The sequence below is a fragment of the Chelmon rostratus genome, chromosome 15 (assembly GCF_017976325.1).
Source record: "Chelmon rostratus isolate fCheRos1 chromosome 15, fCheRos1.pri, whole genome shotgun sequence".
NCBI lineage: Eukaryota > Metazoa > Chordata > Actinopteri > Chaetodontiformes > Chaetodontidae > Chelmon > Chelmon rostratus.
The window spans coordinates 21893422-21959513 of NC_055672.1; the positions used below are offsets into that span (position 1 = coordinate 21893422).

At 42.6% G+C, this 66092-nt stretch overlaps 1 protein-coding gene across 3 annotated transcripts; it reads left to right on the forward strand.

The window, feature by feature from the left end:
- The first annotated feature begins 2908 nt into the window (after nt 1–2908).
- Nucleotides 2909–41967, forward strand: setd3 (SET domain containing 3, actin histidine methyltransferase). 3 transcript variants are annotated; one of them, XM_041954183.1, is made up of 14 exons: nt 2909–2938; nt 6771–6894; nt 13110–13202; nt 13390–13538; nt 13778–13850; nt 15139–15395; nt 27596–27654; nt 28609–28723; nt 29563–29637; nt 33042–33208; nt 34912–34997; nt 36723–36883; nt 37153–37521; nt 38435–41967. In XM_041954183.1, exons 2-14 carry the CDS (start codon nt 6792–6794, stop codon nt 38435–38437), a joined length of 1710 nt encoding a protein of 569 aa, XP_041810117.1. In that variant the 5' UTR covers nt 2909–2938; nt 6771–6791; the 3' UTR covers nt 38438–41967. The 3 variants fall into 3 exon arrangements, with proteins under 3 accessions (XP_041810117.1, XP_041810116.1, XP_041810118.1); XM_041954182.1 differs by having other exon boundaries at nt 37153–41967; XM_041954184.1 differs by lacking the exons at nt 36723–36883; nt 37153–37521; nt 38435–41967 and adding an exon at nt 36481–36560.
- Nucleotides 41968–66092: the final 24125 nt, after the last annotated feature.

The window sequence follows — 66092 nt, forward strand, 5'->3', positions numbered from 1 at the left end:
GCATATTCTTTTGTTTGTGACTACACTACTGTGGCCACCAAGCAATATATGCTTTCTGACCTCCACCTCGCCCACAAGCACCTTGCTTTCTTTTAGCATGGATCCTATACACTGCTTGATAAATGAGACCCCTGGTCTTTTACAGATTCCAGGAGATGACCATATCTCCATAGCAAGATGTGGAAAGGCTGGACTTGAAGCTAATATCTCCAAAGTTTTTGAGATGAATTCAGCAGAAATAAACAGACTGTAAAGTCAAAATACAATCTCTGGAAAAAAAAGAGGTTCCCTCCCTGGCCAAAGAAAATTGAACAGAGGGAAAGAAGTTTGAAGCATGGAGCATGACAAAAAAAGTTGGAATCTAACGCTACAAGGACTGAAGGAAAAGAATGACTAAGACAGCCGCAAGGAAATCATCTTCATCCTGGCTAAGATTGCACAGTGGAACTCATCACTGGAAAACATTGTGGATTCAGTCCATCACCTGCGGGGGAAAGAAGACGGGAAACACAGCGAGATCATAAAACAGTTTACCATGACACATCATTCAGACACCATCTGGAAGCTGATAAACAACTCCAAGTCTAGCAAAGACTTGGGGATTCACTTCAAACAAGACCTCTGCAAAGCTGACTGAGAGGCTCACACAGCTGAAAAATGGAGCAAGCTGGAGCAGCAGGGAAGAGCGTCTTCTGCAGAGGTCATATTGGATACATCAATGGCATCAGGGTATTTCCTGAATATCAACACATTTTAAATCATGCAAATAAAATAGTGTTCTCTCATATCGTCCCATAATATTCCTGTAAAATCTGTAGAGAAATACCTGGGCATGAATATGACAAAAATGTCAGTCAGAAAAATCTCCAGATACACAAATCACACCAGTTGGTGACCTCTGTATTTTTTGGCTGAAATTTTCTGACCAAACTTGAGAGCATTTCCAGACTTATTTCATCCGGCTTACTCTCTGGAAATCCCTGAAACAGCTTTCAACGCTAGAGATCAGACAAATTTTCAGTATATATGGAACAGAGAGACTCACTGTAGACAGAAAGGTAACAGCAGTTGATTTTGACTGTCTAAACAGATTTCTTAACATCAACTGGCTAAAGTCTCTTTCTTAAGAAACAAAATAGATTGTGGGTTTATATTCCAAATCAGATATTTCTGAAACTTGGTGGTATGAATTTTCTTCCATGATGTGATTTTGATTTGAAAAGGCTACCAGAAAGGGCAGTGCCCCCTCACTTGTAGAAAAACATGTCAGTGTTTTCTCAGGTATCAGTGTGCGTGTACTCTACATCACTGCGGTACATCATTAGAAAGCTTTGAGAACACACAGGCACAGTGAGATTATTTAGATATTCTGTCTGTGTCGTCAGTTTGCTGGGACCTCGTTAGGCAACACTTTAGTGTTCTTTGAGCAGGGATCCCGGAAGTCAGTGTGTCTTTCCATTTACACCCAAGTCATTTCTCCTTGTGCTTTATTATGCACTATTTTTTCACTGTCACTGTGCACTTCTACATTAACACTCAGCAGTAATTTGGTGGCCTCCTGGCTATAAGCCCCCCTAGGACATTTGCTGCAGCAGTGACATTGCACTACGTGCATGGTTTTTTATGAATGGCTTATTGTTTTTGTTTGTTAATTCCCAAAATTAGAGTTTGAGCTCACTGGGGGTGGATAAAATCATGATTCTAATCATATGAAATTAACTCTGTTGTGTGTAGGTCACTTGTTTTGTGTAACCATATGTACGTATAAGCAGTCTCCTGTTCCAGCAGTCTTAGTCTCTCTGGCACCACGTTTAATCAGCAGTTTACATTATTGGTTGCAGGAAGGAGTCCATTCAAAGTTTTTTGTCCTTTGGGTCCCTCAATACAACTATATGTGTGTGAGTGTCTGTGTAACATATGCTACAGGTTTTAAGGTTGTCGATATCATAGTTTATTATTGTTTATTACAGAGTAGTTTATTGTGTCACTAGCCTTTTCCCACTGATTCCCACAAATTGTGCATGAATAGCTATTCACTCAGTTGGAAATATCCTTGTTCAATCTTGATCAATGTATGTGGAATGTTTACACTGTTGTATTGCCAACATATGCATTGTCACTGTTTTGGTTCTAAACAATGACATATTTCATTTAGGTGGTACTAACTCAAATATGTATTTGAGTTGGTGATTTAAATTAAGAATCCTGAGTGAATAAAGAGCTGTTGCTGTTGTAACCAGCGTGTACATGACTATTGAAAGTTGCTGTTTTGTGGTGTTTGGAGCGGAGTTTTATTTTGACTCCGTCTAAAACCGGAAACCTTGTGAGACTGACGTGTGGTCGCTCAGTGAAGTGGGTGTGTCACGCAATAGGCGGGTCCTCTCGTTCTGTGGACCTACCGCTCACGAGTCGGCCTCCGCTTTATGCAAATAAGTTCGTCCAGCGCCACGCGCCTGATCACTGTCAACCTAGACAGTGCTTATAAAATATGAATCAAGATTATGCTAGTGCACTACTTATTTGTCGCCTAGTGCGTTGTTTTAGTCTACTGTTTAGCTGTAATATAATAAAGTTTGATACCCGGCCGACATGTTGAAAACGGACCCCAAAACAAGCACTGCCCAACGTGACCCATCAGCCGGATCATGCAGCGGTCCGGTGCACTGAAATACGTTCTAGCCGGATTCTGTGTCTGTACCATTTTAGGGTAAGAATATCAGGGTGAGCCAATCAGACGCAGAGTGGGGAGGGCCGTGTTCGTCATCCTCGGAAAAAATATTTGCGTTCTTGTTCCGCGAGGACGCTACCCAACAACCAATGCCATAATCAAGTGTTGTTTTTGTGGGCGTATTTCATGACTACTCCAATCACACGCGCCACTCAGTCAAGGTTGGTTGTAGTGCAGGAACAGAGGAACTGCTGTTGTCACCTAAAAAAGGTATGAGTGAATCGAAGAAAAATGCTTATGGTTTAGAGTAAAGTTGTGACTTGATGTTGAATGTTGGTCTGTATGAATGCCTGTATGTGGTGTAGAGGCCGTTGCATTGCAACAGGCAAGGCTAGGTAGCCAGCCAATCCAGCAGATTAGCCCCTTCTAAAACTGATCCATTATCACTTGACAGCTTAGCAGCTAACAGCTAGCCTGGTAGCATTTAGACAGTGCAGCCAGTGTATATGAATGAGCTCTGTACGATCCCCTGCCACGCTCCTGTTACGTCTCTGCTCGGATGGGCGATTCCTCCGTGCTAGTGAGCTAGCAGCCGGCCTAGTGGGAAAGGCTACAAATAAGACGAGGGGCTAACTTGACGTAGGCTGTCAGCTTGTAGTTAGTTGGAAGATAAAACCGTGCTAATACCCCAGTTGTGCCATTTTTAAAGTAAGTCCCAGTTCCTTCTTGCAGTGACGTTAGTAAAGACATGGAAAGTGGTCACTGTTCACACTGACTCATTTGAGTGCTCAGTTTTGCTGACATGTAACGTTAGCTACATGAAAGGCTTGGCAGATAGGATCTGTAAGTGGCACCAGAGGGGGATTCCTCCCTAACCACGCTGCTCACTGTGACATTAGCCCAGGGGTAAGTTAGCTAGTTAAGCGAAGGAAAAAGTTTTAGTCTGGTGCATTGTTCTTTCTTGTGGGTTTTCTCAGTTTAAACTAGTTGGGTTTGGACAGGAAATTCAAGTTTTGTCTGCTAGACGTCATTTTTAAGAAACAGTATTTCTGCTTTGTACTTGTCTCACTGATTTTCCAGGTTTTCATAACATTATCGTCTAACATTAATTTGGAATTTTCCATCACGGCTCGGTGATCCAAAATACAATCATCACGTACAACTAAACCTGACTACCGGGGTATTAATTCTTTTATAAAAAAGACAGGGTGGCTTGCATCAATGAAAGAGACCTAACTGCAATGCGCCTCATCTTAGTGAAGCCTGTTTTAGCTCATTGTTTTGGTTTCTGCCCCACAAACTGTGCTGTGGTCCATCTCATTTTTAGCAGCAGCAGGCAGCGCTCTGATAACCAGCTACGAACTAAACAACAGACTGATAAAGTTAGCTGCTAGCTGGGGGACATACTGGAGCATTTGTCAGCTAAAGAAGCAGATATTTTTATTTAGAGTTGGTGGAGACCTAAGTAAAGTTAAAAGGAGAGTGAATCGTCAGTTTGGTTTCATCAGGTGGATACAAGCATGACTCTGAAGTAATGCTAATGTTGCTATGTGTTTAGTGTATATAGGGGATTGGACAGTTTTCACAATTGTTTTTTCAGAGATTGGTTCTGGACCACAGTGACAACTGCTGCTGAGTATCACTGAGCAGCTGTCATGTGTGTGTGTGTGTGGGAGTGAGAGTGGGACACAGACACAGACACAGTGGGGCTGTGTGAGGTGGATGGACCTTTCTGTTAGATAGAAAAAGACCCCAACTACCGAAAATAGCCTCAGCCATTTCCTTTGCTTTGGTGAACTGTCTGCATTGTAAAATCCAGAACAAGTGAGAGCAAGTGGTCTGAGCAGCTGCACATGGAGGAGGAATTAATATTAGTCGTGCTAAAGCCCGTTGGATATTGAACTGGTCCACGCTAACTGGACATTGACACTTGGTCTATTTAAAGGTGTCATTTTGCTGGCGTGAAAGCTATTGGCCTAACACCACAACTTAATCTTCATAATGAAATATCAGACTGCTACTTAAGTGCTGTAGAGATGTGTGCTCTAATAAATGACACTTAGTAGTTAGTGGGATACTGATGTTTCTTTGGCCTGAGAACAGTTGTACGACCTGGATTACATGGTTTGGTAAAAGCAAAGTGAACGTCAGTTCCAAAACATTTGCTATGTGACCTGTTTTGAAATATAGGAAAGTTTTCATCACATGCTACTGCAAATTGGTGGAAAAGTCTTATTGATTTTATAGCAGTGCAGTTTTCAGAGATCAAGGCAGGTGTTTTCCAGCTGCAAAATTTTTTTGAAGGATTACTTCACTCAAATTACAAAAAAATAGTATCTCTGATATTACCCCAGTTGTATCTGCCATGCAAATAATCCCAGCTTTCTTTATCCAGACGTCAAGATTCATGGTGCTCACGACATTGAAATCTTTCTGGTTGAAAGTAGTTCCAATAGACCAAAGAGATGTGCAAATTAGTTGGCATTCTCTCAATTAGTTTCATGAGACAGTCACTTGGAATGCTTGTCCAACAGTTTTGAAGGAGTTTCCGTATGTGCTGAGCACTTGTTGGCTGCTTTTCATTGAGTCTAACTCATCCCGAGCTATCTCACTTGTGTTTGGTGATTGTGGGGGCCCTGGCCATGGTGATGCAGCACTCCATCACTCTTTTTGGTCAAGCAGCTCTTACGCAGCCTGGAGGTGTGTTTTTGATCATTGTCCTGTTAAAATACAAATGATGGTCCCATGAAGCACAACCAGATGAGCTGGCGTGCAGAATGCTGTGGTAGCCATGCTGGTTACGTGTGCCTTGAATTTTGAATAAATCACCAACAGCGTCACAGGCAAAGCACCCCCACACCATCACACCTCGTCCTCCATGCTTCACAGAAAGAACCGTCCGTTCACCTTCTCTGCCTTGCACAAAGACTCAGCGGTTGGAACCAAAAATCTCAAAGGGACCAGAGACAGAGGGACAGATATCCACTCGTCTCCCTCAGTAGTGCTTTCTTTGCAGCTATTTGACCATGAAGGCCTGATTTTACGCAGCCTCCTCTGAACAGCTGATGTTGAGACGTGTCTGCTACTTGAACTCTGTGAAACATTTATGTGGGCTCTAATCTGAGGTGCAATGAATTGATGCTTTTCTGAGGCTGGTAACTGTAACTGTCTTGGTCTAAATTTTCCTGTGGGGGTACTCACGAGAGCTTCACAGTTTCATCGTGGCGTTTGATGGTTTTTGTGACTGCACTTGGAGGAAAAGTCCTTGAAATGTTTGCGAATTGACTGACCTTCACATGTTAAAGTAATAATGGACTGTTGCTTCTCTTTACTTGGTGGTTTACTAGGTGGTTCTTGCCATAATACAGATTACTACAGTAGATGAAAAGGTGTTTACAGTGTTCCTCTTACCATTGCCTTGAAAGAAGCAAAATATTATTTTGACATTTTATTTTGAAATCGTGGGTTTGTTTTTGCTTCCATCTCTTCTTCATCTCATCCTCTCTTCTGTTTCTGAGGCCAGTACGGTGGCAGAAGTCGCTGGTTCATAAAACACAGGACCTCAATTCTCTCCCTGTATTTCATGATGTTGCACTCTGTTGTCGTTTAATGGTATTAACTGAAAAATGATGTTCAGTCATTCCTTTGGAAAAAACGCATACCTTTGAACCATTTGAAAATCTGTTTTTGCTCATTTTACCTATAAGAGGCCAAACCAAGAGAGACCTACTGCTTGTATTGGTATATTTATTTGAACATAAACATGTCTTTTCATTTCTTTCTTTTCACATCTGCATACACATCACAAAATATACAAATCCTATAATGTCCTGCACCGTGATATTGAATCACTCCCTCGTATCAGCTTGACCTACATTACATTTTCAATCAGTGGAAGTGACGTAGCTTCCATTTGATGCCAGTCCATGTGTCCTGGCAGTGGTGAAACTCGCCATAGAAAATTAATGACTTCTGAAATAAACCTGTCTGTTTTAAACATGCTGAATTTCAGAGAGCTTCATACAGTAAGCATAATGTATTGGTAATACTGTAGTAAGTCTGAGTATGAAATGCTAAAAGTGATATTGATGTGTCTTCACAGCCCAGTCGTTCATCCAGCACCATGGGAAAGAAGAGTCGAGTGAAGACTCAGAAGTCGGGCTCAGGAACCAGCGCTGTGGTTTCCCCCAAGGAGATGATGAACCTTATCTCTGAACTGCTGCAGAGTATGTTTACCTTCGTTTTCTACACCCTGTCCAGCTTCACACTCTTCATGTAGGAAGAAATAACAACACAGTAGTTAAAGTGTTGTATGGAGGGGAGCGCACATGAATGAAGGCATATGCAGGATTTGCTTTGAAGGCGTGTTTGGACTTAAAAGACTTGAAGCATGTATGCAGTGATGAGTGCAGTTCATCCTTTATTCTGGGAGTATTAATTTGGTTTCCAAAACAAACTGAGTAACTTTTTCCAGATAGAAACATGGTTGTCTGTCGTCAGTGTTATTTGTGGTGTATATGCCACAGTGAAGGAGCTTTGGGCAAACTTACAGTGTTATAGTGCTATCAAGGTTTATTTTAACTTGCTAAGTTACAGAGAACAGTATATGGGAGCCAGTGCTCATTCTCGAACATATAAGGCTACATTTGTGTCCAGACAGTCCAGTTGCAAAATAAAGTGTCCTTGTCATGTAAAATTCTTCCTAGTGCAAGTATAACGCCAGATGCAGCATTATGGTATTTGATAAACCCTCAAAGTGATGTATCTGTTACTCAAACCAGCCTAGCTGGATCATACCTGGTTTCATTATAGTTTCATGCATTTACATCCACCTGTTTCTATTTGCATTTTCATCTTGTGCAAAAAAAAAAGTGGAAGCTCACCTAAACCTATACAGATTAAAAACTAGTGCATTATAATATTCTCCAACTGAACTGATTAAAGTAAAGTTCATTATGCAAGACTCATCACCAAAATTCCGTGTCTCCGTGTCACTGCCTGTGTGCACACGGGTGGGACTGAGCTCCTCACGCACAGACGCTGGACTGGAGTGGAACTTTAGAGCCGAGTCCACAGTGGACAGAATGAAACAGGCCTCAGGATGTATTTTACTGGAGTCAGGTCTAATGACCTGTGCAAAGAAAAGGGAGACACTATGATCAATTTATCAACACCTGTTCAACAAGACAGGACACAAACTAGCAGAAATGTGATGTCTGCGGCTACTCTGTCTGCAGAACCTTGCTGCCCCCTCTTAATCAACACCCGGTTTGTTTTATACAGCCATACTTTATACATAAGTGAACTTAACTGAAGGTGTTATCCTCCAAAACTCAGGAAATTGTCATGATGTGAACGTGACTAAATAGTGAAAATGTTCACAAATACCTTGTCACAAACTGAGAACCACAACATTCCTGTTGGGCTTCACACGTTCCTGTGTTAAACCATCAAGGCTGGACAAGTTAGACGTCAACCGCATGGCGTTTGGTGATTTTTTGCCAGGATCTGGAAAGAGACCCCAGTGCAGTGGCTGAAATTGGTTCATGGGTCATTCATTTACAGCTTCAAGTTGTCCACTCCCTCCACTCCTTCATGCCTGTATCTAAAGCCTCCCTAGACCTGTTTCAGGACAGAAACAGTATGTTGTAAAGAAAATGAAAATGAGAAAATGTTTCACATAAAAGACAGCCAATTTAAACTAAAATACAATCTTTACACATTATTTAAAGATGTAGGATGTCTAATGCCTGGAACAGACTACATTATCTATTATCTAGCCTGATTTTGAGATGATTTTGGTCGTGGCCGACCAACTACCAGCGTCATGGCCGATCGTGAACGACCGTAGAGTGTCATGCTAAAGGACCTGTTTTGCAGCGTCTGGGACTCCCCACGACACCCCAATAAAAAGACTGCATGTCAGAAGTATTTTGTCTTAATACGCCCAGTGTGACATCTCCTACAACATGTTGCTGAGGTGCTCTCTAGAGAGCACAGTCAGGTAACCATGGTGAAGAGGAGGCGGGAGAGCTGCTGCTGTCTGGTGGGACAATGAAAGGGAGGAAAAGTTTGTTGAGCTGTGGCAGCAGTACCCCAGCCTGTTTGACGTTTCCCCTGGGGAGAACCTCGTAAATAGTGGAAGCCCTTCATCAGCCAGGCGAGTAGCTGTGCTGTCATTATCCCGAGTCCTACCTGTGGGAATATGCTTATCATTACTCCAGCAGCATATGGTTACCTAGCTACTATTTCTAGATCTAACACTAAAGTAACCTGTTTGATGCGGCCAACGCAGCCAAGCCTGCTCCTTGTAGAATAAATAACTATGGAAATAAAATTACTGTATGTGAAACTCGTATCTGTCATAATTGTTATTCGGATAGCACACCCACAGCCGTTTTTTCCTTGTTTTCCGCCAGCGTCACACACAACGCTTCTGTCACCATGATTGACAGTTGCTTCACCGCCTCCCCGATGACATCTGAACTCGTGCGTGATTGTGTAATAAGACACGCTGTGATTGGTCAAGCAGTCTTGCCAGTCACCTGACCAAGACACAGCAAGAGTTTGTGGCACTGTGATCATCGTCTAAGACAGAAATATTGTGTAGTCTGATCCCGGGATAAGGAAGTGAAGATGTTTACAAGATGTTTGGACATCGTCAGATGCTGCTGAACAACCGGCTGGCACACCTGGCATTTATTAGCTGCTTCCTGACATCTCTACCTGCTCCTGTGGATGGTTTCAAAGTTGCACAAAAAGCTTGAAATTACAAATACGCATCTGTCCTCCTACTTTACATAACAGTGTGTCACAGGCACCGGCTGGCACCAGGCAAGCAGATGACATGTTCCATTCTGCTAACAGGAAAAATACAGGAGACAGGGAAACCTTACTTCTGTTCATGTAGCCTCACTCAGCACAGTTAATTCACCATATGCACAATAAAGCTTATTTGCTTAACATGTTGTTTCAATATGTGCATTATCTACTTTCATACTATGTTCTCCATGTGAAACACTCTTCAAAATACAACAGCCAACAGGTTCACACACTATTTCAACATTTCAGCACTTTAGTCTTTAGTTAGCTATAGTTAGCTTTGGCGATGGCTTTACCCACCTGCACACAGGGGAAATAAATGAGCCAGGGAAACTTTACTTCTTTTTGTTTAGCCTTGCTCAGCAGAATGAGGAAATCAGCCACAGTAAAAACTAAAACAAATGAATGAAGTAAAGCGTCACTGCCCCCTGCTGGTGACAGGTGTTAATGTACATAGTATACATGGTACAAAACAGATTGGGAAATATTGAAAAATAAAGAAAATGAGGGTTGAAATTTACTTAATGTACTTACTGCAAAAACATGTTAATTATGCATTAAAAAATACATTACATTAACCTAAATGTGACCACATATGGTGGGCTTCACAAGTGCAACATCATATATACACTGTTATGCCAATCGTTAATTGTGCTCTAGAGCAAATGCCGCAAATGCTTTATATGAGAGACACCACTACCTTATTACGGCAGCATCTCCCAAAAACCTATATCACAGCAACCACCTGAGAATAAAAATTACAAATATTTTAACTGAGCTATCAAAAAGTCACCAGCTAAGAAAATAGACGGTAACTGTGGTCACAACATAGGATGTTTGCAGTGTAACAGCTAACTGATGTTGGCATTATCCCTCATCATCTGGTGATTTTACAGGGGGGTTACCTAAAACAGTAAATACACATCAGACGTTCCTTCCCAGTTCAAGTTATCATGTTTGAAAAGTGTTGCTGGCATCAAATTAAGTCACTAAATGATGACTCAGACTCAATAGTACATAGTACCACACAGTGTACTGCAGCTGGGATGGGGAGAGCAACTTTCTTATGCGAGGTGTTGTTGAAAAAAGCTTCTTTCAAGGCCGCTGCTCAACTTTTTCGCCTTAATTTCTGCCTTTATGTCTCGTTAAACTAATGAAATGATACATTGGCCTTTCACAGGATCATTTTCATGATTCATAAAGTGTAAATCCAGTAATTAATTCAACCTGCAAGTTGATCTTTAATTTACATGGAAACATGACTACTGTGTCACCCGTTCCTGGAGCAACACACCCACACCAGCACAGCCTTTTGCAGCTGAAATCACACTGTCCACTTCCATTAGGTGTTAGGTGTTCACCATGATTGAAGTTCTGCTCGCCAAATAGCCAAGCTGTGTTACATCTCTACATTACAGACGTGACCTCATGAGCACGGATCCAAACTGAAATATATGGTTGCTCTGCTCTTCACAGTACTTTCTAAAATGTATAATCTGTGTTTATTCACTCTTAATAGCAATGCTTCATTTACTACACCATGAACTCATAATGTTCAGCTTTATTTGTACATGAGTCTTTCTCTGCAACCAACACAGTGTCATGTTATGACTCGATATGCCTGTATCGGGCTGCTATTTCAGTTTACATGTTGTTTCCAATTAATTATTTTTTCAAAGTGCTTTTTGTCACACTCCCCCTTCTTGCTTTTGCATGTTGTAGCTCTACTTAAAACCTCATTAAAATCCAAATGTGCAAAAGGTAAATTCTAGCTATTTTTCAACCGGTCTTAAGATTTTGATCAGGTCTGTATATTTGATTGAAAACAGTACAAAAATCATATATTTGAAACTTTGCCTCATCAACCTCGCTGATTTTTGTAAATATCTGCTTATTCTGAATCTGACACCTTTCAAAGAAGTTGGGACAGGAGCAACAAAAGACTGGGAAAGTGGTGGAACGCTCCAAAAACAACTGTTTAATCTCCAGTATATCCACCCTCAACCAAACTGAAAGATCACACCCGAGCCCTTGAGAGACAATCTGAACAACAATGGAAGGTCAGAAAGTCTGAAATAGCACATACAGTAACTCGCCAAATGATGATTCATCAGAAAGCAATTAAGGATGCGAGATCGGATCACTTTTCTGCACTGATATCAAGAAATTCTCATTCTAAGGTAGTTGTCATTGGTGGTCCTTCCACTTCTCCTGTACCTGACACTCAGCTGCCGGAAAATTTCTTGCTCATTTTGTAAAGAAGGTGGATGATGTCAGACCCTCACAAGCTTTCCATTGCCCAGTCTGCCTTTTATACCCAGTTTCCACCCATGCCAATTCCAGTATTCCAGAGTACAGTCCTCCCATATGAACTCATATCATCCCCACTCAGCTGCTGAAGTTGGTACACCCCTCTGTTAATCCTGTTATTTTGCAGATTTCTAACAACTCCCTTACCTCTGGTTCTTTTCCAGACAGTTTGAGCAATTTAAATCCCCTGTCTTTAAATAACTGCAGACCAATCTCAAAGCTGTGTTTTTTATCTAATGCACTGGTCTTGGCCAATAAAGTCCTGAAATCAAAGTTTGACCGCTGTTCTATATGTGATTTAGCTGGTGGTAGCCTACGAAAACTCTCTTCACAGCCACTTTTGCTTGTACCAACCTAAATTCCACCTTCACGAGTCCCAGTTGCCATCCCCTCATCCATGTATGTTCTGCAACAATCGTGTTGGGCACTGGGCCACACTGCACACCTGCTTTTCCACTGCATTTTCTCTGTGGCCTATTTTCATATTAAGCACCTTCATTCATTAATTCAGAATAGATGCTGCTGAGTCTTAGCCTGCTGGCTTACGTTGTCTCCTGTTGTCAGCCATGATGAAACAGTTCAAGCCTCACAACAAACGCCCAGGTCAATGGGGTTCACACAGTAGCAAGTTATATGCTGCTAGGTTCAAGTACTAGACCAATATCTAGCCCTGTTATAATTGTCAAATCTACAGCAGCCTGTGGACTGGGCATCACAGATACAGTCACAACGAGAACACCTGAATGAAACTGCTGTAATATGGGGTTTCTGTGTCCTTGTGTGTCTCAAGCTAAAAAGAAATTACCCCAGGTGTTTTGTTCTCGTAACACAATTTCACAGTCAGAGATGTCAGGTGTTGTGTGCCAGTACCTCCTAATGGGTTGATCAGTGATTACAGGGTTTGTGGTTCAATCAACCGGTTCCCTTTGTCCGCATGTGTCCTAGGGCAAGACGCTGAACCCCAAATTGCTCCTTATGGTCCAGCCAGCACGTTGCATGGTAGCTTGTTGCCAATCACTGTTTGAGTCTGTGTGTGAGAGCGAGGTGAATGAGAGGCAAAATTGGAAAGCACTTCAGATAAAAGCGCTATATAAATGCAGTCTTACTAGTTACCATTCCAAGCCAATAAAGCTGATGTTACATCACACTGACTGGGCTTTCATGATTTAGCATTAGTATAACTTTATTGTGTCATGGTGGAGTTTCATGTTTTGCTTTATTTCCAGGTTACGTTTGGCAGTATGGTTGATTAAAAGTGCCGTATTTGTAAGTGAGTTGAGATGTTCATGGTCATCCTGTGTTTCTCCAGAATGCAGCAGTGCAGCGCCCTCTGCTGGTAAAGAGTGGGAGGAATACATCCAGATCAGAGGCTTGGTGGAGAAGATCCGCAAGAAACAGAAGGGTGAGTACAAGTGCAGATAAAATATTGAACTTTTCAGAGTTTCTTTTTAAATTTATACCACAGTACTAAAGAATCAAGTGATGGGCAATATTATATGTCATCTAATTTCAAGTCAGGGATCGATTTAGTGGTAGAAATATGAGGCCGAGGGGTTGCTTTAATTTTGTGTACGTGTTTTCATGTTCAGGTATGTCGATAGTTTTTGAAGGCGGCAGAGAGGACTACTTCCCAGACCTGATGTCCTGGGCTCAGGAAAATGGGGCGTCCTGTGATGGCTTCACAGTGACCAACTTTGGAACAGAAGGCTATGGCCTGCGGGCCAGCAGAGACATTAAGGTGAGCGTAACCCAGAGGTAGTCACTTCACTTTTGACTTGAAAAAAAATGTTGACATTTCTCCAGTGCTTAAATTATTGTTGACTCCCAGTGCAGTACAGAATCAGTCTCTTATAGCGGTTAATAGTTTGGCTCCCCGTACACATGAAAAGAGCTCATGCCACCTGTTGTGGCAGATTGGCAGAGGGTGAGCAAGTTTCCTACGCTGTGTTGAATAATTCTGTGTGTGTTTATGTGCAGGCAGAGGAACTATTCCTGTGGATTCCCAGGAAGATGCTAATGACTGTGGAGTCGGCCCAGAACTCTGTGCTTGGTAAGGACTTCAGTATTTCTATTATAGAATTAGTATTCTAAGTATTTAACATCAAACTATCCATCTATCCTAGCCCATGGGGAAATAAACAAGGATCCTCTACAGCAGAAAAGGAGAAATGACCAGTTGAAGTTTGATTCACATTGGAGCATAGTGTTTCAGATATTGTTGCTGTCGGGCAGAAACCTTGTATGTCCAAAACATTTACTTTTTAGAAAATGAGGAAAAAAAAACAAACCAAAAACATGTTTTTAAAATAATGAACACTGCGTCGTCAAAGTTGGCATTGTGTATTATTAATATTTTACCAAAATCAAACTTAAATCGTGTTACAAAGACACCTAACCATCAGTCATCCTGGACCAAAGTGGTGGTCCGTTGGCCTCGCTGCCTAGCCTACGCTGAATCTGAGTCCTTCTGTTAGGTCGCTGCCCTGCAAAAACACTCATCTGCTTGGACATCAGTCCACAGTCGCCAACCGCAACAAACAGTGTGGAAACTGATCATGCACCATCTGTGCCATGACAACCCACAGCCCTCTTCTCCCCACACCAATACTGGGGGATCCCATAATCGGGAATACCCGTTTTTGACGCTGTAAGTAGTTTGCACTGTGAAGCTGTTACAATCCAAAAGATGGCAGTAATGCAACACTTCTGAATGTCAGCTGCCACAAAACTCAAGAAGAAGATCGCAGCAACTGTCATTGGTCATCTATACACATTTCTTGTCAATGCCCATTTGAACCTATGAAGTAACATCCTGTGAGAGACGTTCAAAAATCATCTACTCTGGCGTTCCACCACCTTCAAAGAAACATTAGACTGAACCCAGGCAGAAGAAAATACTTTTCTCCCAGAGGTGGCTCCAAGATGAGCTGTTACATGAAGTTAACAATGAGCGCACTGAAATGTGGTGCAAGATATGTAGTTTGCGTCTACAGTATATCTAACAGACAAAAAAAAGTGCATTTCATACAGGCTCAATTTCAGTCCGTCGTTTGATAAACACAAAGAGTACAGAGCACAGGAATGTGGTGCATGCTATTGCTAACAAATATGCTAGAAGCTAGTCAGACTAAAAAGTCCAATTGCCCATGTGCTAAATGTCATGGCAAGCTGTGTGGGCCTTTTGCATGTGTAATTCCACCACAGGTGTTCTGTGAAATTAGGAGAACATTTCTTCACTTTTACTCTCTGCAGAACTTCAACCTGTATAAATGCAGTAACACAACAAGTCTGTCAAAGAAACATTCTGAAATGCTAACTGACTGTAACCCATGTCTCAGGTCCTCTGTACAGCCAGGACAGGATCCTGCAGGCCATGGGCAACGTGACGCTGGCCTTCCACCTGTTGTGTGAGCGGGCCAACCCGGTTTCATTCTGGCTGCCGTACATCCGCAGTCTTCCTCAGGAGTACGACACGCCGCTGTTCTACCAGCAGGAGGAGGTGCAGCTGCTGCTGGGCACACAGGCAGTGCAGGACATTCTGAACCAGTATAAAAACACTGCACGCCAGTACGCCTACTTCTATAAACTGATACAGGTAGGCAGACGCACTGAACACACACACGCAAGTTTGCATAATACCCCAGTAAATCTAAATGGAATGAAGCCTTTGTTGATGTAATTACATGACATGTAAAAAATAGGTTGTGAAAAAGGTATATTACTGTGCATAAGTACAGCTGTGAGGTTGTGGTAATTTAGTATTTCCATTTTTGGAGACTTTCTACTCCCCCCCCACTGATGCAGTATCTGATGATAGTACTTACTACACTCAGTATGAGATGAGACTGTACAATGTCAGGCAGTGTTGTAGTTAAATATTAGTGGTTTAAATGGCATAAGAGAACATGATGTAATTAACACTTACTAAACTAAATATAAGTTCTTTTGCTTTGCAAAAAACAGTTTTAACAAAAAGTGATACTAATAAGCAACACGTAAATATTAAAGGCCCTACACACCCATTGTTCACCCATACTTTTTTTGGACTGTGTGGGCCTCTGACCTCTGACCTCTGACTGGACCTTTGATATTCATTCACCTTTTTGGATGGGAGATGTTGCAGCTTTAGAATTCTTATTGGTTCAGGAAGTTTGATGACCTCATGAACGACCTTGTGTGGATGCACATGACCATGAAGTCAACAAAAAGGGGACCATGTCTCAAAAGAACATTTAAGATGTTTTAATGTTGGTGCTTTATTTTTCTTGAAGTAGATTATGGAATGGGGGCTGTTTCAGTTGCCATATTTGCTACTGTTGCCTGAGTGAAGGCGTCTGATTATAGAATCAAGGCTTTGAAATGAGACCTCCAGTTTCCTGAAGCAAGACTGTGTTGTCAGCACTTTTTGCCCTTAAATGTTATTTACACCTGTGCTTTTCCTACGGTGACATGTCAAGACTTCTTCTGTGAATGAACATTTGTTGCGGTGAGCAGCAAGTGGTAAAAAAGAAAAAGAAAAAGAGAGTTCAGTGATATGCCTGAAATATTCAGCGCTCACCAGGAGAGGGAGGCATTGAGCCAGAACGTGGAGCAACACTGTGAATCGGAAGTTGAACTAACAAATGGTCTGATCTGTCGTCATAGTTGAACTAAGGATTATGGTCACTGATATTGTTGCTCATTTGGATTTTGGTTGGCATATAAACTTCTTCTAATCATAATTTAATGTATTAAAGTGATTTACATATCAATCAGCAGTAGCCTCTTTCAATTTGAGAAAAGATTCAGTTTGTGAACTTTGAAAATTATCACACAAAGACTTTTTCAGTCCAGCGTAATGTGCTGAAAAATGGAATAAGATGTAGAGACAGTGATTATGGTATATGATGAAATATTGGTTAACGGGCCCAGACAACAGATAGTGGGATAGTAATCTCATAATATGCTAATGTCCCATATTAATCTGAGGCATGGTGACACGACAGCTCAGCTTTGATCAGAGCTCACCACAGTCCTTCTCTCTAAAGTCAGACCCCTTCTTCTCATACTAAAGAAGCACTGAAAGAAATGTTTTTTTGTCAGCAGCTAGGTGTTTATTTTAATTAGATGATGTACAGAATGATGTCTGTGGCCTATTTGGCTCAATCTTTCAGACACAAATTTATCAGAATATGTCGTGTATTTGATTAGGTTGTTGCATTTTTCAGTTGGTTTTACAATATTTAACATTTTTAATGAGTTAAATGGGTAACATTTTTTTAAAACAAGGGATAAGTCGAGACAAATACTTTGCTTCCTCCTCTTTGAAAATGAGTTCTCGCTGCAGTTTCAGTGGACTCCAGTAAGGGGGAGTGTTGTTATCTAAATGACTTAATTTCAGTGAGACAGAAGAATCCGAGTGCTGGAGAAGCTTTAATCACTGACCCATTACTGTTGCTTTCAATAGTCTAATGCTGTCCATTTGATTGATGTTATTTTCAGTGCTAATCTAGTCCCTGAATGCCACGGAGTCTCTGACACATGGGCTGAATGCTGGTAATGTTAGTTTTGTGGTCCTGATGGGGTTTGGTGCTCCATGCTGTCCTATAATGCAAATGTTAATTTGAACTATATAAAACTTAGCTATCATTGATAATGTAGAATGAATAATGAAATGCAACACAATGTGCCTTTATGATTTTGTAGTAATTTACTAGTAGCAGCATGGCTATATGTCTTCTGTCTAAGACTTTATGATAGGGACCAGAGCCTTGTTTTCTTTTTGTTATTGATAAATGGCCAAAGTTAAAAATATAGCAAAATGTGCATTAAAGATGTTAGTTATTTTATTAATACTAATTTGATATTTTACATTTTCTGTTGCTCTTAATTTGCATAGACTGAAAACAAGTTAGTTATGGATTCTTGTGACGCTATAGAATAAGTATGGATGCTATGCTTTTATTCACATAAGTGCAAGGTCTACAAAGGAAGAAAAAAAAAGGTGAAAGAAGCATGTTGTTACCTTGTTATTTAAAATAGTTCATGTTCAATAATGCCTAGCTCACACAGATATTATTGAAAATGGGTTTTTTACATCCATTGTTATAGAAAAAAAAAAAGATACTGTCCACAAATACACTGTACATAAAAACATCTCGATCCAAATGAAAATGCAGAAGCTCAGATGAAGTGCTGTCAAGCGTATGCCAAGCCATCGGGTGTAAATATAACCCTAACCCTAAAACCATGTTAAGCAGTTAGAAGCCTGAAAAGTATTCATCGGGACGTTAAGTGCAAAGACAGGTCTGACCAGGTCTCGCCCAAAACCGCCGGTGTTCGGCAGGGCCTGGGTCGTGAGTCTTGGATCAGACAGCAGTGACCACGGTTACTGTGCAGTATGGAAAAGTATTGATTTTAGTAAGTCTAGGTCGGGATAAGTATGGAAAAAATATTGGTGTTTCCAGACTAAAATCTAAAGTTCAGAATTTCTAAAAGTAAACTGATCATACAAGCAGTGTTTTTCATTGCACAACAATGTTCACTGTGCGAGAGCGTGGGTCGGCCTGTCGAAAGCAAGGCGAGAGGTATTGCATGCAACTGAACGCACACTCCTACGCGCTGCCTGCAAAACAGCCCTGTCCTAAGAAGGGGTGGGCAATATGGCCAAACTCTTCTCTCGCGGTATATATCACAACGTAGTAATTGTTATGCAAATTCAGTTAAAAAATGGTTAAAATATCTGTCCACGTCACATGATCTCGCGAGGCAGCTGGATTGCTACATCGCGCTGCCGATCCCAAATATATAGCGGGGGACACTAAAGGCATTTTCTGACATGCGTTCCGAACAGTGTCTGCATAATCAGAAAATGAGCAGGGTCTGTCATGTGTCTGTACCTTCAGGCGTGTTCTGACTTACTGTAAGTACTCCATTTGGTTTAGGTGAGGGGGGATCGCCTGGGTAGAGCGTGCAGGAGGGGGATGACTCATCTGTAATGACTGTTTTTGCGTCAATATCATTACTATGTGTATTTGGATGTATCAGCAATATCAACAAAGGAGTGTGAAAGTAATATACAGTCAAGCAGCAGCTCTTTGCCTTCTTTGGCTGAGCTGCCCCTCTGGAGGAAATCAAAAAGTTTGCTTTCAGTGTGGTAGCTGCATAAATACAAGTAGCCCATCATTGCTAAAGTTAGATGAAATTAAAGCTGCGACATATCCAACCAGATGCTCCTCTGCATAATTGTCTGCCATGCCATAATCCTGGATGCAGCCCCCGGTGTCGGACAGGCGTCATAGCCTTCCTGATGTCAGTTGCTAGCTCTGGAGAAAGAGCCCCAGATTTAGTGGCTATTGTGGAACCGGTCAAGACGGTGGAAACGGTACCGCTGCCGCTTTCCTGATGATGTCCGGCAAGTCCTGGAAAAGTCCAACATATGGACGTCGGACGGACGAGGAGAAGGAGAGAGCCGCTGCGTTGGAGCTCCTGGCTGCAGTGGGGTCTGGGAAAGCTGCAGATTCGGAGCCCAGTCCTTGTAATCAGACTCCTGATCACCCAACCAGGAGCTCAAGATGGAGGGAACCGAGCCATCTGACTCATGCCTGCCATCTGGGTCCTTCTCTTGGATGTCTGGGAAGTCGCTGCTGAAGATTAGCTTGTCTATCTCGTCCTCCCGAGGAACGCCGCCATAGTTAGCCCAGCTTCTGTCACTGCTGGCCTCCGCTCGCAGCGCTACAAACCGCTTGCTGGTGGAGCTCCTCGCAGGCAAACGTTCACAGCACCAAGGCACGCCTCACAGCGGGGCCCAGGTCTACCTGCAGGATGTAGCCAGCATAGCAGGTGGGGCACAAGTGAGCATCTTCAGATCAGCTGAACTTTCTCATCATCACTCCTGTGAAGAAAATGTGGGAGCAGAGCTCAGGTCCTGTATATGAGGACCTGAGAGAGGCAACTGTGCAGTGTACAGTGGCGGGAAAGAAAATCTGGAGGATTGAGCATACGCATTGGGATGAACCCAAAAGTGACAACTCTTAGAGCGAGAAGCTTGTACAAATAGAATTGTCTGTAACAGGACACCGCTGCGGGTAACAGATTGTATCATATCAGGATTTACAGTCATCACAGTAAGTGTTGAACTGTGAGATTTGGATGGTAGAGTGCTGTATTTGAGTTTGACTTTGTCTAAAAGAAGAGGAGATTTTCTCATGACGCACGCACAGTGCACACACACGCACGCACGCACGCACGCACACACACACACACACACACACACACACGCACCACACAGCTCTGTGTTGCACTTGGCTTGAGATGGAGACTAAGCAAGGAGGGCTTATGGAGGTGTGTGTGTCCTGTCCGCTCATCTTGGATACATCTCCTTTCATCACACACACACACACACACACACACACACACACACACACACACACACACACACACACACACACAGTCTTCCTTCCTCATATAGCCCCTCACTCTGTCCCCACCTCCTCCCTCCCCTCCCTCCTCAGATGACCGCACTGGAAAATTAGCTTGTCACATTGGCTTTGAATTGAATTGACCTGAATGTACCTTCCTCAAAAACCTCTCCCTCCCTCTCTCTCACTCTCCCTCTCTCTCTCTCTCAATCACTCTCTACCTTTCTACTCCCCTCCCCCAACCCCACCTCCTCGCTCGTCCTCTGTCTGTCCGGTATGTTGGATGTATGATCAGCCACACACCCTGATATATGCTGATGTATACAGACAGGCACAACCATTACTGACATTCCACCAAACACAGATTTGCCTCTAGCATGTAAAGGCACATCTCTGTAGGTTGGTCTTTCCAACCTACATTATATTTTCCAATGGTTAGCAGGGGGGTTGTTTGTGACCATTTCAAAAACAATACTAATCATCTGTATTGTGTTATCTTTTAGCATTGTTCTTTGGGAGAACAATGATTTCTCTGTTATTTTATTGTGGCAATTGCCCTTATTTCTATTTCCTTCACAGTTTTTTTGGTTCATTCAGTATTTGGAGAAATGTTTTATATATCTGCTTTCTGTCCTCAAGTGTGATGAGAAGTTTAATATCAGTGTTTGGATGTTAAGTTGTTGTTCACGACACAGTTTTCCTAGCCCAATCTTACCCATTTTGTTGCTCATTTTTTTATGTCTCTGCACTGGTGACAGCTATGGGAATGTCTTCAAATGTCCTTTTGGATTCATGGATGAACTAATTAGACTTTGGTAGTCAAAGGTCAAGGTCAGTGCGACCTCAATATCTGTCCAGCTTACCTTAGCTGTGACATCGTAATGGTCTGCGGAATACTTCTCTGGCTAACATTCAACACTAGGGACACACCGATGACTTTTTTTTTTTTTTTTTTTTTTTTTTTTTGCTGCTGCGGATATTGATTATCTATGAGCCATGCTGGCCGATACACAGCCTGTCAGCCAGCCGATACGTTTTTTTTTTTTGCTATGGCAGGTGGTATAGCAGCTTTAGGCCTATAGGTCTGTTTGACTGATTTGTAGTGTATTGGTTGTCCACCAGGTGGCAGCGTAACCACGGCTAGAAATGCTGTGTGACTGCAGCGTGAAGTAATTGAGCCACAAAAAGTCAATCATGTTGATTTTTCTTATTCTGTCAACAAAATTTTCTTTTAAGTTCTTTTAAGAACTGTCGATTAGCAATTAGCAACTAGTAGCCTACAGTAAGTCTAGAAGGACAACTGAATCTCTCTCCACATTCTCTTGTTCCGTGCGCAGGCAGTCACTGTGTGGATGTGTGCTGTGAGCTGAGTGGAACGGTGAAAAGCTCCACTCACAGAGCTGTTTCCTCCACCCCTCCGGTCAAAGCAGCTCCATACACGCTACACATTCAACTGAGTGTTCACCTCGCTTAAACGTTAGCCGGGCTAATTCGCAAATAAAACCTGAGCTCTGCGATTTGTCTGGTTCCTTCCCAGGCTACTTTAAACATATCATTTCATTTAATTTAAAAACCACAACCCAACTAAACTCAAACTTGAGGTTAATTTTTCTTTAATAAGATAATAAAGTTACTCAGATTTATTGAACTTTTTTTTTTTTGAAATTGGAGCAGGAGATAAGGTGATACTCCAGCGCTCGCTCCTCGTGCACTCGCGCTCCGCTCCGCTCACATGCTCTGGCGGGGCAGGTTGAAGGGCGCCGCTCGCTGCAGCCGTGGGAGTTCAGTTGTAGTGAGGTATTGGTAAACAGAATACCTATGTAGTACAAAGAAACTTAATAAAACACACGTAGGACAGCTGAGCAGTAAAAAGCTGTGCCTCCCCCCCACATCCCCCTACTGCTGCGACCGCCAGCCATCAATCTGGACATCCCTATTCAATGCCACAGTGGTCTTTTCAGGGTTCGCCTGGGTACCCGCTGAGATCCGCAGAGCCTCACCGCACTTCTCATGGAACTAGACAGGCAGACAAGCGCAGGATGATGACCAGCTGGCTCTGAGATCATTAAACACTGACTCAACATGCACTACTGCTGATGGAAAAAGACGAGGCTAAAATGTTTAAATGTCCACACACAGATTCTATCTAACACTTTTGACAAAACTGAGTTATTCGCAAACTCTTATTCTGTGACAGCTCACAAACATTATGCGAGGTTTCTATTTTGGTATGCATTTTTGGACTTTTTATAGAGATAATAAACATTTTCTAATTCTATAAGATTCCAGTGTGAGTCAGTGAGCGCACTGAATGCAGACACAAGGAGCGGCGAGGTTCTGCTTCTTCGTCACGTCACAGCAGTGCTGAGTGGCAGCCGGCAGAGAAGACAGGAGATGAGAAAATGTTGCGCGACTTGATGTTTGTAAGAAACCTCGTCAATAAAATCCTCTATGTCTCGTGACAATGTCGAAGTTTAGAAAACTTTGTGAAACATGAAAAAGTGTTGCTGAAGAATTGATTTTCTTCTTGGAGTTCTTTAAAATTCTTAATGTCTTAAATTTGATAAATATTTAGCCTAAAATGTAATTAGTGTACATTTGAATTGATGGGGTCCTCGTTACAACAAAGATATTAATATCATTCATCCATCCATCTTTTGTCCTCCCTTTACCCCCCAAAATAAGACATATTTTGGTGCATCACTGTCAACATCGCTGATGTGAAACAAAGCCAATACTGACTTTAACTTGACCTGCTTACTTTATACTTACTCCAGGAACCATTGCCATAGTAACAGAACTGATCACATATTTGATTTACCTGCCATACAGATCTGTAGAGGGAATCACAATAAAATCCTTATATTTGACACTGGGAGAGATTCCCATTGCAAAGAGTAGCTGTTAGTGACTAAATTCTAAGACAATTCTCATAATGGTGTTTTTTTTTTTTGGAGAATTTCCCCTCACACTTAAGACTAGATCCTGGCAAAGATAAAAGGTATTCACAAGAAGAAGGAGAAGGGAGAAGTATTTTCTCCAAATGCTGAATGGCTGTGAGTAAATGAAACGCTACAGATTAGATCATGCAGTGATAATGTTTGTGTTGGAGCTCACTTGAGATGCGCTCACATCTCCCAACCAACACTACAACGCCAGAAATGAAAGTGATCAGAACACTAAGATATTTGGCAACTCTATCACAGCCTCCATCAGCAGAGTGATCACAGAAACAATTGCAGCGCTGGACATAGCAGGCTTGTGTGTGTTGTTGGTGTAATTGGTGGTAATTATGTTTTTATTGAGTTATGTCATTTAACGCAACTGCTTATACAGACTGGCCAACAACCGCAGAAATTGATGAAAGTTGAGCCATTTTCTCCCATTAAGAGGCGTATGAAATAGATGACGTACTAAAATTAGCAGCGTGGTAACAAACACAAGCAAATTCAACAACTTTGCAACAACATGAAACTGAGGCAGACAAAGTTATTTCTGACATGGGTGTCAGCAATAGGCAAATCAGCCACATTAGAAACACACTTAACTTTGATTGTTCTCCAGCTACACTGTATAGTAAAATGTCACTAACAATTTATTGAACAATGGAAAATGTATTTGAAAAGAGAAAATGTTGCACTTTATAACATATTGTAGCCACAAGGTGGTGGGGGTCTTCAACTACATTTGACTAAGGGCCAAAATGTTTCTCAGCACACACTCTGGACTCTTAAAGCAAACAAAGATACTCAGAATGGGACTCAATACAACTGCTGGCCAACGAAAATAAACACAAGTGCTGTCGGCTCCAGTGAATGGCCAGCACGGCAGCCGAGCGGTTTGATGGTGGAGTTGGACAAGAATCCATTTCTGAAGACCAGGTGAACTATGAATTGCAGACTTTTTGGCTATGGTTACAAACAAAAGCTCCACAGTGCTTGTATTAATCCTAGTCGTCCACCCTGGTACAGAATAGAAGCTCTCCTCTGTCGTGCCTCTGATTTTTGCACTGATTGGCCACACACTAAGCAAATTAGCAGTCTTACTGATCCAAAATACCAATGAGCTTTTACACTGTGGTCGTTTGTCCATTCATTAATTTAGGAGACTTTTTCTGTGCTGTGGTTCCTGTCTGTAATCACACACACACACACACACACACACACACCCCCAATGGTGCATGATGGATGACCCTTGTCTGTAAATGGTAATGCATGAAGAGCTCAGCGTGCACTGGTGTGTGCATGTGCACGTGCGTGTGTGCGTGTGTATAGACAAAGTCCATTCATCCATCTGTCCACTTTCTTTCGCTTATCTGAGGTATGGTCGCTGTGACGGCGGCAGGCTAAGCAGGGTATTCCAGATGTCCCTCTACCCTGCAACATTTTTCTGCTGGGGATCCAGACATTCCCAGGCTAGATGAGATAAGCAAGTTCTGGGTCTACCCAGGGGTATTCTCCTAGTCGCACGTGCCCTGAAAACCTCCAAAGGCATTCTAATGCCCAAACCACCACAGCTGGCTCTTTTTGACGCAAAAGAGCAGTGGCTCTACTCCAAGCTCTGAACTCCTTAAAGTCTGACAAGCTATGGAAGAAAGTCATTTGTATCTGCAGTCTCATGACCACCCTCAGCTTATGACCGTAGGTGAGTGTTGGAACGTAGATGGACTGATAAGTCAAAAGCTTTGCCTTCCGGCTCAGTTCTCTTCACCACTCGGTCTGGTATAATGCTTGCATTACTGCTGATGAAGCACCAATCCACCTGTCCATCTCAGATTCCATTTGACCATCATTCATGAACAAGACCCATCCATCCATCCATCCATCCATCCATCCATCCATCCATCCATCCATCCATCCATCCATCTTCTCCCGCCTCCCGGGGCTGGGTTGCGGGGGGAGCAGTCTAAGAGGGATGCCCCAACTTCCCTCTCCCCAGACACTTCCTCCAGCATTTCCCTGGGGCCTCTTCCCGGTGCGGCATGCCCCAGAACACCCTCCCAGGAAGGCATCCAGGAGGCAGGAGCCGATAAAGATGCCCGAGCCACCTCAGCTGGCTCCTCTCGACGTGGAGGAGCAGCGGCTCTACTCTGAGCTCCTCCCGTGTGACAGAGCTCCTCACCCTATCTCTAAAGGAGCGCCCCGCCACCCTGCGGAGGAAACTCATTTCAGCCGCTTATATCCGAGATCTCGTTCTTTCAGTCATGACCCAAAGTTCATGACCATAGGTGAGGGTAGGAACAAGATCCCGAGATACTTAAACTCACAACTCACTGCCAACCCGGAGAGAAATTTTCCAGGCTGGCAGAGAACCATGGCGTCAGACTTGGAGCTACTAGCTCTCATCCTGGATGCGCTACACTCTGCTGCAGACCACCCCCAGTGTGTGGGGACCATACTGGAGCTGCTCAATGTGCTTTTTTTTCACCACTCAACAATAATACCAAACATAAAACCTTTAACTTGCGCCTCTTGAGGGCGTCCATTGTGAATTTTGAGATGTGTTTAGGATCATTATCCTGTTGCAGAAGCCATCCACTTTTCATCGTCATCTTTTTTTTACAGGCGGTGTGATGTTTACTTCCAGAATTTGCTGGTATTTAATTGAATCCTTTCTTCCCTCTCCCATGTCACTGGCTACGACACAAGCCCAATGCATGATTGATCCACCTCCATGGTGAACAGTTGTTGAGGTGTTCTTTTCATGAAATTCTGCACCTTCTTTCTCCAAACATACCTTTGCTCATCAGCCAAAAAGTTCCATCCTAACTTCATCAGCCCCAGAACATGTTCACAAAATCTGTCAGGCTTGTTTAGATCTTCCTTTGCAAACTTGTGATGATGGATTTTGTGTTGAGGACACAGGATGGAAATGATTGGTGCCAGTGTGGTAATCTGGGGCTGGACCTCAGTAGCCCCCCCCAACTACTTCCTCTCCTCCTCAAACAGAGCAAAGAGAATTGTTCATGGTTCTTTCTTTGAGGTGTGTGAGATAGAAGCCTGGTCACTTTGTTTAACTTGACAAGCATGATCCTCCGCACTCACCTGTAGGGATGAATCAGTGTTACTGCTGGACACACACACACACACACACACACACACACACACACACACAAACAGAGCAGCAATTTACCTCAAGGGACAAATTGAGGTCACCATAGGTCCAGACTGTGTTTTGAGGGTTAAGACTTGGTTTTAGGGATAGAATTAGGTCCAGGTTAGGGTAAGGGGCTAGGGAATGCATCATGGAGTGTGCCCAGGGGGGTAGTGATACACATGTGTGTGTGTGTGTGTGTGTGTGTGTGTGTGTGTTCAGGAGGAGAGGTGTTGGATGGTGGTAGTGTTTTGAGTTCTCACTGATCTTGATCACAATGAAAATAAGTTTGATGCAGAACTATAAGTGCTGTAGTAGACAAGCAATGAAAAGCGGTGGTTGTTAGCCATAAAGCAATGCAGAGCAATCACAGCTTTCTTAAACTTTCTTCAGTGAAGGTGTGTGCCAGTGGTTCCTGCTCACAACTGAAAGCTGCGTTATTATATTTAATTTTTTGGCCAGTGGGTGGCAGTGGAACAACAATACTGACATATTATCACCTTTATAAAGTTCGTATTTTTTAGTTGCTTATTTTCACAATCAGCAGACACAGAGCAACATGATCATTCATTTTGAGAGGTGTTTTTTTGTACACCTGAAGAATGTAATACCAATATATGGAGTCTGCAGGTTGTAAATTGGTTTGTTTTAATTATTGAGCTTTTAAGTTAAAGGTCATGTGAGGGCCAAACCCAAGTGCTTTGGGTCAGTATATCTAAGTGATAATAGTGATATAGATGCCTCAGAGTCGTGCTCCTCCTCTTCATCTTTTCTTATTGAATAGTGGTTCTGTCTCTCTTGCCACCTTTCTTCCTCTACTCTTTCTTACTCTTACTATCTCCTTCTTTTCTTCATTATGCATTCCACTGAACTCTTCTCCCTCTCTCTTTCCTGTTTAAGCTCAGGACTGTTTGCAAATGGCTGTGGTAGGTGGCGGCTGTGGCTTTAAATGGAGATTGTGGCATCAACACACACACACACACACACGCACACACACACACACACTGTTTCAGGCCCAAATTGATGAGGCAGATTTATGACGGCTGCTGGCCACAACAAATTAAGTTGACAGTGATGTATGTGGGGGGGCGAGTGTCACACTGCATGAACAGACCACACATACTCACACACATACAGGCGCGCCCCAGCGGTGGCCCCCTACTCCCAGTCCTTCTTGTTAGGCGTCCCTGTCAGGCAACCCCCCTCCAGCATACCTGCATAATGAAATTCCTCATTCTGATTTGTGTTTTTTTCCTTCTCTCTTCCTTTTTCCTCTCGTCTACCTCCTTCCCTCCATTTCCAGACTCATCCCGCAGCCAGCAAACTGCCCCTGAAGGACAGCTTCACATTTGATGACTACAGGTCAGTGTGTGTGTGTGTGTGTGCAAGTGTGTGTGCAGAAGAGGTCAGTTTTTAGATGTTCACATCATCCTCTACATTTTTGCATGAGTTGTACCTATAAAGTGTAAAATGCAAAATGATCATTCTGGTTTATTACAAGTTTCTAATAACAAAGCAACAACATTAATAACATTGAACTCAGTTGCAATATGGGTTTTTCGGGGGGTGCTAACATGCTAACACCTGTGGGCTGGCTGCTAGTGCTCTGGCTAGAGTTGTTCCCTAAATGACAGCTAAACCCAGTAAAGACTCATACTGAGCTAAAATGAAATGAGTGTACTTAAATAAGGTAAAAAGCATGTTGGGGGTTGGACCCCTGACACTGGAGAACACAGAGTCATCAGTTGGATTTCAGCTCTTTACTTGCAGAATGGAAATAATATAAGTAGTACAAACAGTACAGCATAATGGTTTATAATTCAGTAGTTTCTGAACATAATGTCTCTGGCCAGAAAGTATTTTGTCTCTTTCTGGGGGGCGAGGTCCCGTTGGGGACAGTCCCGTTAGGGGGAGATTTGAGTGCAATGGTACCATAACTGATGGAGATAATGGCCAGAGCTAGACACAACCCCCCATGTTGTAATAAAGCTGAAAACTTCATTGAGCTAAATTATTGCATGCTAAAGGAGGAAAGAAAGTGGGCTGCTGATGAATTATTCCTGTAATCTCTCCACCTCTCTGCCTTTCTCTCTCCGTCTTCCTTGCGCCTCTTTTCCACTTTTTCTGCTGCGTTTGCCCTCCTTTCTCCTCCATCCTTCCTCCGTCCTCTGTCCTTGTCCCTCCATCCTCATACCAGTGTTAGAGCTGATGAATTTCCTTCATCTTTATGAAGCGAGAGCTGCTGCTGTGCAGGACGTCAGTGGACTAAACAAACTTGACTGTAACAAACAGTGATTGGTCGATTGCTTGTGACAGGTGGGCAGTGTCCTCAGTGATGACCCGTCAGAACCAGATCCCTACTGAGGACGGCAGCCGGGTCACTCTGGCCCTCATCCCCCTCTGGGACATGTGTAACCACACAAATGGACTGGTAAAGTCTTTATCTCACACTCACACACTTTTATATACTATTGTAAACTGATGAAGAATTGGGCAGGAAAGTCTTACAAAGAATTTTGTCTCATAATTAGACACAAGGCTTAAAGACTGTAAGTTGAAAACGTTGGATGCTTTCTCCACATACTGTGTTATAATTGCACAGTCATAAATAAAAATATTTCAATGGAATGGTTTAAAAAAAAAATCAGTGTCCTCTAATGCCTCAACTTTTCTGTGAAATTCACCGTTTTGAGTTCAAAATCGATCACCTACAAGGTTTGCGATCCGAGGACAAACTCGCATTTTCCATCGCATTACTTGCATCATGCATTTGGATACTTTTGATTTAACTCTGATGATTACTGTTTTGGAAAAGACTTTCTGGTAGTGTTTGGAGTGGCCATGGCCCACAGTGGCATGAGTCTTCCATTTTCAACAAATCTTTAATTCAAAAACCTAAACTCTATTTCGATGTATGCTAAGTGGAAGTGCTACAATAGTATAGGTGGCGCTACATGTTACAATGTAATGCAATGGAAGACTGTTAATGATACATAGATAATGTTGACAGAAAATGTTAACTTGAACAGTACATTTAAATAATAATGATTTACGCCTTGACTGATGTGTCCAGTATTTGTCTTGAGTCTTCTCTTACAAATCAAACGAATAAAGAAATGTGTGAAAACATTGAATTCACAGATAAAAAAACATACAAATACAATTCTGGATGGTAATGAATGCCAAAACAAGTTGTTTTGATGAACAGAAAAATATATTTACTGAGCACTGATAAAGGCTGAATTAGTAAAAGTTGCTGTTGGTCTGCAGATCACGACGGGCTACAACCTGGAGGACGATCGCTGTGAATGTGTGGCGCTGCAGGACTACAAGGAGAACGAGCAGGTGAAGAGACATTTACTCGCTCTGACCACTTACACTTTGGTTATAGTTGCCTTCTTGCACACAGGCACAAACAGGTGCTCAGTAAAGTAAGAGTTTAGGGAGAGCGAAACAGTCCTCCCTGTCTGTTGAGGTGATCCTGCTCACCTCCTCGGTGTTGAACCAGGACGAGGAGTTTTCGTCCTGCGGTCACGCCACAAAGGACGGACCTTCAAGTGACTTTTTATGCTTTTGAAATGGGAGATTCATTATTTCTTCATTTGTTTTACAAGCTGTGTCTTACTTTATGTGCCGTTTGCAAAGATTGTTTGACCATTTGAACCTTTTGAGTCAGAAATCACACCCGTTCCTCTCAAGTCATAATTCAACTTCAGTTGCCATTAGCTGAAGAATTCTGGGAATCCAAGTGGAATAGAAGAAGAAATAAGAAAATGACAAACAGTAGGAGTCACAACATCAATCATATTTGTTTATTTATGTTTTTTTTTTTTTACTTTCCTACATTTTTTTGACAGGATGTTTATGGTAATGTCCCATTAACACGGAACCAATATGTCACCTGAACCAGGGCCTCAGCCAGAATTCAGGTCATGACTCGAAGTCCCTGCCCTCTATAAGAAAGTCTCTATTTTTTATTTTCCATATGTAGCTAAGTAAAAAAAAAAAAAGAAGCAGCTCTTTCAGGTTTTCAAGCATTCTTTAGCTAGACATGTCAACAACTGCTTATAAAGGTTCTCAGTTTCCATTTTCCCTATTATTTGTGTCAGATTTCATGAAACTTTCCAGTAAATATCCTAGGAATAGAAAAAAGTATTATCATTTTATGTATTTATTTAGTAAAATGTTTTTCTTTTATGCCCCCTGCACTCCAAAAGATGAGTCTCCCCAGCAGATACAGTCGGCTTTGGCCTTTCTTATATAGTGCATTTGTATTGTCAGTTCAGGCCAGGTTATTATTCAAGTGAACACCCAGGTACTTGTATGCTTCTGCCATCTCAGTGTCCATTCCCTGAATGTTCACTGGTGTAGGAGGAGTGTTTGCACCTGCAGAAGTCCATCAACAGTACTTTGGTTTTCCTTGCATTGATCTGGAAGTAGTTCCGCTGACACAAGTGCACAAATCTCTGGGTCAGTTCTCTTTACTCCCTATCGTCCCCATCTGTGATGAGGCCCATGATTGCAGAGAGTTTTTGCACGTGGCAGTTAGCTGATTTTTGCATGAAGTCAGTAGTGTAGCGCAGGCATGTCAAACTCATTCCATAAAGGGCCGTGTGGCTGCAGGTTTTCGTTCCAACCAGGGAGGAGCACACCAGGCTGGAATCAATTAATCAGCTGATCTCAGTCTTCAGCTGATAACTAAGTGATTCCTTGATGTTGACTGGTTGGCCTGGTGTGCTCCTCCTTGGTTAGAACAAAAACCTGCAGCCACACGGCCCTTTATGGAATGAGTTTGATATGCCTGGTGTAGAGGGTGAAGAGGAAGGTAGCCAGGACTGTTCCCCTCTGGCCCTTGATCCTGCTGACAGCCATGTCGGACTCACCGTCCTGCGTCCTCACATACTGCAGTCGGTTGGTGAGGTAGTCCACAATTCATGCTGTGAGGTGGTTGACCACCCGTGTGTGGGCTGTATGGTATTGAAGGTGCTGGAGAAATCAAAAAACACAATTCCCACAATGCTCCCAGCCTATTCCAGGTGAGAGAGGGATCTCCGTAGAAGGTAGATGACATTGTTATCCACCCCAATGCCAGGTTGATAGGCGAACTCTAGCAGGTCTATTAATGGTCTCACCAGAGGGCACTGGTAACATGTGGATGTCTTCCACAGCTGTGGCACAGCTTCAGGCTCTGGTTGAAAATGTGCTCAGCTGTCCTGTAAAACTGGTCTACGCAGGACCTGAGAATCCTTAAGCTGGTTTGTTGTGAGGGACAGATTCATCCGTTTTGGTCCCCCACCAGCTGGGAGTTGGGTTCCTTGAAGACAGGGATAGTTTTAAGGCCCTTCCAGCCTCCACTGTTGTTCTGCCACAACTGATCCTCCATCTTTCTCCTGTAGATGTTTCCTCTCCCTGATTCTCCTCCGCTGCCTCTGCATATTCTTCAGCTCCTCCTTTTTTCTTGACCTAAACACCCTGATTTTTCCTTGAGGAGAGCCTTTGTCAGGAGTAATTCAGGGTTTCTTGTTGGAGATATATTGATATAGTCCATTGTACAGTGTGTGACCCTGTCAGCATCCTTCCCATGAGCATCACAAAGTACTTCAGAGGGTTATTAAAATCACCAGAAATAAGAAAGAGGGCATGCAGGTGTTGTGTCAGCGTTTGCAAATACATGTATTTATCGCGATAACATGCAACAATTCCCTCAGTAGGTATTATAGCCTAATGCTACCGGCTAACAGATCAATGTCCTTGGTGCAGATTTGTTCTTTATTTATGATGTGCCCAGAGTTACACCACCTATCATTAACAAATCCTGCCAGCTCTACTCCCTTCTTCTTACCTTTTCCCTTTGTCCTGTCCGCTTGCATCATGTGGAAACTGTCCAACGCAACATTTGTGTCCAGAGTTAGCGCAGTTAGCCAAGTCTTTATGAACAGCATCATCCTACACTCCTGGTATTTCCTCTGGTGCCAAGTCTGTGCTGCTAACTCATACATCTTATCGGGGAAAGAGCTCACATTTCGCCATGATGATCGAGGGGAGGACTTGTTTGGAACCTTCTTTTCTAGCACAGCGCTCAGCCCTGGCACGGGTTCTCCATTTCCTCAGATCATGAAGAACATCAGGTCTCTCCCTGGGAGGTACCGCTGTCTTACAGAGCGCTATCAGCTAATCCTTGGTGTAGACAGTGGGCACTTGGCTGCGTTCAGGATCTGTTGACACAATTGTAAACAACACAAAAAACTGGTAGAAAGACCAGGGTAAATTCAACAAGTTTAACATCCATAGTGAACGGCCAAGTTAAAGAGTAATTGCACGTCTGAAATATTAAACAAATAAAAAAAAACTAAGTTAATGTAACTGGTACAGAAAGCTCAATGGTGATTGAAGGCTGCGGCAGCAGGTTGCCACTCGTCCATCGCCGGAAGTAAGAATAAAGTTAATGAAGTTCAGTAGATAAAAACTGAAGCATATCACTGAACATGCTCTACAACATGTACATGTCTGTGATGACATTTCTGAGCAGCCAAATGTATTCTGAAAGTAACAATATATAACATGCCTAGCAAATATGTAGTGATGTTGCCATAAGACTGCAAATAAACCGAGTGAAAACTGAGCCAAAGCAGTCTGTGGTTCAAGGGGTTAAATGATGTGTATTATTTGGATGTTCCTTTAAAAAACTTAATGCATGTCATCAAGACAGTGGTCGTGGTGATGATGCTGATGATTTGTTCTTCCTGTAGATCTACATCTTCTATGGCACAAGATCCAATGCCGAGTTTGTAATCCACAACGGCTTCTTCTTCCAAGACAATGCCCACGACCGAGTGAAGATCAAGCTGGGCATCAGCAAGAGCGAACGCCTCTACGCCATGAAGGCCGAAGTGCTGGCACGAGCCGGCATCCCAGCGTATGTCCAACTCTCCTCGCTTACTTTCCAGTCAGAGGACAATCATTCCCCCTCTTTCCTTTCTACTTCTCTACACAATGTCTGCCCTCACAAGTAACTGAATCTGCAAACTGGGCTTGAAGCATTTTACATTTTACCCTGATGCTTTTAATATGGGCCAAGGAGCGCTTCAGGCTCGCGACTAACTCCATGCACCTTTCATATAGCCGCGGTGCACTTTTGTCTTCCAACAGTAGATATTTCAACCAATTAGGCCCCCTTTGGCGTAGTTGAAACACATAATATAAATATTGCAGCAGGTTTCTTTTCTTTTTTTTTCTTCTCCCACCCCACCAAGTATCAATTTACCATCCGCCCCAACACTTTCATCACCAAGAAGCTTAATCATTTTATCATTAGCCCCTTAATTTTATGCAGCATTCTCTGCTCGGCATTTTTAATCAGACGCCTTTTAATCTCTTATTGATGAGAGTCTAAATCTCAACAGTGGAAATTAAATGAAACAATCCCCGTTGTTGCCGCAGTGCTCTATTAAACTGACAGATATGCTCGTAGATCATTTTCAAAGGAAATGGCATCAGATTCAGTGTCGGGCCTTGCCGAGATGTTGAGCGGCAGCTATCATCGGGCCCTTCTTACAACGCGGAAATCACTCCTTTTGCCTCGACTTTTTTCCTTAAACAGCCTGATAAGTGGAATTAAGTGAGCGCATTTGTCTATTCATTTGCAAGTTTGTAATTAGCTTGTCTTCCTAAGTCTCCAAAACCACACACACACACACACACACAGTGTATTAGAGCGGAGCATTTCCTACAAAGAGTTAACTTCCCTGAGCTGGATGCTCTGCTGCAGGAGCAGTGGACAGAAGGATAATTTAATAGGAGGAGTGGGGAGATGGCTGTAATGTGTTTGTGCGCTGTAATAATGTCGACCCTGTGCTACAGAGCGCCACATCGATCACTTTGCTGAAATAGGGGGGAAATATTGCCCTCTCCCAAATTACCTCGGTGTGTAATGTTATGATGCGGAATGGTTTCTGCTGAGTCCTGGATCACACTTGTTTCATATATTTTCTGTAACACTGCCGACTTTTGCCAACCTGAGAAATACTCCGAACAGTATATTATGTCCAGAGAGACACAAGAAGGACAAGAATTAGACGTGATAGGATCAGATGTCGTGCAGCAGAGTTGGTGTCCCGAGTCGTGCATTTTATATTTGTTTTATTTGTGTGTAAAAGCTCAAAATTTCTCATTAGTTGTTTCTCCTTTTGCTGCCCGGTTTTACAGCAGTACTGACCAGATAATGTTTTTCTTACTTATCTCAACTGTACAGAACAAAGCAGAAGCATATAATCTAACCTGATCTATTTTTAACATTTTATGTAGGTATGTACATATTCTCTTTTTTTCTTTGTTGAAAAACTGTCGACCCATAGATTAATTATCATTCACAGACAAACAGCTACAGCACAGATAAAAATAAAGATTTACACTCAGTAAACACATATAAACAGAGGAGTTATGATTAGGAAAAGAAGCTTTATGCACATTGCATAAACATAGAATTTAAAATGTATATTTTAGGTGCTCTTATAACAGTATTTGACATTTTTTAGATTAAAACTATTTTCATGCTCAGGTATTTTATCATGTGTTTGTTTACTTATTTCTAATAAGTTGATCTGTGTGTTTGGTTTTCAGGTCCTGTGTCTTTGCTCTGCACTGTAATGAACCCCCTATTTCAGCCCAGCTCCTCGCCTTCCTCAGAGTTTTCTGCATGACAGAGGGTAAGATGCTGACAGATACGCCATCACATACACACACGCACACAATATGGCATACCAGCAGCAGGACATTCCCTGTGGAAGCTCGAAAGCCACAAACACGGTAGCACGCGCTAAAACAAAGCACGCCACGGTTTTCCGAGACCAACATCGAGCAGCCGCTTCCTCCGCACATCAGCGGAGGGCAGTGAGATGGAGAGGAGGTTGAGGTAGAGGAGTAAGAGAGGGGAAGAGCAAAGCCTGTCCTTTCCTGAGCTGGTTAATTGATTAAGGCAGGCCACCAGATGTGTGGAAGGAGCAATCCACGAGGGGGTTTGCAATATTCATCGGCATGTATGCAGAATGGCACCGGTGTCATAAATCCCCAACCACACAAGGCCACATCCTCCTCTGTCACAGGACACGTCTTCAGGAACCCGCTTGATATATTATTCAAATTTTTTGCTGCATGTTAATTTTTAAAACAACCCCAACGCCTTTTTAGATGTGTGTGTGTGTGTGTGTGAGGGGGGCATATCATCTTTTGCACGCCTGTGTGTGTGCGCGTGTGTGCATGCATGCATGTGTGTGTGTGTTTGCCGACATTTCTTAACAGATGTGACATGATGGAATAGTGCACACAGCCAGGCGCTGCAGTTTGCCTCTTTCACCCTCCCCTGTAACCAAGCCATGTTTGTGTGCTCAGATCAAAGGCAGCAGGATGAAGGTTCAGAGGGAAGAAAAGACTGTGACAGAAATTTAAATGTTGATCTTAACCCAAATTCTGTTCAGGACATAACCAGCCAGCGCTGGTCAAAACTAGCTTGCTTAACAACAGCTTTGACACAGAAGCATTTGAAAGAAGCTTTGGTTACAGGTTACAGCTTTCTTCATTGTCAAATAAAGAAGATTATCAGTTTCGTCTCTGTGTGTACAAAGCTAAGACAAATAACGCAGGTTGGCTTGATTGCATTTATCACGTCTGAATCTAGTATCAAGTCTGCTTATTGAATCCCTTGATAAATCTATATAGGTTTCGCTTTTGATCACATCAGCTAAATTTATTTATTTTTTTACGTAACAAAAACTCAAAGACCTGTGACCAATTTTTTAGGCCAAGAATAGTGAAACTATTAAGTTTTTAACAGTAGCTTTTTTATAGTTTACAATCATGTAACTAATAAATGAACAAATAGAAAGTCATCACGTTTTTCTCCTTTGATGGATTTTTATGTATTGAATGATTTATTAGGCCAGATGAAGCAGGTGCATCACTGATTCCTGGACCTGCTAGTCTCTTCAACCATCGCTTTCATCAATGAGTAACTTTGCTGCTTCCAGTGTTGGGTTTTGTCTTTCAATCTCTGTATCTGATGGGGTTGACAGCATTTTGGAACAGGTCTACTTATTTCAGGCTGGTTCTGACTGTCATCAGGATCATCTCAGATTCTTGTCCATTTTGTTAAAAGTTTAATGTATGCATGTTGGTTTTGTTATATTTCCATAGGATCAGGGCCAAAACTTTAGACCTATGAAGACCTCTACTCTACTCTGGCAACAGACAAGTTTGCATCTGAAAATGTTTCGTCTGTTAGGGATGGCGAAATTAGCTGCCTTCCTGTAGGTTCCTGTTTTACGAACTCATCACCTTTTACTGTCAACTTCCAATCACTACTTTTCACTAATGGTCCTCTTGCAGTTGGGCTTTTGTTGCTTTTGAAGAGATGCTAACATTTAATTGGATTTCAGAGGAACTGAAGGACTATCTGCTGGGTGATCGTGCCATCAATAAGATCTTCACCCTGGGCAACAGCGAGTTCCCCGTCAGCTGGGAGAACGAGATCAAGTTGTGGACTTTCCTCGAGACCCGAGCGGCTCTGCTGCTCAAGACCTACAAGACAACATCAGAGGTCAGTCGGCGGAAATGGAAAGATGTCATTCGGGACAATGTGATTGCAGGACGTTCACTGTGGTTCAAACAAACTAGCTTGTAGGTTTGTTCAAATCTTAAACCAAAGGTGTTTAAACCTCTCCTGAATGGCCACAGTTGAAGGCATGACTGTTGGATTGCCGGTATACCCTTGTTATTTTTTACCATCTGATGACCTTTTGTTATCTTTCCTTCCCTTTTCCTCCCATTTTTTCTTTATTTCTTAACTCCTGGTCTGGTGTCTTGTAGGAGGACCGCTCCCAACTTGAGAAACCTGATTTATCCCTCCATTCTCGCGTGGTGATCCAGCTCCGCCTGGCTGAGAAGCAGATCCTGGAGAAGGCGTCAGCCAGTGGACGGGCCAAGCGTCTGCACTTCCAGAAGAAACTGGAGGAGGGCGCTCCGTTGCCTCGCTACGAGGAAAGCGATATTGCTTTGCTGGAGAATACGGACGCAGATGCAAAGCTTCCTATTATCCTGCGCAAGCTGGAGGAGGTGGAAGAAGGCCAGGAGCTCCAGGCGGAGGAGCACAGTCACCTCCTGAATGGGGAGAAGGCTATGTATGGGATGGAGATGGAGGCTAATGGACAGCCAGTGCAGGAGGAGACTCAGGAGAAGGTCAGGAAAGATGTTAATTCAGCTTTGGACTCAATTGGAAGTTCAACCCAGAAAGGCCAAAGGGAAATGGCAAATCTAAGTTCCAGTCGAACTACGGATAATCCCAAAGAGAACAGTGAATAAGTAGAATCCACTTTCTGCCACAGATCATGCTCATCATGCTATTTATTTATTTTTGTGTCTCTTAAATGACTCAGAAATATAGAAGCTGAAAAAATTTGAATTCTAAGTTGCAGAACTTCTCTGACTGTACGTTCATCCGCTGTGGCTTTACTTAGTTGTCCGTTGCTCAACTTGTTTAAAAATGCTGCCAGTGTGTCCCTCAGCCTTCTGTGCGGAACAGGATTTAATTAAAATTAGCTTTTGTTTTAAGTTTGGAACATAGATTCACATTTTGAAACACTTGGCGGCCTGCAGCGTAGGAAGAAAGCAAGGGGGGGTCACCGTGAACTGGTTCCAGCAGATTGTTAGGTGAAGATGTAAAAAACAAAATGGATAGAGGTGACACTTCCCACAAAGCCAAAAGCTTGTGAATTGGTTGGTTTATTACTGCAGTTTGTGTGTCCAGTATGTTTTGAGTTGACAATCATATTCTGTGGTGTGCTACTGAGTTATGACCATCACTGCCCTCACTTCCCCTTTCCTCTGGTTAAAATCATTTCATGCAAAACAGCTGAAGGAAACAGAAACTGTTCTCATTAGCCTGTCAGACCACATGTTTGAAATTGATGGAAACTGTTATGGTTCAGTATGATAAGCCAAAGCGGAACATGGTTTTGCTTTCTAAATGAAGCAGTTTGACTTTAGCATCAAATTGTGTATTTCTGTCATTGCATAGCTGCAGCCCTCGTCAAGAGACAGAGAGTTTAGTTTTAAAAAGTATCTTTGTGAATGTACTCCGTTTACGTTGCAGTGATTATCTGCTGATGTTACCAAAAGGGAGTGATGGGTGACACAGTGACTGCCCCTGTTATTGCCCCTGAGAAAGCCATACACAACACCGAGGACTTGGTGAGACACGCGACGACGGCGGCGGCGGCGGCTCATGCGAGTCCTTCTGTTGGAAGCTTTTTGTTCGACTGCCTTAAAACGAGGCGATTTCAGCGGGACACTTTTTGTACGAAAAACACGGAAGCGGTTTGTGTTGACTGTATGCGTGGCCCACATGACTCGGACAAAGAGCCGACGCTGACTGAATCCCTGGCGGTCAATGCAGCGTGGAGGGAAGAATGTGCAATTTTGACCAGAATTCTCATCTATTAGAGCATTTTACCTTCTCGTAGGAAATGTGGCCAACCCGTCATTGCACATCATCATCTCAACCATTCTGCATAGTCATGGGTGAGATCATGAGGTGAGACTTTGTGCTTCAGCTCTACTATAGAAATGCAGTTTTGGTTGTAGTGCTACTGTTTGTGGCTCACTTTTACATAAACAATATATGATTGATGCAGTCTGACCATCGGTCCACCTACTACTCCACCCCTGTGCTTTCAACCGCATGTCATGGTTCATCACAACATGTAATTCTTTAGCTGAATTTGGTACAGTTCTAGTCACATATGGGGGAGAAGTCTTAACGCCCTTGGCATTGGATGTGCATGGTCTTTCTCCACACGTCCACTGACTCCATGACTTTGACCCATTCCCAGTCCTCTCCCCGATCAGGGTCAAAGTCAGTGGACGACCAGAGAAAGCTCGAGGAGGACATTCACATCTGACACCAGAGAGCATCTTTGAACAGAGACAGAGGTTAGCATCTCCACCCTCATGCCCGTTTAAAGCTGACAGTTTGTCCATTATCCCATTTCAAACTGGTTGAACAGAGTGCTGTCTGTAAATAGAACAGCGTTCAGTGGATGGTCTCATTGTGATAAATTGTTTGAAAAAGGTGGAGCAATCAATAAACAGATGTGACATTATTTACATTCATTTCTTTAGACCTAGACTGCTGTCTCACCCGTTAAATTTGAGCTCACCTATCCTGCAAAATCCTCAACTTTTTTTAAGCGAACAGTCGATCGGCCTTGATCTGCTGACAGTCATTTCAAAAGCTCTGCCTCTCCAAATTCCACACTTATGTATTGGGGGAGAGAAGGGACAGTTATATTCCTCCAATCAGAAACAAGCTGTGATGACACTGACTCTCTTTCAAAACACCGTGTACGGCTTTGTTGCAGCCTGTCTGCATCAAATAGTGAAAGGAGCTTGTTTGCAAATATGATTGACAGGTTCTTTCTCTCAGTAATCAATTACCTTTATCAGCTCAAGTAGTCATTTTCCTTTAGACTAAATGAGAATGAATAGGACAGACAGATTAAACATAAACCCAAAATTATCATTGAAAAGCTATTTTAAAAAATGGATGAAGACTTGCAGTGGAGTCTTTGCATAATGCTGTGCGTCGTCATGTAAGCCTAAAGTGTGAAGAAGTTTTTCTTTGTTTTTCATTTTGATAATTATTAATAGCAGTTATCAAGAATTCATAGTCATTTAATTTTAAATCCTTGTTTTGTTCAGATGTGAATCTGCTCCTGTTACACATCTTTTGACACAATATGGCAATCCATTTTGAGACTCGGACAATTAAAATGTTTATATACAATATTACATTGTCAGACATACCTGATGGAAAATACAGTGATTAGCTGTATGTAGCTGTAAGACAAATTGATTGATATTAATCTCATGTCTGTGCATTAAGGACAGAGCTGGAATCAGGAGGACATTTGCTTATTTTAGCAGAAAGAAGGAAAGAAGGGGCAAACAGGTAGCCTGGCTCTGTCCAAAAATCCAAAACAGGCCTACCAACACCTCTAAAGCTCATTAATTAACACTCTGTAAGTTGTTTGTTGAAGCTATATGTATGAGGGCTGCAACAAATTGTTTGCATTAGCGATTAAAATACCATTATTCTCTCAATTAAGAGTTTGGTACATAAATCTCAGAAAATAGCGTCTTTTTTTCAGTCCAAAAACCAAAGATCAGTTAATTTTACTATCACAAAGCTCCAGGAAAACCAGCAAATGCTGACATTTAGGAAAGTTAAACCAGTGATTGTTTGCCATCTTTTGCTTCAAAAATTGCCTAAATGATAAATCACTCATCAGTATAATCGATTGATTAATTGATGAAGATAAAATCAATCAGCCAGTTCTGGTGGATGAGAATTTTGGTTTCCAGGCAGTTCTGTGCTGAAACTAACCAAGTCTAGCTTCATGCTTAGCCACACTAATCACCTCCCATTTCAGACTCTATCCTTAATGCACAGACATGACAGTGGGACCAATCGTCTCATCAAATTCTCAGTAACAAAGTAAATCAGCGTATTTACCAAACTATTTCAGTTCTAGGATGTTCCATTGGCAGTCCTCCTAAAAAATGTTGAATCCTCTACAAATTGAAATATACCTTACAACTGTCCCCGATCTCCCCAACTCGATGTTTGTTCTCAGAATTGATGCTGGCTAACATGTATGATTAGCTCCACGGCTTTGATTTGAAGATTTTTGGGACTGTCAGTGAGTCTTGGCTTCGGCTTATCGACCACGTGAAATGTGAGTTGGGCTCACTCCTGGATAACCAGTGAAGTTGGGAAAATTTTGGTCAACTGACGGAGGCTTGATGGTGGTGTGAAGGGAAGGCGGTGAATTCTCACAGCCACAGTGACTACGTTCACATGCACAAGATATTTCCCTTTTATTCTGAGAAAGACAGTGTTCATACTAAGCTGCTTACCTGGCTAATGAAAATGGATTTTTCCTCTACTATTCCCATTTACATGCCGCGCATACTCTTTCATAATATTTAAAATAGGTGCAGGAATGTGGGCCTTTCTTTTCCAAATGGAATATGCTGTTTACACGGCCCGTATCAAATTCACAATACTTTCACTTCATTCTGAATAATATCGCAAAATTAGTGTGCATGTGAGCGTGGTCTGTGTTCCCTCTCCAAGTGGGATGCATTACATTGACCAAAACTAGGCTGTGTTCACCCGAGGTCAGCGGTTTATGGCCGACCGCCGTGTACCACGTGATGCTCTTGTTTTGTATCACATTTGATGTGTCACTTGTCTTTCTGTGGCTCGAGCACTTTTCCATCACAAATCTGTATTTTTTATGCAATCATGTACTTTTACCAACCTTATTGGTAACATTCAGTCTGTTTGCTGCTTTTCTACAGACCTCTGTACCTGTGTGTGTGTGTGCGTGCGTGCGTGTGTGTGTGTCTGTGTGTTTACGCCTGCCTGCCTGCGAGCTCCTAGCTTTGACCATAGACTCAACAAGTCCTGGCCGGGTACGTTGTTATCCAGCCGATCCGGACTCTTCATCATTTATGCAGTAGTTCTGGGTTCCTGTCGCTGTAAAGAGAGACCCAGGGTGTTGAGTTGATAAGGAAACTTGTCCTGAAGCTGTCAGAGATTAAACTTCATCTCATTTCTCACCTCTTATGCATAGTGTTGTTTTTTTTCAACCTCCTGTCTTTGGATCAAGCCATCTCTTCCTCCAGAGACACGAGGTCACCACCATCTATTATTCTTCTCTCTTCTCCTTTTGTTGGGAGAAAAGGGTTTATTTAATGTCTTTTCCCCTCCTTTGCCCCCTGGCCCTATTACCAATTGATAAAAGAAACATTATCTTGAATCATTTAATTCGGGGCAATTAAATTTTGAAATGCCCCATTCATAATTCATGGGTGTCTAAGATAAAACCCCTTTAATCCTTGAATATATTATTATAATGGGCATTGGGGTGGGCAGCGGAGAGCGCGGCTTGTCCAGTATTGTTAGTACTTGCTGTGTCAGTGCTGGGAGCAGGCCTGGGACCAGCACTCCCAAGTAATCCTGCTCCATGAATTATAAACTGCCATCCATATTAATGTGCAATGGCAGCAGCCCCGGCCAGGGCAGCATTGTCATGCAAGTGTTTACTGGTGTCGCACTTGTAATGCCGGGAGATGGGCCGAGGGTGGGGTGGGGTGGGGTTCAGGTTCAAGTCAAGCCATTAGCATTTTAGGCGAGTGAGCGTGGAATTGAAGGTGATGGACAGACGAGTGCATTGTTATCACACTTTTTGCCGTCTGCTTAGTTCACTGCATTACAACTGACGCTTATTTCCTTTGAAGTGACCCCAACATCAAAGATTATCTCAGTATTGTTTAGGTCATTTAGTCCAGTAGCTTGCATCGATGTAATCGTACATGTATCAACTTTCAGTCAAACATTGAATTGTAGAACATAATCTTAAGAAAATTAGGTGTCTAGTCTTTGAAATGCTTTTGTATATAACTTAGTATGAATGAGTGATAAGACCAATGTTAGGATTTAAGAAAAAAATTAATTAAAAAAAATAATTTCAAAGGAAACCATATTACCATAGGTGCAAGTCTTAATACTATATGTTGACAGAAAGGTAGAACCTTACTACAAAAGTCATGAGCAAAAAGTCACAAAACTACAGAAGTGTATGGAGGCATAATGAAATCACCCAAGTTTTTTTTTTTTTTTTTTGCCCTCTTTTTCATTATTATGTCTAAATTCAGAGAAAAAAATCTGCTATTGTTCTTCTGAATTCACACGATTATTGTCTCAATCAGAGTGTTTAATAACAGGAAACATTACTTCCTGTCAGGTCTACAGTAATGTTACCTTCGCCTACACAGAAACCGTAAAAGACGGAAAGGTCATTATGTCATGATACCAACGGTCTAATGCTCTGTTTGGTGCCTTTGGTGCCAGTTTTACTGAAGCCTATGGGAGATGCATGGATATAATAGCCACACACTGTTTCCAAATGTGCACATTCGTTTATTTGCTGCTGGTCTCCACACGGTATCCAAAGATGATTAAAGGCATACTTCCCAGAAGTTGCAAAAGTTGCAGGTGAAATGTTTTGTTTAGGATGAATAGATACTGTAAACGAAATCTGCATTCCTCATTCCTTCTCTCTTCCTTTTATTTGGATCCGGAGGCTGCTTTACGATGATTGACAGGGCTAATAACATCTTATATTATGGGAATATCACATATTCAAATGAAAGATTTGCAAACCGTCTCAGATTATTAATTGTGCTATAAACACACCTGAGTTCTAACACAACAACAATGGGATATACTTCATGGCTGTCTTTTAGAAAACAAGCTTTTAACAACTAACTTGGTCATCAGAAAATAATGCATCATATATTTATGAATGGGCTGTAATCCCATTCATGCCCTGCTGTGATTAACCTACGAAATGCCTGGTCACCACATTAAAAACTGTACATCATATTAAATTACAGTTAGTAGTAAAATTACAGTTAATAAGCTAACTTATTAAGATTGGCCTGTTATTAACCTTGATCACATATGGATGAGATGCTCCTCTATGTTATAATTCTAGCATTAAGGTAAAAAAGAAGAAGAAGAAAAAAACAACACAGCAACATGCGGCTGCCTCCATCATGAGAGGCCAGATGAGGGAAGCTTGTATTTACCATTCGTTTTGCATGTAGTGTTTTTGATCATTCTTAAAATCACCTCAGTGACTTAGATCGCCCACTTTACACTCGGTGCTCGGAGGAGCTGCCAAAAATGAAAGTGAGTAGCGTTCACCGCCTTGCAAAAAGAGCAGGAGAGCTCCGACCTCAGTGCTGGATACGGGGTTTAAACTGAATGTGTCGGGCTTTGTCTTCAGTTGGACTGCTGGACTGTCTCTGGGCTCGTCACGTCCCATCATCTGATTGTAGTGCATCAGTAGAGGACGGTGCAGTGCTGGCTAGGTCTACCTCTTCACACAGCACCCTTCTGTACATCCATCCTCTCGAGCTCACTCCAAAGTGCTGTCTTAATGTTGGTTTTTCTCCCAAAGCCATCACTGTAACGAAAGTCAGCAACTGAATTGTGTTCACATTTAGTCACACAAGCACTTTCTGTTTTTGGAGGAGAATCGTGCTGCCTTCATTACGGTCAGCTCTGAAATCTTGCACCATGATAAGTGCTGTTTGAATTCTCTATGAGCTTCGGAAAGGGGCTTCGGTTTTTCCTTTCTTATCTCCTTCAGCATAGGATACACTGGACCATGCTTTATGAAAGGAAAGGAGATAATACTGGCCCACAATTCCTTGCAGCAACAACATTTAAAGTGACGCACCATCTGCCTATTGACAAAAAAAAGTGAAGAACACTTTCGACATCCACAGCCTGCGTTAGCCGTAACAACCTCAAAAGCACGTTCAAGTCAACACTGAAGACGGAGAGACGGCACCTGGACGTGGACGAGAGATGTGACAAGCAGTTCATCACAGGTTAGAATAACGCAGCAGTGAGGACACAGACGCTTCATATTCTCTCTCTCCCCCTCTCTCTCCCTCTCCCCCTCTCTCCCTCTCTCAATTTCAATTTTTTCAATTTCAATAAGCTTTATTGGCATGACTGTAGATCAACAATATTGCCAAAGCCATTACAAACACAAAGTACAACAACAAAAGTAACTCTCTCTCTCTCCCCCTCTCTCTCTCTCCCTATCCCCCCTCTCTCTCTCTCCCCCTCTCCCTCTCACCTTCTCTCTCTCCCTTTCCCCCTCTCTCCCTCTCTCTCTCCCCCCTCTCTCTCTCCCCCTCTCTCCCCCCCCCCCCCCCCCCCCCCCCTCCCTCCCAATTTCCAATTTCAATTTCAATAAGCTTTATTGGCATGACTGTAGATCAACAATATTGCCAAGGCCATTACAAATATAAAGTATAATAATAAAAGTAATTGAGTAAAAAAAATATATAACAGATAATTTACATAAAATTAGATTAGCTAGATTAGATATATAAAAATAAAATTAGATATGTACATTAAATAGATAATTAATAAGTTTTAATTAAATAATAAAAAAAGAAAAACAAAACAAACAAAAACATGTTGTAAATATAGACCCTCTCTCGCTCTCTTCAACGTTAACATCATACAACCACAGCACTTTGGCCGTTATGGCGACAGATGAGTCCAACCTGTCCACACACAGAGGTAGACTTGAACTGCATCACACCCAACTGTACTGCTGAGAAGCCACCTGCAGCAAGCGCTCCTGACTGTAACCACACCTGCCATACTGTACAAAGCACGTTTCATGTGTTCAAATGACTGTGGTTTAGCCGTTAGCATCTGTATGACAGGCCCGGCATATAGGTTAACAGACTAACACACACACTTGCTTCAAATTGGCCTATGTGGTTAAAACCTCAGCTGATGGCCAGAAGAACTGTACTCACACAGAGGAGACAGTCACTACTGCTGCATATAGCACCTGTATATGTATTTTAACATCTGTCCGTGTCTGTAACACAAGTGCTACAATTAGTGCTATTGTTCTGCTCATGTTTAGCTTTTACTTAACAGCTGCCTGGCCTTTTCTTAGACCCCCTGATTCACATGTCTTACTAATGTTCTCACGGTTTAAACAGCGTCCAAAAACTTTCAATAAAAGGCATCTTAGTTGTGCAAAAATCTGATACACGAGTATTCACGCTAGTAGCACTGAGTGACTCAAGAATGTACAAGCTAACTTTCTTAAAATAACCATATAAATAAGCAGAGATGTCCCCGTACCACCCCAAAGCCTCCCCCCTCTCCCCAGAGCATGACTGACTATAATTCAATGCTCTCAGCAGCACATAATGGAAGCATCCATCTATTATTGAAGAGGATGGGAGAGGGATGGGGGAGTCTCTGGCCTGGCGTGAGAGGTCTTCATCACAGAGGAAATGAGGATGAAGGGACAAAAGATGAATAGCAGAGAAGACAGAGTGAATAAAGATGGAGAGGAGGACTGGAGGAGAAGACGGAGCACAGCTTTTCCTCTTCTCCCTCTACAAACTCCTCAAGTGGCTTTGCATGGGTTACTCTTCAACATTTAAAGAGGAGAACTGATATGTACGTACAGCAGCAGAGGAAGGAGAGAGCGAGGTAACATTTGATGATTAGCTTTATTAACTCATCATCACATGATGGGATGCAATGAGGCCACGGAGGTCACAATGGCTGCTCCAAGACTGAGAAGCAGCTCTGTTGTCAGTTCCTGCTGTGAACCATTTTAATGCAGACACAGACACACTTCCACTGCCTTCATGAATTTCACTCCCCTAAAGGAAAATGGCGGTGTTTGTCAACCTGTGCCTTATGTATTTTTGTAAAATTTGATGATCAATCTTGATGACACCTTCTCTGTATTGGAGACTTTCCAGAAAACCTAAGGCCGTACTTTTATTTTAGGTGTTTACTAGAATAGGTTTACATGATGGAACATGTTTGGGCACATTATTGTCCTCGTACTGTCCATTGCTGCAGTATCACCATTCTGTCCCCCTCCTGAGAAGCCCAGAAGCTCTGATTGGTCGGTTCACTCGGGTCTGAGCAGCCACTCGTCACCGTTTCCTGTCAGCTCTGCTGGTGTTCTTCGCTTCTAGCTTCACTTCTACCAGGGATATCACCACAATAACTGCTCCCAGATTAAAAACTTCACCACTGCATGCATCCATGTTAGTCTCGCTGCCCAGCGGGTCACTGATGTTATAACTTTGTAACAGTCTCAGAAAGCTAGCTGCTTGGCTTCATGCACACATACCTACAAGGATCCCGAACAGGCTTCATATAACAACAAAGCTAATGCTAAGCTAGTGCTGCACCACAAACGCAAAAAGCAACATGAAAAAACTATTACTGGTATCAAACCAAGTACTCCCAGTATTTAGTTAGCTTCAAATGAGGCTTAACATTAACACAGTTTCTCTTGACTGTCCCTCATTATCACTAACACCCTAACATTGCTCCAGTCTGCAGGAGAATACACATTATTCATGCAACATGCTAACAATATGTCACACTTTACATCTTCCAAGTCTGAAGTTGGGTCACGGACAGCCGGTACCATCCATCCTTCACCTCGCACCGTTACCAGCCCTCGCTGTCAGAGAGTCTGTCAGAGAAACTTGCACACGCAGTCCTCCAGCCGTCTAGACATTTTTATCCAAGTTAATCCACTGGATCTTGACATCCTCGGATGGTGGGAGTAGATGAAGACTTTTGTGTCGTTCTTGCAGCCAATAGCAGAGCAGTTCCTGCGTTTGGCTCTTAGCTTTGAACTGGCCCTCAAAGCGGTCTGAAGTAAAACAGTTAGCACACACAAGAGTTTTCCAGACCTTGTCGGGGCATTTCTCTCAAATATCCATCAAAAATAAAGTTAATCCACCAAGATGAGACGAGATAAATATCCTGATTTTCCACGGGGGTTTTCAGAGGACTCATTAGTACATATACCTCCAGTCAGACTCAGAGTTTTTGAAATGATTACTGTTGAATTGTTTTGTTTTTTTCTTGCCCTGATCTACATCACTCATATCAAAGTTGGAGATGAGTTGAATGTTTTCAAGATCAAATGTCAAAAACATTTGAAAAAAACATTTGTTACAAAAATGTAACAACACATGCACATTGAGAAATATTGTATTTCTCCCATCATACTTTTACCACTGGCAGCTCTACAAAGCTTTTATTCATGGGTCCCTGTTGTGGCTTATTGTACTTGCTTCAGGATGCACATGTTTGTGAATGCCGATGGTGTGATAGTCTTTCCTGCCACTGGTTTCACATTATTCCTGATCAACAGTTCGTAGGAGTAATGTTTCAGCTAGCACCAAGGTGATTCTCAGAGAGATCACTGAGGGCATGATGCTGAGAGTACACCATGGAAAAGTACAAATATACAAACTCATCAAAGAAAATCAATGACAACAGTTACAGACAGACGATGGATGATTATTAAGTGTATTTCTAAAGTGTCCAAGAGGTATAAGGGTTGTCAGTTTTAAGTCGCTTTACGAGAGATTCGAGGCTGCTGCACTAAAACTAAAAGCAGTCCATCAAAGATCAGTCCTGGCACGAGGTTCCTGAAGAACCAGCGGGTTGAAATTCAATGCAAGGTGTATGCAATGTAACAGAGATGTAATGTATGATGGTCATTTTCTGACCAGGGCTTTAAAAAGCCATACAGACGCCAATACTTATTGTTTCTGTCAGTGGGAAAAGACCAGCTGACCTGATCATACAGGATACACAGTGAGTATTGTGGTCTGTCACGGCTGACATGATGTCACAGAAATACTCACTGATGATGGGACCTAAAAAATCTGAACTTCATTTAAAAGCAGAGTCCATTTTACTGCACTTACTCAGGCCTATCTGTCTATGAGAAGACAATGAAGCTCTGACAAGTCTATGAATATGAATGTGAGTGCCAGTGATCATTTTGGGGGGTGTGCTATGGAAGTATTTTACCCAGCTTCTTTAGATAAGTGCCCAGCAGCCAAAACAAATGATGTCCATTTTTTTAATTCAGTGCATTTCAGTGAAGGTTAAACAAACACTCAATGATAATTATACCTCCACTCAGCGCCAAAATAGATCAGATGAAAGGCATTTTAACTGCTGTCTCTCACAATCACATTGAATGTGAGAGGCAGCCATATGTCTGTTTAAACAGTTTTCAATAGCACAGTTGGTCCTTCTGGCTGAAGACTGAATCATGCAGTAAAAACTGTAAAACTTCAATTAGTTCATTAATTCATTCATAATCATTTGCTTTAATCATTTCAACAATACAACCAGCCTATTTGAGACACACAAGGAACTTGCATATACTACCTTTGTATAACACTCTAGCACAGCAAGTGGGATCAAATTGTTTATTTAAACAGTATGTATGGATACTACCTGTATAAAAATGAAGTTAACAATATATCAATTACTCTCTTTGAGAAACAGCGTCTTCCTACTCGAGCCAACCTCGCACACTGAGAGAGAGAACAGTTGGAATGAAAGGAGCTATGATGAAGTTTCACTCAGTTTTAGGTGCTGCTACTAATGATGAGTAAATTACATTTGTGTGATACACAGGTTTCAGCCTATACCTCGTTATTTTTCAGGCACATACCCACTTCTAAACCCTGGCTGCAAGCTGCAAATTCTTTTTCTTAGGACAGCGAAGATGTGACTAACCCTCCTCTACCTCTGACTGGCTAATTCTTACATTTGTTGGTTCTATTGCTTATGTTTAAATATGAGGATGTTACGTTTAGGCATGAGGAGATGACTGGTTAGGGTTAGGGTAACATATCATGGCCAAGCAATCAGAGGCAGAGGCCTGCCACCTACCTGCCCTTACCTCAAATAATGACACAACAAAATGTGGCCGGAGTCTTTAATTAGAAATGAAGTCCAGGGCCAAAGTCATTTAGTACAAACCAAAGTCAATAAACAGTAACACTGTGACAGTTTTATTCTATTCTCACATATCTGTTACTGGACAATATAGAAAAACAACTTAAAAATGCGTTCATTGCTTACTACACTTTGGTGGCTCGGGCTGGGCCTAGCAGAACGGTGGTGGCTGCACCTGTCTGTGCTGTGGTTGCTTGGTGGTAACATCAACACTAGTTCCTGTGTCAGCAGTAGCTGATTGTTGTTGTGTGGCTGCAGCTGCTGAGAGAGCATCATCAGTAGGTGAGCTCTTCTTGTTGGTGAAACACTTTTCTTATGTCTTCATACTGACATAAAAAAAAAACACTCAAACTTCTCAAGAGGTTAACGTCACTCACGTTGTCACAAACAACTCAAAAGCAGTCTAGAAGATCACCAGCAGAAGGTGAACTTAGGACAAATGATCAGAAGTAGACACAATAACAACATGACATTTCATACACTAATGTTGAAAGATGGTTGAACGCAAGAGAAACAGGTGGATGAAGCACATATAGATCCTCCTTTAACAATGAAAATAATAAATCACACACAAAAAATCTGATAATAACAATAACAAAGCTGATTTGTCCTGGGAGGGCTAGACAGGGGGCCTGGCCTACTGGGGCCCTTATATTAAACATGTCTATGGACCTGGATTTCACATCTTTCCTCCTCTCCTCTCCTGGTCTCCTTCCCTTGTCCTTTCCTTCCTTCTTCTCTCCTCTTGAATTCTGACCTAGAAACACAGAAAAGATGGATAGAGAAAAAAGAGACAAAGGAGACTGAACACTGTTGCCCTATCTCTATCTGATTTAAATGTAATAGCCACTTCTTTCTTTCTTTCTTTCTTTCTTTCTTTCTTCTTGTCTTTCTTCCTTTCTGTCTTTCTTTCTTTTCAGGGAGAGGGAACATCATTCTCTATTCTCCAGGTCAGAGAGGGAACAATTAAGTGTGGAACGCGCTGGGAGTCGCCGACAGGTGATGAATGGCCGGGCCGGCTGCAGCTGACAATATGCAGACAAACCAGATCATTTGCAAATGGATGTGGGGAGATGGAGGATGGGGGTGGGGGCGCTGGATGGAGGCGAGCGAAGTCAGGGGCAGCCAAAGTGGAAGAGGAGAGAAGTGGAGGGCGGAGGAGGAGGGGAGCGAGAATGGGGCAGGGGTGGGTGGGGGTGGGGGGGTTAACCCTTTCCAGGATCATTTCTCACCAAGGAGAAGAGGGAGGTGGAGGAGATGCAGCCACCTGCCCAACAGAGAGGCTCATTTGTTAGAGCTGATGGAGGCTTCCAGACAGCACATTGCTCTGGGGAATACGCTGCAGCCCAGCTAGCATCATCACATCACTGTGTTGACCAACATCCTTGTGCACAATTCACTGCGACGAGTCAAAGTCGCTCCCCTCGCCCTCACTCGCTCTGCTCAGAATAATATAACTCAGCTCTCTTCAGCAATATATTCACATTGGCCAGTTTTTAAAAAATGTATCTTTTGTATTTATTCAAAAAAGTCTGCAGCTTATCTTTATCTAAGTCACGGCTTGCCTACACTTCCCAGCCTCCAGACAAGGGCCACCGCTTTCAGCTGGGTGACATGTTCAAATCAAGTCTCCTCCACTCTGAAATGGGTTTCTCTTGCTGTGATGTTCGAGTTCACTGTGCACACAGTTTGTTTTCAAATTCATCTGCTGAAGGAAGAAAGTTTCTCTGAGCTCATCTTAATTCTCAGTTCGGCATGTCACAGGTACGTCACAGGTACGTCACAGGTACGTCCAGCTGCCTCAGGATTCGGTGATATCATCACTAGCCAATCGTGGCCCAGTACGCAGCTCACACTCGAAGCCTCTTCGGAGACTTCGGAGTAGGAGACATGCTGAGTCCAGCTGCTGAGGGAGAAGGAACAAATGTAACTTTAAGAATTGTTGAGAAGATACTGTATCAGCTATGACCAACATTATTTGAATCATCCAAGTTTGGCCAGGTTTTGTCTCTTGAGGGGCCTGATGGAAAGTCATCAAGGTTTCCACACAATACTCCATTACCCAGAAGCCCTGCAAACTGATGTCAGTCAAGTTCCAGAGTAGAGTCGATTTCCAAGACTTTCCTCATAGCTTTGAGAAGGAAAGATATGAGTGAAACTCAACTCGGATCTGAGCTAGTATCCCTCAGTCGTGGCGATCTTCCTCAATCTTCCTCCTCCCCTCACCTTCTTCCCTTCCCTCCTTCCCTCTCTTACTCTCACTCTTACACAAGCATGCATTTCCTAATTGACCTGAGCTGTGGACAGAGGCGCCACTTAGTCACCTGACATGTAGATCAATCACTTACTTGATTCTAATAGGCCTACCCTTAACAAGTTGCGCCTGCACTGGAGGACATCTGAGTCACTGACACACGTCCACACATCCAGATGCACACAAACGCATGCACGCACACACACACATACAAAGGTGGTGTCCTTGTTTTGCATGTGGCAGACGTTGACTGTCTGCTTGATGGATCTGCTGTGGTGCTGCTGATGGAAGCCAGGAGCACTCCTCCTTGTCATGTACTTTGTGTGTGTGTGTGTGTGTGTGTGTGTGTGTGTGTGTGTGCATATGGTGTAATGGACAAATAAATGTGTTGATCTCTGTTTGGCTCAGGGGGTAGTATGACTCGATTTAAGCCAGACTGTACATACACAGTTTGGATGATGTTGGTAACCTTCAGTCACTCACACACACACACACACACACACACACACACATCCTTTAACATACATGTGATGTAGTGGTAGTAGATTCTTTCCCTGTATCAATACTGAATTCTTCCACATCCATAGTTTATTTGCAGGAGTCTGATGGAGCTTTGCTGCGCAACAGATCATTAAAGTCATTAAGATCAACAGAAGTCTAAGATAATTTATTGGGCTAATTTCCAATTAAAGGAAAAGGTCAACAGTTTTGGAAATACACTTGTTTGCTTTCTTTCCAACAGTTTAGATTCATATCAATCTCATGAAAGATGAAGACTGGATATATTTAGCCTAGCTTAGCACAAAGACTGGAGGCAGGAAGAAACAGCCTGGCTTTGTTCAAAGTGCAGAAACATGTCCGACACTTATAAAGCTACCTCATTTATTTAAGCTGTCCACAAACAGAACAGTTTCTCATTTTAAAGAGAGTGTGTGTGAGACTGGTATCATCTTCTCATTTCTTTCTTAATAAGAAAACAAACAGGCGCATTTCACAACATTCCTTTGAGATCCACAGATTCTGACGTAAAGTGAAATCTACAGCTAACATCCACAGAACCACATTTGGATAGACGGCTGCGAGCGCCCTTCCTGCCCCGCCTGCTGTCAGAAAAATAGTACAGCGGGCATAGAATAGAACAGAGCACACTGTGATGTGCCAAGAAGGGCTTTAAGTGGGTGAAAGTGCAGCAGCACTTTCATGCCAAAATGGACGCCAAAATTGCACTGTGCCACTGGATCTGCAAAAACACAGCTTTATCTGAGTGTAGGTGTTAGCAAGTTTCCTTCTACCGTGAGATCACTGAGCGAGCACAGGCAGACAGAATAATTATCACACAACAACATGGATAATCTGTTTGCACTATAGCATGAATATACAGCTAATAGATGTCCAGGCTAAAACAGGGCTTTTCAGCTGTAATGGCCTTAATCAGGGACCTAAAATGCCCCCTGACACCGGACTGATGAGAGGCAGTCCTGGAACATGTGTACACTCTATGTGAGAAGACAGTGATTGTATAAGTGAACAGAGTGTAGGATTACAATAACAATTTTAACACTTAAGTAGGTAGTAGTTACTAAGTAGGCCTACTTAATGCCTTAAAACTGAACAGTTATTTAAAAAACCCCTCACTTTTTAAGAGGCCCCTGTGAGACAGCTGAGGCCTCTGGGAGTTCTTAATGGATCTCTGCAGAAGGCCCTTGAACGTCCTCGAGACCCTTGCTGAAATGTGTGTAAAGTTATGGAGCCTTCAGGGACTTCTGTAGACATGTGATTTCAGTGTTGGGCGTGAATCACTTTCAGGGTGGTGGGTGACAGACGGAAAGGGGCACCTCACTGAGCTGCTCTGAGGTGGGCACAGAGGCTGTAGAAAGTTCACTGCTGCTGTAGCATAAGCTGGGTGTGATGCCTCTTTAACGACTCCTATGCTTGGCGTTGACCTTTGACCCCTCCAGAGTCAGTGACATTAGTCTCAAAGATTAGTGGCTGTTACAGAATGAGCTATCTTGTCTGACACCTTCAGAATTGTAATAAATGCATTTTGTCTCCACACAAGAAAAGCCCTGCTTCTGGACTCCAGCCCATCGGCCTGTTGCTGTGAGTCACCAGTCTCTAGGTAAACCTACAGCCTGCCCAGTCATCAGAAAGGGAAATCAGGAAATAATAGCATCTCTCATGAGGCTCATGAAGACAAACATCTTGTTTTCATCTGAATTTATTATATTTTCACATTTTCACTCTATTTTCTTCCTCCTCTTCAACTTTTTTTCTTCGTTTTTGTAAAACCGCTTTACTGCCACATCTACATTCTCTACATGAATACACACAGTGGACTGCCCTCCTCCCTCTCCAACACACACATCCCACATCAATACAAGAACTCTAGCTTCGTCACATTCATTTCAACCTACACAAGTCCACCTTTATATGTCAAATCAAATCGTCCATTGTGTTAGGTTTGGTCTTGTTTCACTAATATAAATAAATGAATAAATGAATGAATCTCTTATGCAACCTCAAATGTTGAATCATTTTCAAATGGCCCTGGCTAAGAGACTTTGAAAGGCAGACAAAGGGACGTAGTTCAAAAACATACATTTATTACCTGGAACAGAACATGTTACTGAAAAAAAAATTATGCTTATTGCAATTGACCTTCAAAGTGATGAGTCTCATGAGTCTGTCAAAAAAAAAAATAAAAATCATGTATTCTGACCACTGCTCACAGACTTTATTACCAGGCCATAGAAATGCACAGAGTGACTCCCCCCTTCAACCTGCTAACCCCCACCCCCCCACCCCCCTACCACCGTCTCTCTGGTCTTTCTCCTGGTTATGGTGTGATGGCCTGTCAGGAGATGCCGCTGAGAGGGCCAAGAGACGACAAAATCAGCTCAGATCAGACCTGATCCCCTCACACACACACACACACACACACACGCCCAGGCACAGCGGTGTGCTGACCAGTGAGCGGTGAAGAGGCCCAGTGTCGGTGTCCCACCTCATCTTCATCAGACCTCCCAGCCCTGACCCAGAATCTTCCAGACCTGCCACCCCGGCTCCCTGTGTGTGTGTTTGTTTCTGACCTAGGCTACTTTCGGGGACAAATTTCAGACTAAAGACCAATTAATTGGGGAGGACTTATCGCATTGGGGATGAAAGCCATGTCCCCACTTAGAAACCAGCTGATTTTTGGGTCAGTGGTTAAGGTTAGGGTAAGGGTTAGGGTTAGGCAAGTAGTGGTTAGGGTTAGGGTACGTCTCCAGGAAATTAATGTATGTCTACCTAATGACCCCAGAAGTGACCAAAGTCAACCACGTGTGTGTGTGTGTGTGTGTGTGTGCTTCCTCTGACCACATCCATAGTAACAGTGGTTGTGGCCCTGGCTGCGCAGGTGGTCAGAGTGTGTGTGTGACATGATGGCTGTTGGCAGTGTGGGCTCTCCTGCCCAGTAGCCTGACTGTCAGGCCAAATATCTGAAGACGAGAGAAGAATGGAAGGATGGAGGAGAAAGTAACGAGAGGTGAAAAATAATGAGTTCACTATTAAGTCATAGAGGCTGCTGTGTTCCTGCTCTCCATATCTTACCTTCTAGGATCCGTAATCAGAGGATCCTGCAGATTTTCCTCCATTTTTTTTTCCGTCAAGACAATAGTGTCCCATACACGCTTTTAAACAAGTTGTTTCATAACCATTCAAAGCCTTTCAGCTCCAGTCAACAGATCTTAACGTCATTTAACATTCATTTCCTTCTTTTCAATGAGTTGTCCTCTCTGGACAGTTCAGGTTCAGCTTGACATCAGGGCCTAAACTTGGATCTGTATTCCACTGGAATATTCCAAACGAATGTGCTCTACCAAAGCACAATACCAGCTGGTAAGATAAGGGTCATCAGAGGTCCGTTTCACAAAGCAGGTTTACTGAAAACTCCGAGTATGTTAACCCTGAAATGAGGGAAACTCTGAGTTTTCCGTTTCACATAGGAAGGTAAGTCAAACCAGAGAAAGAGGGGTAACTCAAGCCTGTTTCACAGACAGAGGTAAGTTAAACTCTGAGTCAGTTACCGCAGTAACTGACTCTATGAACCTAACCTGGTCGGGACCAGGTTTTACTCAAGGAACCTCGAGTTTCTCTGTGTCTCCGCCCTCTTTCAACCACACACCGTATTTCACTTCCTCATTCATTCATTCAGTCGGCAGACGAGTTTTGGCATAGTTCTGCCGTCTGTTATTAAAAAAAATCATTAAAAATATCAGTCAGTGGAAGTCCATTAGGCACAGTAGGTGGTGACTTTTTTCGTTAACATGGCATGTTAACGTCTTTTGATCATGATCCCGTGGATGAAGGTGCAGCGATACTGCGCAGAGAATTAAATATTCGTCGGGAGATAGTTTCCAGTGTTAGGCCACCACCCGTTCTTCGTGCATCTGCCTTCTTTCTGTTGGCTGAGTAAAAGTCTGTGTTATTTTAAATATAGGCTTAATTATTTAACATAACATGATCTAGATGAGAACACTTTTTTCATTTTTAAATTTTATTTCATTCGTTAACAAAAAACAAAACATTATATGAACACAATATAACCAATTTTACAATGAAAGGGAGCCACTTAATATTTACTTTACAATGTAAAACATGATCAAAATGAGGTAGCTACCTCCATGAGATCATGCAGAGGTCTTACCTGTTTCAACCATGTTTTTATATTTCATTTTAAGCTGCTGCCAAGTGCGCTTCTCCCCCGCGGGATTGCACCTAAATGAAATAAATTAATAGGCAACCATTCAAGCAGTTTTGCCCTGTAATATTATTGTGATTTCAAAGGACTACATTTATACTCACGCATTGACCCGAGCAGCAATGTTCTCCCACGCCGTCTCCCTCTCCTTCGCAGCTGCAGCGGTGTTGGACTTCCGTCTAAAAACGTGTTCATATTCGCTGTATGAGCGCATTAAAATGTCTAATTTCCAGTGGCGTGAAGTACGCAGCTTCCGCTTCCCCGTTGCCATGGTGAATCCTTAAATCGGGGTTCCATTGATGCTGTCTTTTTAAAGTTGCGGTGCACGCGCTTAACTCGAGGTGAACCTACTCTGAGTATATCAAACTAACTCAAATCTGCTGTTGTGGAATCGAAAACTCAGAGTTTCCTATCTCAGAGTAGATCAACTCAGAGTTCAGGGTTACACTCAGAGTTTGTTGAACCTGCTTTGTGAAACGGACCCCAGGTGGATCTTGCTTCATTACCTGATCTCCAGACCTGATGTGTTGAACATGCCATTGCCATCTCATTTCATCACTTCAATAAACAACTCATGGCCTGTCAGGAGCTGTCAGGAGGGGGAGGACCAAATTTAAATAAACAACCAAATTTTCCCAGCAGGGGATTAATAAAGTTTATCTTACCTCTTCAGGTTCATGTTATCTGAGGCCTGTGACACAGAGGTGGCCTGTCCTGACTGGTCCACTCCACTGAAAGCTATGTTTTTATGTCTTCTTGTTCTTCACTGTGATGGCTGACCTTCACTGTGCTGAATGAAGGAGGCTGATGGAAAGTTTCTCTGAGTTCGTCTTCAATCTCAGTTTAACACCTGGACACACCTGGTGGATTTTGTGACATCACAACTAGCCAGCTGTGATCCAGTATGCGTCACACGCGTTACACAGCGTAATGTGGAAACTTGAAACATCCAGTCCAGTCCAAAATGATGCTATACTACCAATATTGCTTGGAGCAAGCAAGCAAAAATTTACTGTTCACAAAACAGCAATGACCCATCACATCAATACCACAGTTATATTAATGGTGTGCAACATAAAGGTACCGAATATTCTAGGTGTTACCATCACAAAGTGACACCAACCCATTTAGCAAGATGCATTAAACCGATGGTCTTTAAAATTTAACCATAAACTCAAAGCACCACAAACTCAATGACCACAAAAACTATTCCAGGGTCAACTAAGTGGTCCCTCAAAATCTAGACTTTTAAGTGGTTTCTATATCACTGCTAGTAGTCAGCAAACAGTGAAACAGAAATTACATTTTTTAAATCTGTTATGAAGCTGTTCTGAAATTGCGAATTGGAAATAGTTCAGGTAAATGGAACCACAGCAGCAGAAAAGTCAGAAGACTGTTCATGTCCAATATGATAACAGAGTGACCAGAAGGGGGCAGCGGAGGACAGTTAACAAAGAAGAGAAGCTAAATTACTGAGACTGAGAGAGAGAGAGAGAGAGAGAGAGAGAGAGAGAGAGAGGGAGAGAGAGAGAGAAACAGAGAGAGCGAGAGAGAGAAAGAGAGAGAGGGGGAGAGAGAGAAACAAAGAGAGAGAGAGAGAGAAAGAGGCAGAGAGAAACAAAGAGAGAGAGAGAGAGAGAAAGAGGCAGAGAGAGAGAGAAAGAAAGAGAGAGAGGGGAGAGAGAGAGAAAAAGAGAGAGAAAGAGAGAGAAAGGGGGGGGGGGGGGTGGGTGGGTGAGGGGTGGGGGCAGAGAGACAGACACACAGAGAGAGGTTAGTCAAAATTTTCATCACCTCCTCAATCCTCCCCAAAACGGATGATGGTCCTAGCCCTCCACCCTCGACCAGAGGATTCACACATATGTGAATGCTGTTCATTGACTTTAGTTCTGCATTCAATACCATTGTGCCCTCAAAGCTCGGCATCAAGATCAGAGTTCTGGGAATAAAAGGCTGCCGTATGTGATTGAGAGAGGGACAGACAGACGGAGACAGAGATACCCACAAGTCAGTGGACAGTTGTCTCTTTGATCACAAGGGTTCTGCTGCATTCAGTAACCATCTATATTTTCCTGATGACCAACACTGAAAACAACGTATGAAATACTGTAAATATCTCATGCATTTGAGCTGCTCTTGTTTCCATGGTGTGGTCACAGCACATTACAAAAACACAACAAAGTAACCACAACAAACAGTTCAATGACAAGCCCGGAGGCACAAGGTTTCTGGACTCAAGAACGCAGACCCACACAGCAGCGAGATTTTCAAAATAAGAATAATTTATTGACAGAAATCGCTCAGGATGTAATACAACTAAATAAGGCAAGATAACAAAGTACAACAAAAAGCGCTAAGGATGATAATGGTGGGAAAATAACAAACTAACTGTGGCACAAAGGACTATGAGAAAAGTAACAAACAAAAGATTCAAGGCAAAAACTAGGCACTATGGCTAATAAACAAAGTACAAACAAAAGGCGCAAGGCAAGGCTAAACACCAAGGCAAAGTATCAAACAAAAGATATAACTCTATACTACAGACAAGACTTACAAGGTAATCAGGAGACAAGGATCATGAAAGCTAGACAGCAAGGCAGTACAAGACATGGCACGAGACAATCTGGCACAGGACAAAGGGAGACGCGGACTATATATACACGAGGTAACAATGAACAGGTGGAGACAATTAGGGCGGGGTAGACAATCAGACAGGCGGGAAACACACCGGGAAGTCAAGGGCCTGGAGGAGAGAGGAGAGTTAGGTTTCACAATAAAACAGGAAGTGTAAGACAAGACATGACGCTCGTGAACAAAACACATTAACAGATTTGACGAGACATAACATTCAACAGTTAATATACATTTCCCCATGTTCCCCAGCAAAGTACTTTTGTACAACTGTCAGAATGGTCTTATTCCACTATGACTCACAGTGACACATATATTCTGTTTGCTGAACAAATTCAACCTGGCGTGTTTGATATCTTTAGAAATTTGGGGCTCTCCACTAGAATTTGCTGAAAAATTCTGTAGGTTCGAACAAAGTTTGATTTCCAACAATGTGATTTTCAAATCACTCAAGACTGTATCCTCGTGTAAGACGGTGGGATCCAACTGTGATTGGATATTGTCCATTCATTCAGCACAGTCCACCTGTAATACCGTGTCCCTTTGTGCAAATTATTAATTATGTAATAAGATTATAATACCTGCAATAAAATCATATAATATTGTAAATCATATAAAATGTAATGTCCAAAAACCATGTGCTTGTACTGTATGTCGATTCATCATGTGATCTTATACAGTATGTGAAACCTGTCTGTCTGTCTGTCTGTCTGTCTCCCTCTGTCTGAGTCTCTCCCCCTCCTCATCTCTCTCTCTCATACATCACAGTGATGGATAGGCTGGGCTCGGGCTCTCGCCGCCCTGACACAGGAGTCAGCTGCGGTTCAGCCTGATAAGAGCTGAACACCGGTGAGCGTCGGCTGCGTGTGTGTGTGCGTGTGTGTGTGCGCGCACGCCACAACTACTTTTTTCAGCACTGATCATTTCAGCTTGTCTTCGTGACAGCACCGTGTGTCTCACCTTGACTTCATCTCACCGCTGAGTGTTTATATGCGTGCTTCGCTCACATACCGCTCACATTATGTCATTATGTTATTTTATGTTTTCCTAAATTGAACCCCCAAATCCTGCTGTGCAGACGCAAGGATTTCAAAATGGAATCTGCAGGTATTTCATTTCAATTTACTCCTGAAAATCTGTCACATCAGTCTGCATGTTTTCTTGTTCCACCATGATCTCCTCACTCACAAGAACAAGCCTCTGTGCACTTATATAGTCAGTATGGGCCTGCTCATAGCATGGAATAACACAATGACAGCCAAATCATACCCTGCTATCATCTTCTTTCATTAGTCAACCTCATTAAGCCTCCTCTCTAACAGAAAATGGGAGTCGACTTGTTTGTGTGACCTGGCTCCAGATATTCAGTGCATTGTTGTTTCTTGTCCACAAAAGGACAAAGCGTGGGGTGAGACAGCCTGAAGCCATGTCAGCACTGGAAAATAAAAGGACATGAGAGCTTCTTTAAAAACAAAAGCGCAGACTTGGCTCACTGCTGGGTTTAGGATGAGCGTCTGAGGACGGAGCTCATTGTGGTGAATACAGAGCTTTGGCAGTGCCGGGATGCTCTATCAGATGCCAGCGTTTGCATGCCTGTGTGTGTGTGTTCTGGGCCGTTCATTCCCTCACTCGTTTGTTTGCTCACTCTCTCCGCTCCTCCAGGGATTCAGGTGGAAGTAGGCCTCCCGTCCGGCTGCCAAGCAAACCTGATTTAGTCACACTCGGTCGGCTGCCATTTCTCTTCGACAAAACAATTGCGTTTGGCCTCGTGGCCGGTGGCCGGCCGCCGGCCGCCTCTGTGCTCGGGGGTGACTGGTCTGGGCGGGCGAACTGCTTTAGATCTCATTTAGCCTGCAGGTGACAGAGCGCTGCCCATTGACGGGGCTCCTCGCTGTTTGAGCTGTGTGTGTTTTGAAGGGGTGGGCTTCCGTGTGTCTGATGTAGCTTCCAATTCAAAGTTCAGATTTCTGCTATTAATGTTGGATTTAGCAGCGATGAGCTCAACAACTCCACTGTCAATTTGGCAGCGTGGTGAGGACTGATATAGTAACCCACATCATTTGCTAAATGACGGCCAAGTAAAGTAGCTTCCTTCCAAACGTACTGTATAATCATGATATCAGCAAACAAAATGTGATTAACTCAGTCTGTTAACTTCTCTCTGAACAATTGAGCCTCTTTTTTTGAAAAGATGATTTTTTTTGGCATTACTGCTTTGTTTTGATCGTAGCAGCTGAAGACAGACAGGAAGGACAGGGGGAGAGCAGCCATGCAGCCAGAGGCCTGGACTGTAACAGCCTTAATACCCGGTACACGTTGTACCAGGTGAGCTACCAGGGCGCCCCAGTACAACCTGTTTTCATCTTCAATCTGGTCCCTTTCATTTTTTGCGTTACAAGCAAATGATGTCAACAAAATCATCTGGAAAATCGTACAACCGCTTGCAGCAGTAGAACCTAACAGTTGTTGTGGCTCACGGTTTAGCAAACAGTTGCTAATTTACATATCCAGCAGCACAGAGCAACATTAGCATTCACTTGCAGCCGTCTCTCTGGTCACCTGAAGAATCTAAGTCCAATATTCACGGTTGTCTGTGTCAGTCATCTCCAACTCCTGAGAAAAATACCTGCTTCTTTAGCTGCTAGTGGCTAGATAACTTTGTCTCATATCGATAAGAGTCTATTAAATAACTAAATGAATTGAAATATTGTGATGGGTACTTGGTAACTGTATTAATATACAATCAGACACGCTGTGTTTGTTGTGGTAATGCTGGCCTCATGGTGACCAGTGCTGTTTTTTTCTGTGCTCTCTCCCTTTTTATCTCCCAAAACTGGACGTTCTGTGCTCTTCTCACATTTGTATTGGTTTTGTGTTGTATGCAATTATGGGAAATAAAAACAAGAGCCTCAATAAAACATCTGATCTGTCTTGTGTGTAAATTATTCCACGACTCACTTTGTCAGTGCAGGAAAACTGAAGACAGAATGGAGCCTGACTTCTGAAGATGTTCTCAGATTTTATTTATCATAAACAGACTTGTGAACTACTTTACTGGCCTTTTTCCTCAAAAATCACAAAAAGGTCTCAGAAAGCACATTTTGATTTTACAACAACATTTGGCTCCAGGTTTCAATCAGTATATAAAAACTAACATGAAGGTATCAGAGGGCTTGTCTGCTCTATAGTCTCTAATTGAAGGCAAAGCTAATTAGGACACTACAATCTGAGTTGAGAACACATCCTTTTTTCTTGCTTCCTCTCTCTGCCTCATTATATGAGACTCTGAATAATGACCAACATATACATTAACCACTGCTATAATTGTGGCGGAATTAATTATTCTGAAAATACATCTCTTTGAAATGAGAGGAGGAAGGAGAAAAGAGAGTGTGAGAGAGTAAAAGGTCTTCAAGTGAGAGTGCACACGTGTTTGTGTATGAGAGTGTGTGTTGGTAATGAGAGCTCAGTGCTGCTGCTAACTTGCTCTAAATAAATCTATGATTAGCATTTTCCCTTTAAAAGGAATAATTTCAACTTTGATATCCGTAATTGTGCTTAAGGGCTGCTGCGCTCCTCTGCTAGCCCTCAAACGCTCGCTCTTCAACCCATGCAGAGACTATCACAGCGGCATTTTATTCACTTAACACTTCATTCAGAACCTGTAATAATGCCTGACTGAATACTATTTTTAATAAACCATTACACACCCAAAGAGGAGCTTATTCCAGGTATGTAAAGGGTTGAAATAAGCCAACTGTAGAACACACAGTGGAGCAGACGCCGGGAGTGATCAATCATCTGTAACACACTGTTTGAAACACACTCTCAAACACGCTCGGACACCCAGAATAGACAAATCTGCTGATCCACTGGAGACATGATCCTTTGTCTGCATAAAAACTCTTATAGAATAACACAAAGAGGTACACATGCACACACATACACACACACAAACACTGGAATACACTCCCAGTGACACTGGGCTGGTTATTTGAATGTGGCAGTGGCTAACCAATAGAGGGTGGTGTTGCATTGCGGGTCTGAGTACAGAGGGTCATCGCTTTGAGCTGGGAGCGAGCGCGGAGCTCATCACATCAACACCTGCCTTTCTAATCTGCTTTTCATTACTGATGACTGGATAAAAAAAGACAATCACCCCTTTAATGGATGATGCTGACATTAAGACTTGATGGTTACTGTTAAAGAGGACTTGTCAGCTGCTCATTGATGAACAGGAGTGTTTTAAATGTAAGGGGGCAGGAAATGCTTAACACATAATGTGGCTCTTTCTTTATCTTTTATCCATTTGAACAACAACTGAGGGTTTCAAATTTCATTTTTAAATTTAAACACATTTTTCCTGTAATTCTATTTTAAATACTTTGCCTCAGGGAAAAAAAATGTCTTTGTTTTGAGCAAACAGTATCGTATGATCTTCATCAGCCACTAAACACTGTTTTCAAGGACAAGACTGTTCCACTTACTCACCTATTTTTCAGATTTCAGCTGCATTTCATGTCAGACATCTCCATCGGTCAATTTTTCAAATAAAAGTAGCTCTATTTAAAGGGTATTTATCAAATTAATCTATCCCCGGAATACTAGATTCTGATTGGCTGACAACAGAGCCTAGACTAAAAATGCTGATATGTTTAAAAATAGACTAAAGTTATATTTCCTATCATAGCATCTCTTTAAAGCAGTGAGCTTGCAGGGCAGATTTGTTTCTCTCACATCCAGCTTTATGTCCCATCATGCATCTGAACATATAAACATCAATATTAGCAGTTTAGTGGTGAACAGTTGTTGGGAAAGTGATCTTAAAACTCTAAAGGACACCTCCACGTCCCACTAATTAAAACTTCACCGCCCAGCTGAGACGATGGGCGATAGGAGGGAGGAGGGGAAAAAAAAGGCTTATTTAGCATTAACATAAAAACAAACAGCCACATATATATGCAAATGAAGGAAGGGCAAAAGCAGGATGCCGGGAGCCATCCACCATAACTCACACTGATGGCCTTTAAGTGAGAAATCGCCTTTAAAGAATGTCCAATAAGAAAGTGGGAATGATGCACCTGTCGCCCATCTGACTAATGAGCCAATCAGGTTGCAAGGACAAGGAGCACATCCGGGTAGTGATGTTGGCCTGGAGTCTCACTTTGCACAGAATGCACTTATGATTCCACTATAGTGAGGATTTAGGAGCCTGCGATGATATAAAAATGCACCAAAAAGGCAACATTACATCTTAAAAACATTAAAGCTGCAATAAGAAATGATTTACAACTTGTTGTAACATCAGCGAGGCTCAGACTGAGAACAATGTGAACCTGAAAATGTGCGTTGCGAGGCGTCCCTGATGTCTGTGTGTGTGGATTGAATGTGAGTGACAAGAAGGCTTCCTCTTCTTCCGTCCGCCCGTCCGTCCACCAAGACACTCAAAGCAGCTTTAATCCCATATCTTCATGAAAAAATTAAACAAACAAACCACTGGCGCTGAGGTGCGCCTTAAAAATGACAATGATTTACATTTCAACATAATGCTCTCTGTCGGCTGTTATTGTGACAAAGTGCTGCATGTATCCCTCCCAAATGAAAGTGGGTGTTCTGTTATGTGCGCGACAAAGACATTTGGACGAACCTGCCATCCTCTCCTTTTTCTTGTAAATGAGCATGGGAAATCTATTTATGTCCCCCCTACAGTATACTGGTGAAATAAGGAGAGGCTTTGGCTTATTGGGAGGAAGCCCAAGCAGCCGAGATGAGCCCCCGTGAAGATATATAGAAAGAAAGAAAGGAGAGGGATGGAGGAGAGAAGCGGCAGTACTCGAGGCGATGCAGGAAAAGTAGCGAGAAGTCCAAACACAAAGCCGGGCGGATGAGGGATGGGGAAAGGCATTCTCGCCGGATGATCTGCCGCTCTGACAACACCTGGCCCAGGAACAAACTAGAGGTTTGTCTAGATGCGAGGTAGGGAGGGATAAAAAGAACCCCGAGGCCTGCACCCCCCTCCCTCCTTTTCTTCTTTCAGCCACAGGGTTGAGGATAGAGATGGAGCTACGAAGTTGAGACATGCAGATGAAGAAGAAGAAAAAAATAAGACGAAGGAGTGTTTTTGGAATATGATAGCAGCTAATCCAGCTCAGATGCGGCACTGTGGGGATGAAGGGGCTGGCAGCTGCAGTTTCCAGTAAAGTCTGACTGGCCACTAGTTCAAACCTCTGCTTTAAAAAACACTCATGTTCCTCTAATCTAAATCTAGCTAGGTGGGGTTTTATCATAGAGATGCCACTGCTCAGCTACCTCAACTCAGACACTCACTCACTGTTTGCACTCACACACACACACACACACACACAGCCCTACATGTTTATCCAAGTCACCAAATTTTACTTGTGCTTTTGAGCCTCCTTCTCTTCTCCCACAGGGACGTGTGAGGATGAAAATCAGACAACCAGAACAGCACACCGTAGCTGCATCGCCAGCAGCTGACGGCGTTGATGGAGATGTGGCGCACAGTTTTCTCTCATGTCCTGCTTTTATTTTAATTGTATTTTGAAACACCCCTTTACAAAAATAATGTCAAATAACTGGAAATCACTGCTCACCTCAGTCTCTTTCCGTTTTCATCTTCCACTGCAGCAGAGGCAGCTTTGACACCCCCCGAGGTCACCATATGGTTCCAAACCTGCTCT

What these genes read in the sequence shown, in the direction of transcription:
- setd3 (XM_041954182.1), top strand. Translation starts at nt 6,792, where the DNA reads ATGGGAAAGAAGAGTCGAGTGAAGACTCAGAAGTCGGGCTCAGGAACC. An exon ending in GGGCCAGCAGAGACATTAAG is followed by an intron (nt 13,539 to 13,777) that starts GTGAGCGTAACC and finishes GTTTATGTGCAG; the next exon opens with GCAGAGGAACTATTCCTGTG. An exon ending in AGTTTTCTGCATGACAGAGG is followed by an intron (nt 34,998 to 36,722) that starts GTAAGATGCTGA and finishes ATTGGATTTCAG; the next exon opens with AGGAACTGAAGGACTATCTG.